Below are 72,089 nucleotides of genomic sequence, written 5' to 3' on the forward strand. Positions count from 1 at the left end.
GTGGCTGATTTTCATTAATCCATGGGTGCAACTCGTCGGGTGGACAGAACAATGATAAATCACAAAAACAGTGACAGAGTGCACACCAATTTGCTCCATGTTTCAAACAACTTTCATATTTTGCTCGGTTTAGCGTGCCGGCCCGGGATCGTGGACTGCCCAGCCACGTAATTGTGAACTCACTGAAAAAAGTGGGGCAAATTTTCACCCCACCCCGGGCGCACTGCGTTATTGATGCATGGTAAAGATGCACAAAGTTAGTCAAATTCATCACAAATGTTTATTTCCTTTTTATCCATTCCATGTATTGCGTTTTTTTCATAGTTTACTCAGTCACAAGGTGGACACACTATGTTCACATGTAGTCCTTAATGCTGTAGACATGCCTTTACAAGCCTTATTCTATAGCACGGGATGTGACATAGATATTCCTCAATTCGATCTTTTCCGTTACCCAATGCATTTCGTGCCTTTCCTGGCACTTCGTCAGGGGTTCTCCACAAATTTAAAACATAACTATTAGGTTATGACTTGAGACTACGTGGGTTTACTGAGTTATGCAACCACTAAACACCATATCTACTAAACATGCTTAAGGCTGAGCTCACCCCGTCATCAACGTTTTGCCCACAGAATTCATGCATAATAAATTTAGTTTGTTAAATGTCCCCTTCTCCCTTGCCCACTTATTTTCCCATTAATCAAATGCATTTTCAATGAGAAAACAACCTTATATTTCTCTACGATCAGTTCCTTCAAAAGCAATTAAACAAGCCCATACCTCGAGTGTTCACATGCCTGCCTCCTCTCGTTTCCAAACACATAGTAAATGCCGCACTCGCTCCTTCAATTATTAACACCTGTCTTGTGCTCCCGCCTGGTCGTGTCCATACAGTTCCCGCCCTCTCACTTCTGAAACTACAAAGCCCATACTGCCCTGTTGCTGTTCTGAAAAAACCTCATGTGGACCCTTATATTTTTCAAGATTGTCACGATGTGCGGTTTCATCACTCATATTTCAGTGCTCACTGTCTGTGTATATTAACCATCAACACCTGTTACCTTTGTATGATATATCCCCGCTCCTGAAAGGCATAAACAGCGCATGTGTTTCAAACACAAGCTTGGACATTTAAATATAGAATTCCCCGCCCTCCCGCTGATGTCATCATCCATTGTTGATCACTCCAAGCATTAAATCTTCACTAAATGAGTTGTGTTGCATATACAAAAAATAAACATCTCATAGCTCCAATGTAACCATAAGTCCAGCCGATATTTATCCACTGTTTGCTCTAAAAAAGTAGTCTGTGCTGATCGCTATCGAAGCTGAATGTAAAAATAGTCCAACTTGTGACATAATCCTTTTGGTGGCTGATTTTCATTAATCCATGGGTGCAACTCGTCGGGTGGACAGAACAATGATAAATCACAAAAACAGTGACAGAGTGCACACCAATTTGCTCCATGTTTCAAACAACTTTCATATTTTGCTCGGTTTAGCGTGCCGGCCCGGGATCGTGGACTGCCCAGCCACGTAATTGTGAACTCACTGAAAAAAGTGGGGCAAATTTTCACCCCACCCCGGGCGCACTGCGTTATTGATGCATGGTAAAGATGCACAAAGTTAGTCAAATTCATCACAAATGTTTATTTCCTTTTTATCCATTCCATGTATTGCGTTTTTTTCATAGTTTACTCAGTCACAAGGTGGACACACTATGTTCACATGTAGTCCTTAATGCTGTAGACATGCCTTTACAAGCCTTATTCTATAGCACGGGATGTGACATAGATATTCCTCAATTCGATCTTTTCCGTTACCCAATGCATTTCGTGCCTTTCCTGGCACTTCGTCAGGGGTTCTCCACAAATTTAAAACATAACTATTAGGTTATGACTTGAGACTACGTGGGTTTACTGAGTTATGCAACCACTAAACACCATATCTACTAAACATGCTTAAGGCTGAGCTCACCCCGTCATCAACGTTTTGCCCACAGAATTCATGCATAATAAATTTAGTTTGTTAAATGTCCCCTTCTCCCTTGCCCACTTATTTTCCCATTAATCAAATGCATTTTCAATGAGAAAACAACCTTATATTTCTCTACGATCAGTTCCTTCAAAAGCAATTAAACAAGCCCATACCTCGAGTGTTCACATGCCTGCCTCCTCTCGTTTCCAAACACATAGTAAATGCCGCACTCGCTACTGATCGTAGAGAAATATAAGGTTGTTTTCTCATTGAAAATGCATTTGATTAATGGGAAAATAAGTGGGCAAGGGAGAAGGGGACATTTAACAAACTAAATTTATTATGCATGAATTCTGTGGGCAAAACGTTGATGACGGGGTGAGCTCAGCCTTAAGCATGTTTAGTAGATATGGTGTTTAGTGGTTGCATAACTCAGTAAACCCACGTAGTCTCAAGTCATAACCTAATAGTTATGTTTTAAATTTGTGGAGAACCCCTGACGAAGTGCCAGGAAAGGCACGAAATGCATTGGGTAACGGAAAAGATCGAATTGAGGAATATCTATGTCACATCCCGTGCTATAGAATAAGGCTTGTAAAGGCATGTCTACAGCATTAAGGACTACATGTGAACATAGTGTGTCCACCTTGTGACTGAGTAAACTATGAAAAAAACGCAATACATGGAATGGATAAAAAGGAAATAAACATTTGTGATGAATTTGACTAACTTTGTGCATCTTTACCATGCATCAATAACGCAGTGCGCCCGGGGTGGGGTGAAAATTTGCCCCACTTTTTTCAGTGAGTTCACAATTACGTGGCTGGGCAGTCCACGATCCCGGGCCGGCACGCTAAACCGAGCAAAATATGAAAGTTGTTTGAAACATGGAGCAAATTGGTGTGCACTCTGTCACTGTTTTTGTGATTTATCATTGTTCTGTCCACCCGACGAGTTGCACCCATGGATTAATGAAAATCAGCCACCAAAAGGATTATGTCACAAGTTGGACTATTTTTACATTCAGCTTCGATAGCGATCAGCACAGACTACTTTTTTAGAGCAAACAGTGGATAAATATCGGCTGGACTTATGGTTACATTGGAGCTATGAGATGTTTATTTTTTGTATATGCAACACAACTCATTTAGTGAAGATTTAATGCTTGGAGTGATCAACAATGGATGATGACATCAGCGGGAGGGCGGGGAATTCTATATTTAAATGTCCAAGCTTGTGTTTGAAACACATGCGCTGTTTATGCCTTTCAGGAGCGGGGATATATCATACAAAGGTAACAGGTGTTGATGGTTAATATACACAGACAGTGAGCACTGAAATATGAGTGATGAAACCGCACATCGTGACAATCTTGAAAAATATAAGGGTCCACATGAGGTTTTTTCAGAACAGCAACAGGGCAGTATGGGCTTTGTAGTTTCAGAAGTGAGAGGGCGGGAACTGTATGGACACGACCAGGCGGGAGCACAAGACAGGTGTTAATAATTGAAGGAGCGAGTGCGGCATTTACTATGTGTTTGGAAACGAGAGGAGGCAGGCATGTGAACACTCGAGGTATGGGCTTGTTTAATTGCTTTTGAAGGAACTGATCGTAGAGAAATATAAGGTTGTTTTCTCATTGAAAATGCATTTGATTAATGGGAAAATAAGTGGGCAAGGGAGAAGGGGACATTTAACAAACTAAATTTATTATGCATGAATTCTGTGGGCAAAACGTTGATGACGGGGTGAGCTCAGCCTTAAGCATGTTTAGTAGATATGGTGTTTAGTGGTTGCATAACTCAGTAAACCCACGTAGTCTCAAGTCATAACCTAATAGTTATGTTTTAAATTTGTGGAGAACCCCTGACGAAGTGCCAGGAAAGGCACGAAATGCATTGGGTAACGGAAAAGATCGAATTGAGGAATATCTATGTCACATCCCGTGCTATAGAATAAGGCTTGTAAAGGCATGTCTACAGCATTAAGGACTACATGTGAACATAGTGTGTCCACCTTGTGACTGAGTAAACTATGAAAAAAACGCAATACATGGAATGGATAAAAAGGAAATAAACATTTGTGATGAATTTGACTAACTTTGTGCATCTTTACCATGCATCAATAACGCAGTGCGCCCGGGGTGGGGTGAAAATTTGCCCCACTTTTTTCAGTGAGTTCACAATTACGTGGCTGGGCAGTCCACGATCCCGGGCCGGCACGCTAAACCGAGCAAAATATGAAAGTTGTTTGAAACATGGAGCAAATTGGTGTGCACTCTGTCACTGTTTTTGTGATTTATCATTGTTCTGTCCACCCGACGAGTTGCACCCATGGATTAATGAAAATCAGCCACCAAAAGGATTATGTCACAAGTTGGACTATTTTTACATTCAGCTTCGATAGCGATCAGCACAGACTACTTTTTTAGAGCAAACAGTGGATAAATATCGGCTGGACTTATGGTTACATTGGAGCTATGAGATGTTTATTTTTTGTATATGCAACACAACTCATTTAGTGAAGATTTAATGCTTGGAGTGATCAACAATGGATGATGACATCAGCGGGAGGGCGGGGAATTCTATATTTAAATGTCCAAGCTTGTGTTTGAAACACATGCGCTGTTTATGCCTTTCAGGAGCGGGGATATATCATACAAAGGTAACAGGTGTTGATGGTTAATATACACAGACAGTGAGCACTGAAATATGAGTGATGAAACCGCACATCGTGACAATCTTGAAAAATATAAGGGTCCACATGAGGTTTTTTCAGAACAGCAACAGGGCAGTATGGGCTTTGTAGTTTCAGAAGTGAGAGGGCGGGAACTGTATGGACACGACCAGGCGGGAGCACAAGACAGGTGTTAATAATTGAAGGAGCGAGTGCGGCATTTACTATGTGTTTGGAAACGAGAGGAGGCAGGCATGTGAACACTCGAGGTATGGGCTTGTTTAATTGCTTTTGAAGGAACTGATCGTAGAGAAATATAAGGTTGTTTTCTCATTGAAAATGCATTTGATTAATGGGAAAATAAGTGGGCAAGGGAGAAGGGGACATTTAACAAACTAAATTTATTATGCATGAATTCTGTGGGCAAAACGTTGATGACGGGGTGAGCTCAGCCTTAAGCATGTTTAGTAGATATGGTGTTTAGTGGTTGCATAACTCAGTAAACCCACGTAGTCTCAAGTCATAACCTAATAGTTATGTTTTAAATTTGTGGAGAACCCCTGACGAAGTGCCAGGAAAGGCACGAAATGCATTGGGTAACGGAAAAGATCGAATTGAGGAATATCTATGTCACATCCCGTGCTATAGAATAAGGCTTGTAAAGGCATGTCTACAGCATTAAGGACTACATGTGAACATAGTGTGTCCACCTTGTGACTGAGTAAACTATGAAAAAAACGCAATACATGGAATGGATAAAAAGGAAATAAACATTTGTGATGAATTTGACTAACTTTGTGCATCTTTACCATGCATCAATAACGCAGTGCGCCCGGGGTGGGGTGAAAATTTGCCCCACTTTTTTCAGTGAGTTCACAATTACGTGGCTGGGCAGTCCACGATCCCGGGCCGGCACGCTAAACCGAGCAAAATATGAAAGTTGTTTGAAACATGGAGCAAATTGGTGTGCACTCTGTCACTGTTTTTGTGATTTATCATTGTTCTGTCCACCCGACGAGTTGCACCCATGGATTAATGAAAATCAGCCACCAAAAGGATTATGTCACAAGTTGGACTATTTTTACATTCAGCTTCGATAGCGATCAGCACAGACTACTTTTTTAGAGCAAACAGTGGATAAATATCGGCTGGACTTATGGTTACATTGGAGCTATGAGATGTTTATTTTTTGTATATGCAACACAACTCATTTAGTGAAGATTTAATGCTTGGAGTGATCAACAATGGATGATGACATCAGCGGGAGGGCGGGGAATTCTATATTTAAATGTCCAAGCTTGTGTTTGAAACACATGCGCTGTTTATGCCTTTCAGGAGCGGGGATATATCATACAAAGGTAACAGGTGTTGATGGTTAATATACACAGACAGTGAGCACTGAAATATGAGTGATGAAACCGCACATCGTGACAATCTTGAAAAATATAAGGGTCCACATGAGGTTTTTTCAGAACAGCAACAGGGCAGTATGGGCTTTGTAGTTTCAGAAGTGAGAGGGCGGGAACTGTATGGACACGACCAGGCGGGAGCACAAGACAGGTGTTAATAATTGAAGGAGCGAGTGCGGCATTTACTATGTGTTTGGAAACGAGAGGAGGCAGGCATGTGAACACTCGAGGTATGGGCTTGTTTAATTGCTTTTGAAGGAACTGATCGTAGAGAAATATAAGGTTGTTTTCTCATTGAAAATGCATTTGATTAATGGGAAAATAAGTGGGCAAGGGAGAAGGGGACATTTAACAAACTAAATTTATTATGCATGAATTCTGTGGGCAAAACGTTGATGACGGGGTGAGCTCAGCCTTAAGCATGTTTAGTAGATATGGTGTTTAGTGGTTGCATAACTCAGTAAACCCACGTAGTCTCAAGTCATAACCTAATAATTATGTTTTAAATTTGTGGAGAACCCCTGACGAAGTGCCAGGAAAGGCACGAAATGCATTGGGTAACGGAAAAGATCGAATTGAGGAATATCTATGTCACATCCCGTGCTATAGAATAAGGCTTGTAAAGGCATGTCTACAGCATTAAGGACTACATGTGAACATAGTGTGTCCACCTTGTGACTGAGTAAACTATGAAAAAAACGCAATACATGGAATGGATAAAAAGGAAATAAACATTTGTGATGAATTTGACTAACTTTGTGCATCTTTACCATGCATCAATAACGCAGTGCGCCCGGGGTGGGGTGAAAATTTGCCCCACTTTTTTCAGTGAGTGAGTGCAGAGTGACAGTGAGTGCAGAGTGACAGTGAGTGCAGAGTGACAGTGAGTGCAGAGTGACAGTGAGTGCGAGAGTGACAGTGAGTGCAGAGTGACAGTGAGTGCAGACTGAGTGCAGAGTGAATGCAGAGTGACAGTGAGTGCAGAGTGAGTGCAGAGTGACAGTGAGTGCAGAGTGACAGTGAGTGCAGAGTGAGTGCAGAGTGACAGTGAGTGCAGAGTGACAGTGAGTGCAGAGTGACAGCAAGTGACAGTGAGTGCAGAGTGACAGCGAGTGCCAGTGACAGTGAGTGCAGAGTGACAGTGAGTGCAGAGTGACAGTGAGTGCAGAGACAGTGTGTAAGGGTGCAGGGTGCACATTGTGTGAGTGTGCAGAATGAGTGTGCAAGATAAACAGTGTGTGACTTTGCAGGGTGACATTGGGAGTGTGCGGGTCAGCAGTGTGTGAATGTGTAGGGGCAGTGTGTGAGTGTGCAGTAAACACCACACACACACACCACACACATATACCACACACACACACCATACACACATACATCACACACACACCACACACATAACGCACACACAAACCACACACCTCAGTCTCTCAACACCACACACTCGTCACCACTCAACACAACACACTCACCACCACACTCACTCCCCAGGCTCACCCCCCCACAGACTCACCACCACACACTCACTAGTACACAGAAAACAAAACACACAACACACCCCCAGCCGTCAATGAATGCTTTCACCATGCACAAACACCAACAACAATCAGCCATCTGTGCACGCTTTTACCAAGCACACACCCACTAGCCGTCAGTGCACCCTTCCACCAGGCACACACACCTCCAGCCGGCAGTGCACTTTTCCACCAAGCAATCGCATTATGGTACACTTTACTTTTAAACATATTCATATAAAGCACAGCATGCCACCATTGGTAAAATTACAATTCAACCAACATAATTCCACTACACACCACATGCACACACTCCATAACACATGGCGAAAAGACATTGCCATTTACAATGCCATTAGCTCAAACTCAAATAAATCCGAGCCCGATTGCATTTCTAATGCTTGTTTTAATTATGACATGCACTCTTACACAGCGACCGTCATGCTCTCTCCTTTTAAAATGAAGCATTCTTCCCCGGCTGCATTTGGCTTCAACGGGACATGGGAGTACTTCATTCGACCAGGACCTTGCAAAGGTTTCTTGGAAACAGTAGGAGGAGCACTCAGCCCTTTGGTACTAAAGAACTCTAATTTCACGGTCATGGGGGATGTAAATATTCATTTAGAAAACAGATCAGACAATGCGGCTGTATCATTTAGGGAGACCATGGAAGTTCTTGGCTTAGTTATCAATGGTAACCAGTCCACTCACGATGCAGGACACATGCTCGACTGTATCGCGACTAACATAAGCACTCTAAGATGTGAACATCCAAAACCTCAGGTATGGACAGATCATGCGCTCATACCGTTTACCCTCATGCTTGAACATAACATGAAATGTAAAAATCGCGATCAGCAATCTCAGTCCACCCATGAAGAATGGAAGGAACTAATAACCCACCCAGACCTTACCAGATTGGCAATGGAATGTAGACCTTATAAGATAGGATCCCTGAATACGGACCCTAATACGTTCAAGGAATGGATGAATGCACTAAAAAGAATGGGTGGGCAGGGAAACATGAGGAAGACCAAAGGCAAAAAAAAGAAGCAGTCAGCCCCATGGTTTAACCAAGACCTTAAAACAAGACAAGGAGAACTGCGCAGAGCAGAGCGCAGATGGCGTAAGAACTACTGCATGTTAGAACGCACCAAATATAACGCTACTAAAAAAAAATACCATGAACATATTAAGTTGGCAAAAAAAACCTATTACTGTAAGGCAGTTGAGGCTGCAAATAACAAACAGAAAGCCATCTTCAACATTGTTAGGGGATTTAACAAACCTGACTTCCTAACACAAGAAATCCCCCCTTCAGAGACTCTGTGCGAGGCCATCGCCGAGTACTTTGAAGCTAAAGTACAGGGCCTGACTAAGGATTTCGTAATCCCCAGCCTGACCAGTGATGAAGTTAATGGAAAGGAGAGATTGGTAGAGAAACAATTGTCGAGCTTCCAACCTGTCAGTTTAGAGGAATCTCGGCGGACTATACTCCGCACCAAATCTGGTTCTCCATTTGACCCCTGCCCTATTAAACTCCTGCACCTTATTGTGGAGGTTGCCAACCCTGTCATTAACGACATTGTAAATAGTTCCCTGGCCACAGCCAATGTCCCCTCAGAGCGGAAAATTGCAGCAGTGAGACCCCTTAAAAAAAAACAGCTCCCTGATCCCACCACATTATCTAATCTGCGTCCCATTTCTTTACTTCCTGCTCTATGCAAAATCACAGAATCTATGGTCAATCAACAACTGACCAGGTTCTTAGAAGAGAGTGAAGCGTGGCACCCTAACCAGGCAGGTTTTAGAGCTCAGCACTCAACGGAGTCTGCTCTCCTGCATACTGCAGATACCATCCGTACAGCCCTAGACCAAGGGAAGAAGGCCGTCCTGATTCTATTAGACCTATCGGCGGCCTTCGATACGGTCTCACATATCATTCTGATAGACCGTCTGAAATCCTTTGGCATCACTGGCGTGGTACTTGAATGGCTCAAGAACTTCCTGAGTGGAAGAAGACAGGTAGTGACGCTAGGAGAATTTCAATCTGGGGAGAAAAGACTCACGACAGGAGTACCTCAGGGCTCTTGTCTTAGCCCGACATTGTTTAATGTCTACACCGCACCCCTAATCAGCTTGATTGCTTTGTTTGGCATAGAAGCTATAGCCTATGCCGACGACACGCAACTGATCCTGACCATGGACAAAGACAACCAGGACTGGGAAGAGAAACTCAAGGGCTGCCTTACGGCGACCTTTGAATGGATGCAAACTAATCATTTGAAATGTAACACCGGGAAGACGGAGATAATACCGATGGGCCCAAACAATGAATTCATACCCAGACTGTGGTGGCCTGAGAAAGCAGAAATTCCACCCAATACTGCTATCACGGCACGCAATCTGGGAGTGACCTTTGATAGGAATTTGTCCTTTAAACAGCAGGCACTGAAAGTGGCAGGTACGTGCTTTGGTGTTATAAAGAGTCTGAGAAAGTTCTTCGATCTCCTTCCTTTGGAGGCCAGGAAAACAGTAGTGGTCGCACTGGTTACATCTCACCTTGATTACTGTAATGGACTATATGCAGGCACCAATAAGGAGGTCACCCATAGGCTCCAAATGGTGCAGAATTCGGCGGCCAAACTCATATTAAAGTGGCCCAGAAGATCATCAGCGACAGAAGCCCTTAAGACTCTACATTGGCTACCTATCATTAAAAGAATTCTATTCAAAATATTGCTCATCACTTTCAGAGCATTTCATAAACGTGGACCACTGTATCTGCGGAAAAAATTCACCAGATATCATCCAACCCGAATTCTCCGCTCGACTAACGCCAATCTTCTGGCAGTTCAATCATTCAGGCTTAAGACCCGAGGAGGTAAGTCCCTCGCGGTATTAGGTGCAAAAGCATGGAACACCCTCCCACCTCAAATAAGAGCTCTGGATAGAGAAACTGAATTCAGGAAACAATTAAAAACCTGGATCTTTACCCTACCTGACACTACTGCCAGATCCCTAGTGTAAGAATTCTATCTGATCAGCCATACAAGTGGGCGCCAAGATGCTCCTTGGAGCGATAGTTGCGCGGTATAAATAACTCCTTACATTACATTACATTACATTCGGAAAGAAAGCTGTCTTTAGCGAGTCCATGTGCGCCATGTCTCACCTGTTTTACACATTTTTCAGTCATCCCTTAGGTTAATACACATTAATTTTTAATTTCAAACATTTTTTCTAACACAGAGCGTAGACACTGCTGACTGCGACTTCCAGAAAGTAATGGGTGATTTTTAAACAAGTGGATAAGATAAGAGGTTCTTGACAGATCAATGCCATTTTTTTCCTGCATCCTTCCTTTTGCTATGTGCGGGGTCATGACATTCCCTTTACAGTTCCAGTTTCACGAGTCACTAGAAGGCTTTAGTTTTCCATGTGATCTATGAGCTGGCCAGTTCACTCTGAGCTAGCTCTGACTGTTCCCCTTACACAACTGTCCCTCTCGTGCACATGCAAACTCTTCTCGGTACAGAACAGTCTCTGAAGAGCGGGGGCTGTCTCTACCACTGCTTACAAGCTCTTATTTTTCTCAGCAATCCCTTCAGAGGCACCAGGGACTGTCCCTCAGCACACAACCACACACAGCTCCTCTCAGTAGACAACACTCTTGAGCCTGTCCGGTTGTCTCCTCCCAATGGGCAGCGGCTACCCTTCAGAGACATCACTGACTGTCCCTTCCAGTGAAAGCCAGCTCCTACCAGTAGACAGCTGTCTCTTCGGAGCATGTCCGAACAGTCCCTAAGAGTTCACAACCAGCACGGACAGTCACACCCATTACACAGCCATCTCTTCAGAGCCTGCAGGGAGAGAGGCACATCTTTAGGGACGGGGAAGGTGTTTGGGGTGTTACACCCTCCCAATAAATGTGTTTCCGCACAGCTCGGCCAACTCGTTTTTAATTTTTTTTATTTACATCTTAAATAATGGCGGTCAAGCATCTATTCCTGTGCGGCTTGTTTTACATTTCTCACACTGTTTGTGATCTCCCTCCTCCCTCTCTTCCCACCCCCGCCCTTCCCTCCTAGTATTTACCCCCAGGACGAATGTTATCTCCATCTCTGACGGTGCCAGAGACTCTCGAGCAGACTGTAACATCTGGACTGAGCAGGCAGTAACCCTCCCTCGGGAAACTGACCCCTTTCTCCGAGCCACTGGCCCGACCCTTCACAACCCCCCACACACACAACCCCACACACAACCCCACACACAGGCACAACCCCACACACAGGCACAACCCCACACACACAACCCCCCACACACACAACCCCCCACACACAACCGCCCACACACAACCCCACCACACACACAACCCCACACACACACACAACCCCACACACACACAACCCCACACACACACAACTCCACACACAACCACACACACATACAACCGCACACACATACCCATGCCAACAAACCCACACACACATACCCACACACACCAACACACACAATCGCACACACACAACCCCACACACACAACCCCACACATACACAACCCCACACACACACAACCCCACACACACACAACCCCACACACACACAACCCCCCACACACACAACCGCACACACACACAATCCCACACACACATAACCCTCACACACACAACCACACACCAGAATAGCAAAACATAGCATAGCAAAACAAAACATAGCATAGCAAAACAAAACATAGCATAGCATAACAAAACAAAGCATAACATGCATATCATAACAAAACACAACAAAACATAGCACAGGATAGCATAACAAAACATAGCATAGCATAACAAAATAAAGCAAAGCATAGCATAACACAACAAAACATAGCATAGCATAACAACACATAGCATAACAAAACACAACAAAACATAGCATAACAAAACATAGCAAAACAAAACAGCATAGCATAACAAAGCACAACATAACAAAAAAAACATAGCATAACATAAAACATAGCATAACATAACAAAACACAACATAGCATAGCATAACAAAACATAGCATAGCATAACAAAATAAAGCAAAGCATAGCATAACACAACAAAACATAGCATAGCATAACAACACATAGCATAGCATAACAAAACATAGCATAGCATAACAAAACACAATGAAAAATAGCATAACAAAACATAGATTAGCAAAACAAAACATAGCATAACATAACAAAGCACAGCATAACAAAACAGCATAGCATAACAAAACACAAAAAAACATAGCATGGCATAACAAAACAAAGCATGGCATATCATAACAAAACACAACAAAACATAGCATAACAACTAACACACTCACTCTATCGCCATCACTCTATCCATCTATCTATCTATCTATCTATCTATCTATCTATCTATCTATCTATCTATCTATCTATCTATCTATCTATCTATCTATCTATCTATCTATCTATCTATCTATCTATCTATCTATCTATCTATCTATCTATCTATCTATCTATCTATCTATCTATCTATCTATCTATCACCCTCACGCTATGTATCTGTCTATCTATCTATCTATCGCCATCATTGTATCTATCTGTCGCCCTCCCTCTAACTATCTATCGCCCTCCCTCTACCTATCTATCGCCCTCCCTCTATCTATCTATGGCCCTCCCTCTAACTATCTATCGCCCTCCCTCTAACTATCTATCGCCCTCGCTCTAACTATCTATTGCCCTCGCTCTAACTATCTATTGCCCTCCCTCTATCTATCTATCGCCCTCCCTCTATCTATCTATCGCCCTCCCTCTATCTATCTATCGCCCTCCCTCTATCTATCTATCGCCCTCCCTCTATCTATCTATCGCCCTCCCTCTATCTATCTATCGCCCTCCCTCTATCTATCTATCGCCCTCCCTCTATCTATCTATCGCCCTCCCTCTATCTATCTATCGCCCTCCCTCTATCTATCTATCGCCCTCCCTCTATCTATCTATCGCCCTCCCTCTATCTATCTATCGCCCTCAGTCTATCTATCTATCGCCCTCACTCTATCTATCGCATCTCCACAGCATCACTCAGGGGTACCACAACATCACTATGCGCTACCACAGCATCACTGAACGCCACAGCATCACTCGTCGCCACCACAACATCACTCAGCGCCACCAAAGCATCAATCTGTGCAACGATTCAACAAAAACTGGTTCAAATATGTTCTCTCAATGTTTCAAGCTTTATTACAAATGTCACAAAAATATGTTATTTCACTTCTGTTCTTGGATTTTCGTCACAATAAAATACACTGAACATAATCTTCACAAAAGTTATTTACAAAAGTTTAAGCTATTGCCATAATAAATTACAATAACTTTTATTTAAGTATTCATTTTAAAAAAAACATTGAAAGCCATTGTTATTTGTAATATCAATACATCTAAGTCACGTAAATACAACACATATTGCATTACAAATTCTATAGGTGTCACATTTGCGAGAGTTATGACTATTGGCATTGTAAATGGCAAAGCTATTAATTTCGCTATTTTCAAAACCAACACATAAATTAAATAAAAAAAAATTGTCATTTACAATACCAATAGCTCAAACTTTCCTAATGCGAGACCTAATGCATTGCAAATGCTTGTTTCTTTGGTGATTCCTCTTTTCAAGTGTGCTGAATTTTGCAGCATACATAGAAAGAATAATTTGCCTCGAAAGGATTGTTTTTGCACTGGAGAGTAGCCTTGGGTGACCAACTGGCATGGGTGCAAATTCAGGACCGTGAGTGTAAAAATTCAGGACAAAGGGCCAAAATGCAGGACAAAAATTCAGGACACGTGGTCAAAATTCAGGACAAACCTTTGGGGGAAAAATGTATGTTTTACAGAAACAGAGGAAGTTGCGCAGTAGTATAAATACATAAACGGGCCTATGATGAGCCAGCATCATTCATTGGCCTGTTAAATTGTAAGGGCCTCATTTATGAGACTCCTCGCGCCACCGGAACGTCACTTTTTGTGACGACCCGTGGCGCAGAAACCTGCGTGATCTTTATGAGGCAGCAGTAAGCCACTTTTTTGGGCTTATTGCTGCATCTTGATAAATATCAGTCTTTTTAACGCAGTGTTCTGTGTTAAAGGGGCGTGTCATGGGTGTTGCTGGGGGAGTTCCCAGCAACATTCATGGCCTTTTGACACTGCCCCAGATTTACGAGAAATCGTATGCCTGAGGCAGCGCCAAAAGATTACGCCTCTCAGGGGAGGCATAAGACCGGCGCAAAGAGGAGAAATATCTTTATTTACCCTCGTTTTTCCTTTTTCTATGTGTGCTACTTCTGCAGCACACATAGAAAGAGGAAAAAGCCTCTTGTGATTATTTTTGTACAGAAAGGTTTCCCTTCCTGTACAAAAATAATCATCCCCGCAACGCAGGCACCCTTGCACCATGGTGCAAAGGTGCCTGCGTGGGCGCAGGCAGCCCATTGTGCGCCGGCAGAGGGGAAAAGGATAGGAATGTGCTGTATCTGATAGACAGGGCGCATTCCTGACGTTTCCTTTTGCAGTAGGGCAGGGCAACAGGAAGGCCTGCTGTGATGCCCTACGGCAAAACCTCATAAATGAGGCCCTCAATTGGTAAATGTACACTTTGCTTCAGCCCACCATAGCATACAGCAAGGGGCTATAGGTCAACCCACTTTATCACTGCGCCCTTCAGTGTGAGCAATGTCACAAAGTCACAGCCACTGTTCAAATTAGCCTAAAAATAGTTCCTTTCTCTTTAACTTAAAAAGTGGAATAAAAGTGTACTTTTTACATTCTATTGTTTTATTAATTTGAAATACGGGCTAGTTATGTTGCATTCACTTTTCTTTTTTTTAAAGTTCATGGGCTGTGACTCCTAAAGCTTAGGTATTTCTATGCCTGGTGCCCTGGGCATAGATTGAGCCAGTCTGCCGAAAAGGAGGGTATAGGTGCCACCAACAACAAAGACGAAGAAAAAATATATAAGCTCAACTAACCGCCAGGAAGCTGCACATGGCAGAGTGACACACACTAATCCAAACATTCTGGCAATATGGTGGGTGTTGGTGTCAGTAACTGAGTAGCCCTTCTTGCACAAAAACAATTGTGTCCGTAATGCAGGAATACTTTGACCAGTGCACAATGGTGCCTGCGCTAGCACTAGGCAGCCACAAGTGGACCACTACATAGAAGGAGTTAAACAGCTGCAAATCTTGGTATAAATGATGCTGTTCGGTTCTCTCACTGTGCAGTGCAGCTACTTGCTTTGCTGCGTTGTGTGAACTATTAGTATATATGCTCCCCATTCCATTTAGGACTTGTGTTGCTTCGTGCAAGGACAACTTAAGTCCTTAGTAAATCTGGCCCTATGGCCGACATGCATCATTGTTGCCGTTTGCGATTTCTTATTTGCGAAAATTAAGGAATCACAATTAAGAAATCGCCGTCTCATCATCCTGCTTCAACATTTTCCGCATGCTCAAAAAGACATTTCGCTGGATCACCACCGAAACTAGAAAAACGGTCACTCACGCACTGGTCACGAGCCGCCTGGACTATGGAAACACCTTATACGCCGGTACCTCCGCAAAACTCAAGAAAAAACTCCAACGCATCCAGAACGCTTCAGCCAGGCTCATTCTAGACATCCCGCGTAAAGAACACATCTCTGGTCACCTGAAAAACCTCCACTGGCTCCCCGTAAATAAGAGGATTACTTTCCGCCTCTTAACCCACGCACACAAAGCACTTTACGAACTTGGACCCGAATGCCTCAACACACGACTGTCCTTCTACACCCCCTCCCGCCAGCTACGATCCTCCAACCAAGCCCTTGCCACTGTACCTCGCATCAACAAAGCCACCATTGGAGGTAGATCCTTCTCCTACCTGGCAGCTATAACCTGGAACTCTCTTCCCACTCACTTACGTCTTACTCAGAACCACATAGCATTCAGAAAACAACTTAAAACTTGGATATTCGACAAGTAACTTCCCCCCCCCTCCTCAAGCGCCTTGAGACCCTCTGGGTATGCAGCGCGCTATATAAATCCTGACTTGACTTGACTTGAATCCCTTCCCATTGATTCCTATGGGCCTAGAGGCCCTTTGGAATCAATGGGAAGTCATTCTCAATTTGCGATTAGCAATTTGCGAATCACAAATTGAGAATGCGATTTCAAGAGTGCAGGGGGGTTCCGAAGGACTCCCCCCCTGCACCCCTGAAATATAACTTTAAGTGCATTTTTCACACACACATGCCCCAAGGGCATGTGTGTGTGTAAAATGAAACTTTCAAAAATGCACTTTTGTGCATTTTTGAAAGTTTTCGCAAATTACCATGAAGGTCAACTTCATGGTAATTTACCTCTCCCTATTTGCAAATTCGCAAATTGAAAATGTTCATGCATTGCATTTAGGAAATCTAAAATTGCGATTTCTTAAATGCAATCGTAATTTTATAAATCGCAACATGATTGCGATTCCTAAAATTGCGAAAAACATGATGCATCCCAATTTTGTCAACTTCATTCGCAAATGGCCGAAAATTGCGATGCGCACCGTTTGCGAATGCAATTGACAATGATGCATGTGGTCCTTAGTTCCTAGACATCTTGTACCTTTTGTCTCCATTCCCAGTACTTGCCATCTAGCTTAGCACCACATATGGGGACATTTGCGCCCACTCTACGCCCCCAGGGGCACTTTGTTATTACAGAAGAAGCTGCAGATACTTTTGCGCCCCCTTCTGTATTACTGAAAGTGCTGGCACCCATACAAGGCCAGCGCTTTCTCAAGAAGGCGTGCTTTCATTTGCTTGGGGGTGTGGCCCATGCAAATGAGGGGATCCCTTAGCCTCTGCCCACACACCGAATTATAGACGCGGGTGCAAAGGCAAAGAAGCTGTCAGGGGGCGCACTGAACTAAAAGTGCACCCCTGATAGCAGCCCTCTGCAGGGGAAAAGGGGGGTCCTATGGACCCCTCAGACATCCCCTTGCAGGCGGGTGAAGTCACTCACTGCACCCGCCTGAAAGGGGATCTCTAATTCCCTGTAAAATTGCAAATGGGTTGCCACATGCGCACTAAAACAGGGAGCGGCTGCTCCGTTTTTCACCTGAACGCGCTGCCCACAGGGTAGCATGAGTTCAGGGCTTCTCTGGGGGCAGCACATTCTATGTAATAGGGCACACTTTCCCTGTTCGTGCCAGACACACCTGTTTTAAGGTGCGCTGGGTGCAATCAGGGAAAGTGCGCCCTATACATAATAGGGCCGTGGTGAGGTTGTGGGAGAAAAGGGTTAGCAGTTGAAATTGCAAACCTGGATGTGACATGGCAGATTACCCAACTAGGATGTTTCCCTGTGGCTGAGATATTCTTTTTAATTTACATTGAGGCATTTAATGTGTCCCCTAAAAGAGATGAGTAAGCACCACTGGCCGAAGCCCGCCGCACTGCTTCTTGAATATACGTCTTACTTTTCATCTTTTGTTCAGTATTTTGAATATTTCTGTGTTTCTTCTGGCCACTCTTCTGAAGTAAATACTTGTAGCAAAATGCCAGAAACAGGAGCAGCCTAGTGGCATCAAGAGGGCTCAGAGTACTGTTGTTCAAAGCAGGGGTGCAGAAGGGCTGGTTGTGTCTGTTCTGAAGCCACTGCCAGGCCGTCCTAACTCTTTTACAGACACTAGTTTTGTGAGCATTCTTTGTTGCTCGAATTTTCAAAACGCCTAATAATTGCGCCTATGCAGTGGCGGCTGGTGACATTTGAAAGTGGTGAGGCGGAAACTGATAATCATAGTGCACCGTAGCGAGCGAGCGTAGCGAGCGAGCCTGGACCCCCTAAGGAGGATTTTTTTTAAAAAATAGTGGAAAAATTGTGCATTTTCAAGCAGATTTGAGTAAGAAGGAAGGTTAATAAAGCAATTGTGAAAGTGCAGGTATTACATTATTAGAGAGCTGTCATATAACATAGGTAGCTGCTTATTCAGTATAACCACAGAGCTTCATAACAGACTCCTGCAGCGCTTAAGAGAAGAGAGGCCCGGGCGCTGGTCTGTGACCAAATCAGGGACGGTGCGGGCCTGAGGCTTGAGACACACTCGTGAGAAGGGGGGTGCGCACTCGCAGTCCTTCAGGAAGAAGGACCGTCAGGCGAGTAGAGGGTGCGAATGCATGGGTGAAATATGTGAGAGCACGTCTCCTGTCCCAGGACTATATATGAGACAGCATGACTCCACACAGTATATGAGAAAGCATGAACCCGCCCTACACCCCAAGACCAGGGCTGTTCTGAAGGGATCAGGGCAATGCAACTAAGGGCCAATAGATGTTGGGAACTATGCCTAGGACGTGGCAGAATGTTAACTTGCCCCAACTGCCTGAACAGTTAGTGGGAAACTGAGAATTCAATGCAGGTCTCTTAATGAGGCCAATTGCTTTTCTACAGGTTTAACTGTAACCTTCCTTTCCTTCGATGCCCTGCAGTTAAAAGGCTGTGCAGTAAAAAGTAACAAAATATTTTAGCTATTAATTATTCATCCAAGGTTCAGGACAATCCCCAGTTGGCAGCATTGGCATAGGCACAAATAAATATCTAGCCAACACTCAATACACTGCAGACTTGTAGCCTAGCGAAAAGCAACAGACATGCAGGTTGTTACGTAGGTAGTGTTTCCAAGTAGGCACACTGCTCAGAAAATTCCCAACCTAAAGCACAGGAATGAAACTGTTTGCAAGATTTCCTGTCCCATCTAGCATAGATGGACAAGATACAGAGATTAAAGGCGAGCTCTTGTAAACCGTTCAAAAAACATTTCTAAAGACTCAGATAAGCAAAGAAACAAATCTTAATACCAACTCTCCATATTAACATGTTAACAGTCCCTTCCAGACTTAAATCTAGCCAGGATGGGCATGGGGAAAAGGAGGAGCTGGGCAGATAAATCTGCAACCTTCTAAGTGTTAAAATCAGTCTTCCTGAAGTGAAACCAGTTTTAGGGCAGACCTCAACATTGCCCAGTGCTACCTACAAGTACTACAAGTTGCCTTTTTAAGATTGGAAAAGCCCCTTTGGACTCAATGATAACCAGCACCCTCACCCCCACAAACAACGAGAGAAATCTAGTCTCCCTAACCCTATTTCAAAACCAAGACAAACACATCCACTTCCACGTTCGCATGTTGAGTTGAAGATGAAAGAGCTGTAGATACTGGAAGCCGCACGTATCACCAGTGAGTGAAATGTCCTTTGAGAAAGCGAAGAAACAGGCATGTGAGAGTCTTCGTGAACGAAGAGACCCTCAAAAAGACCAATAAGGAGAGCACCACCATCTCACCACAGAATTCATCATGGCAAACTTTATAAGAGCCCTTGTATGGTAGGTAGACAATGATGTATGTTTGTTGATGCTGCGGGTCACCGAACTCCGCCCTTTACATGTGTTTAAAAATAACTTTAATAGAGCCGGGTTGCACATAAATGGAGGCCATTATCAAACAGAGCTTCATAGGAAGCTGGCGTACATTATAACTAAGGCTCCCGGTTTTCCGTTTATACGGATTTATACATATAAAGACAGACGGGAAAATATTTTTTTCCCGTCTGTATTTATAAATAGAAGCGGAAAAATACAACTAAATTAGATTCTCTGAGCCCTCTTCCTGATTGCCGTTTATGACTGCCCTCATTAGCACCTGCTGAGCCATTAATCACTCTCTGCTAGGCACGGGAAATTCCTTCTGCGGTTCCTTTGACATCTCCATCGCTGAGCCTGCACCCCAGTGAGTTTTAGGTCACAGGTTAATCAAAGGGTGGGGGGTGGACCTGCATTTCACTGTTTGCACTACTACAGGTGTTAACATTTGAGGAGGTGGGGGCGTTGTTAGCAGCGCGAATACTTGGAGCTAAGACTGGCAGAAATGTGTGACCCAAAGAGGTCAGATATACCAGCAGAATAAACACATTAAGAAAATTAGGTTGCATTCACTTTCAGGCCTTAAATTGAAACGTTCCTCCGTGACTTGATGAAGCATGAGTAAACATTCCTGAGAGACAGAGGCAGCTGGGGCATATCTGTAAGCCCCTTTTCAAGTTAAATTGTTTATTTTCTCCACTGTGTGAGGAAGAACGGTGGCTGCAGCTACACTGTGTGGGATTAAAGCTTTAAAGTAAATTGTTCAAATGCTACGGGGCAGTATTAGGTAAAATAAGGGAAGTGATACAAGCCCAATGTCTTCAAAGCAGAGACTAGTTAACTTATGGAGAAAGGGTTTTGCATTAGCGAAGGACTTAGTTTAAAAAAAATGTGAATCAAAAGCTGCCCACTTACGTGGCTGTTGTTGGATATTTTAGGCTCCATGCTTCAGGATTGTGAGGGAAATAGAGCCTAGCAGGACTAATGCAAGGGCCTTTATTTTTTCTGAAATGAGAGCTTGCTGCTGTCTTTGGCCAGGTCACTGAAAGTACCCAGGTACACTTGTCTAAATTCTAAATGTGTTTACATAGAATAAAAATGGCTACTGACAGTGTTTTCAATATTGTAACACAGCATCAGATCACTAATATTATCGCAGGTAATCTCTGTGACAACACTCCCATTTCTCCAGTTCCTGTTTTGATCTAACAGAAAAGTTTTTGGGTGGATGTTGCATGAAACATATTTGGCGCATATATACATATAGCTAAACCTATAACAACCATTTGCACTGTCTATTTAAATAAATGTGGAGAAATACTAGCTGCAACGTCTTTTTTTGCTTGCGACAAAAATAAATACAGATATAAACAGATAAATTGACATAAAAATAAATATGGATAAATACAGACGGAAATGTTAAAAAAATAAATACCATAAAACCGGGAGCCCTAATTATAACCTGTTCTCATCCATGTACGTGGGACTGGTGGAATACGAAAGGAGAACATTCGGGCCACTATCTGCAGGCGAGGTCTTCCAAAACACCGTGTGGGAGAGATGCTCCCAGAATCTGCAATGCATGTCTGTGATGTTCTCAAATATACGATACAAAAACATCATTGCACATCACAAAAAGTCTCTTTCAATCATTTGCTGTAAGCACGCATAGACCCGATTTCTTTGTCCAAAGGAATCACGTAGTGTATCCAAAATCCAAACTTTATTTCTTTTTATAAACACGGTTCTTGACAGCCGACGTGCGTTTCGCACCCTATGGGCTTTCTCAAGGCAAATCTCCAATTTGTATGATACTTTATCTTCCAATACTTGCGTAATACACGCTCCCTTTAAAGGGCGTCCGCCCAATGTATGTCATCCAAATCTAGTAGCACTCTATCAGAGGTTGCAGTTGCCCTCACTTGTTTTCAATGTGGAGCCATGATAAGTTCCAACATAAATTCCAAAGACTGTCTTCCACCGAAATCGCGTTCAAAACCAGGTTCTCAAATATACCCTGCCCCTGCCCTCACTGAGAGGATCTGAACTCTGACCTCCAGTCCATCCATGGTAACCACAGCCTCCAATCCATTCTCGGACCGCCGACCTGCCAGACACATCCAGGACCTAATCTATCCATTCTAGTGCTCCCCGACCCCGTGCCACCCTCGGACTCACTTCCGTCCCCAGACCTCAGTCTCAGACCGCATAGGAAACCAAAGTAGGGAGTCATGCCTGACATATAAGCTTGACTCTGACTCGGCCCAGCCCCAAAACGCCTATAGCCCAGTCGATGTACGTGACGCACGATGCATTTGCAAACTGATCAGCCCACCTCTGTCCCTAAGTGCGTAGACTGTAGACACCGCGGCCCCCTCGGCCACGCCATTCCTTACTGCCTTCAAGAGCTCATTACGATTTTTAGAACCATTTAAGGCGGAACAGTTAACCAACCGGTCCCAGGCCCAACGCAAAACCTAAATATCCTCCTCTGTACGCACTCACAGTCAGGAAGTTCACTTACAAATTCCAAAGCCGCTTTTAGGTGAAGCTGCTTGGAACCAGAAGCAAGCAACTTAAGTGCGAAAAACTTACGTGGACGCGAAAGCAGCACACAAGGCGGGAGCATGTCTGAGGACCCTACTCCCTCAAAGCAGCGGAGAGGACAGCAACAAATATGCATGTGGTGTCTAAAAAATAGAGACACGCTGCATGACGCCATCAGCAATGGTGCCAATGGTCCTGGTGCAAGCAAGGAAAACTACCCATTTGGCTGCAAGTGGGCAGTAAAAGTGAACAACTATCAGGGCATAGGCCGCCTGTCGCTACACCAAAGGCAGCTATGCCCCTGGTCCCCCTAAAAAGCCTGTGGCACAATGTATAATCAGGGCCACGGGAATTATGTGGCAGGGAAGGACCAAATTTTGCGGCAAGAAAACGCAAATTATGTGGTTTAATGTGGCACATTTTAAGATTGTAATACTGCATGTTTTCGTCATCTTTACACTTCCTGGGCATTGCTTGACCCCCATTAGCACCGGTTTAACACAAAAATATAGCAATAAGCATTAGAATGGTGACCAATCAAGCTTTACAGAGGGCCTTCCACTGAGGGGCAGCACGTGTTGCTGCGTCTTTAGTAACTTTTGAACCCTTTGAGATAGAAATTAACCTTTTTTTATTACAATCTGAAGATTATGCAGAAGACGATGGATTATGTGGCAGATGTGGCAAATGCATACTTAAGCGAAAAACCAGTCCTGTCAAGTAGCACGCATAAGACGTGACTCTTACGCATTTCAGCGTGGTGTTCCGCAACACCGCACTGAAATGTATTGTCACGCATTTTTAATGCTATTCTGAAACTCGCCTAGGGCAGGGTTTTGGGCGCGCGCCGGCGCCTGTGACACCTGTGTGCCGTCAGTGGCTTGCAGCTCGTTACCATATCTGCCAAGGTTTCAGATTGCTATGTGTGACATTTTCATAATTTCAGTGTAATTATGAGTGACATTTCAACAACGATGAGTGACACTTTCTTATGAGCAAAATCAAGCAATGTAATCGTGCTAATTTCTTGTACAAACCACACAGGACTCAGGGTAACTTCTCTAATAGGCATAAATAACTTGTTTACCCATAAAAAGCAGGCTAAGAACCAATAGCAAAAACAATAAATGTATGCCCAAGTGGAGCCAATCACCCTTTTTGCTTCTTTCCACTTGAGAGCCCTGCTTTTCGCACAGCACGCCCCACACAGCGCAACCCGTGGACTCCAACATTGAAGTGCAGCCACAATCACAACGGACCGCCATACTCCATCACATCATCCTGGCTGCTTTGATGTGGACAGCACCACAGCTGACCAACTCATAGCAACTTGGCGTCAGCTTTCATGAGGGAAGCTCCACTCACCACAGAAACTCACAGCTATCTGCAAAGAAAGCAACGGTAGCCCATGAGGCTCTGCCACCATGTACAAAATAAGGTATCCATCGAGAAAAGGAAAAAAAGGAGGAGGTGGTAACAACTAACAGCACTGGTGACCCCGCTGTTTAAAAGGAACAACCATTTGCAAACTGTGTTTTTGTTTCAGGTGCACATTTGATGTCGGTCTGTCAAAGTACTAGTAATCTAACAGTATCAATAAAAACAGCACATAAAATAACTTTCACAATTTTACCGTGATAACTTGCCTCGGATAAGGGATTAATAATGTGGCTGTCAGGCATGGTAAAATGAGCACAGCCTTATGATGTAATCTTGCTCTATTTGGATAGGAAAAAACAACAAAGGGCTGCTTCAAACAAGAAGACATAACTGATTAAAGAAACCCTTTCAGCCGGGGAAAACAAAAAGTGCATCTTTTATTCACTAACATGTAATATTCAGTAAAATAAAAATCCACAGTGGTCGCCTACAGCTGAGCACTTCGTGTTCCATGGCTAGTTGGGTTAAGAGCCCTTTATTTCTGCTCCAGACTGACTCTCGTCTCTTGCATGAAATGGCCTTCGCCTTAGTAATCACTGCATAAGGATGGCTCACAGGGCAGAAGAAAAACGACTGTCTCCAGGCTATTAGGGCTGTATAATTAGGTTTGGTAGTAGTTATTTGAAACCTTTCCTTCATAACAGAACACTATGTGTAAAGTTTAACTACTTGCCATGGTCAACTTCACGTCGTGGCACATGCAGTCTCGCTTTGGTTACAGCCTGCAGCCCGCCTGTCAGCCTCGCCTGTGTTCATGCCAGGGATTCTGAGCTACTAACACAAACGACGCGGCCGCATAATTACATGATAGCAGTGGCCCTGTATAATGCTGCTCTTGCCGATTCAGTTGCTGTTTGCCGTGTTCTTACTCTGTGTATACCGATGAATCTTTGTAGACTTTCAAGCCCACAGAGCATTTTATAAAAATGCAATGATGCCCGCCTCGGTCCGATCAAAAGGGGATTTGAGCTGGGCCATTGAGCGGCGGCTGGTGTGCCAGCCGGGCAGGAGCGGTGCTATATTGGCCGGCCCGGACAGGGCACCGCAGATTATGGCTTGCAGAATGCTTTCAGTTATCCATGCCGCGCGTGCCCATGCCTGGAGCGGTGGAGCCCCACAGAGAGGCTTCTTGTTATCAGAGCCCACATATACCCATGTCTAGGCCAGACTAGTAGTACTGTGAGCGAGTGACACACGACACACCACGCACACCGACACACTTCTAGACTGTCTGTACTAGACTCATAGACTGTTGTACTGTACTCTAAATAAAACTTACTTTTTATGAGGTGACGTGACGGTGACGTGACTCACTCGACAGTCTCGACTGACTGTGTGGAAGTACTGCAGCAGGCAAACGACTCACGAGGAGGGTACGTACACATACATGATGACAGAGTACTACACACTCTCCTCTCCTCGTGACTCTCTCACTCCTCGACGTCGTGTGTTGCTTTGGCACGCCAGGCGCGGTGACGTGCATACAATCCTGGCGCAGCATTACCAGCGCCACTGCGCCAGGATTGGCTAACAAGCAGGGCAAATACTGCCCATTATGAGACCCGGGAGAGCCGGGTCCCTGCCTTTTTGTGTGCTGTAAGGAAGGAGGAGGGGGGAAGGTATTACTGGGTGTGCGCATGCGTGGGCCAGTCAAAAAAATTACTATCCCTAAATGCGCACACACACACAGTGCCTGCTGCGCTACCTATGGCTGCGCTGTCACTCATTGCCGCAGCCCCGCCCCCACTGCCTTCCGCGATTCCGAATCTGTCGGGCTTGTCCCGCTGGCTCTCTCTGCCGCAAACAGTACTGCGAGTGCGCTTAGTGAAGCGCGAATAAATTATTTTTGAAGCCTATAGTATTTACTCATTCCTGCAGCGTGCGGTCGTCCATGGTTAGTGGGGCAACGCCCCAACGCCCCTAATGGACGCACCGCCACTGCGCCTATGCCTTTAAGAAAGTAGGGCATTTTTCTTGCGCTTTAAACTATCCTGAATTCCTCGTTCAGTGCTACTATTTCTGTACGCTGTGCTGTGAAACAGAACCAGTTTTGAAAGTGTTTCCTGCTTTCTTTCTTTCCTACAGAGGCGCCTACTGTGAACCCTGGTGTCATTGCTGGCTGTGTCATCGCAGCTCTGGCAGTTCTGGCAGCTGTTGGCATCTCTTGGTGGTGCTACAGGAGGTAAGGGTTGGAAAACAAAACAAAAGGTCAAATCAGAGCCCGGAAATGGAGTGACTGTCAACTAATCAGCAGCGGCTCCTCGAGGTAGTGCTGAGGGGCAGTGAGGCAGGGCAGGGGGAGGGGCCACAGGTGGGGGTAGTAAACTCCGGCATTCGGCCGAATGGAGTTCAGTAAATAAGTAAATAAATAAATATAGGAAATTACATTACACGTGCTGCATCACCATTACAAACCTTGAGAAGGAGGGTTCAAGAGGGCAAAGAGCCAGATCTCTAAGGTGATTTACAAACCTGCTCAGCAGGGCTTTAAGTGGGATGAAAAAACTGGGGGTTCTCTCAAAGGGCCGTGACCACTAATTAGGGGTGTGGCTTTTAAACACTTGCGCTAAAAATCTGTGTTTAGTATAGTGTGCCGCCCGACTTGTATTTTGCTGTTTCTGTCATTGCATCCAGATATGTGATACAACAAGTAACATCATACCTACTACAAGTAAGGACTATTGGCTTTGTCAATGGTTATTAGTTGCATAAGATAAATAAGCTGCAACTATATCTTGTTACATATAATATTGAAAAAGCTTCCAATTAAAGCCCTGGTGACCCCACCACAATGTTGCTGCTCTTGCGTTTCAGAAAGAGAAGGGAAATCCAGAGAGAAAATAACTCTCTCTAAAGGATTTCCCTTCCCCCACAAAGCTCACCTGGCATGACGTCATGCCTTAACTTCTCCATTAGTGAGAAGTCAGCAGTGTGGGCAGCGCACATCCATGTGCTTGTTGTCTCGAAACGGGTCTCTATCTGGCTGTTTTGCACCCTGGCACTTTTTTTCCGGACTGCAGTGACAGTAAACGGCTGTCTCTGCAGTCTGGAAAAAAACGGACCGATTGTGCCACGGCTGAAAATAGAGCCCAATAGAGACCCGTTTCGAGGCCTCTTTTAAAAAAACTCCCGGTGCTCAGACCCCTTGAGACCTGGCCCACTTAAAGCCCTGCTGCTCAGACAACCTTCACTTATAACTGGCCTGCGAGAGGTCTCCACATCTTGGCTATCGGCAATGCAAAGACCTTCCTCCGAGCCTGACTCTGCGTGTAGTCAAGACAAGCAAAGGTAACCATGGAGGCTAGGGACATCTTAAAGATTTACGTATATTGGAGGCCCCTGTTCTAAACAGCTTTTAATTTATGATTTAATTTCAGCTCTTTCAAGCCCTCTGTGGCCAGGTCACTGAAAGTGCACAGACACCCTTGTCCAAATTCAAAATGTGTTTACATCTAATATACGGGGATAGTGATATGTGTTTTCAATATTGTAACACGGCAGCAGCTCACTAACACTACTACAAATAATGTTCTGTGACCCCCTCCCGTTGCTCATAGTTGAGGTCCAGTTTTGATTGTAAAGAAACCTTTTTGATGTATGTTGCATGACACACAAGCACAGCATTTCTCTGCAAAATGTCTGTAATAGACTCTCACACATCAAACACGTTAAAAATAAATTAAAGGAAAACAGAACTAAAAACTATCTGTTTAAGAAATTATTTAAGGACATCAGGGAAAGATTCTCTGTAGAACATCGTAAAAGGCTGTGGCTCTGGTCCAGAGCCCACTTTGTGCATGCTTTAAAACATCTCTGCTGGAAGCAATGGAGCCAAGGGCGTCTTCACACATGGATATGTACATCGGGAGCTTTGAAGAGAAGACATTTACAGACTGGAAGCCAGTGAGGCCTGGATGGAAGAGATGGGGTTCCCTCCTAGATAGACCATTCCCTAGAGACGCAGAACCCATTGCATCATGTTAAAGTGGGGTAAACCATAAACCCTTTCCTGGATACAACTTCTTCCAGTTGTGATCCCTTGAATGCCACAAACCCACTAGCGCCTGCTGCTCGCCTTAATATCCCGACAGGAAAACTAGTGAGTAATGCAAGGGAGGGGCGCTGAGTTGGGGGGAGCGGCAACACTCTGAGGTCATTAGCAAAATGTTGTGTATATATTTTTAACTTTAATACCATTAGCCAGTACTCTAAGATTCCAGTCCTGTTGTTTAGAGATATGTATAAATTGTGTATTTTTTAACAATTATTACAACATTGAAAATCAATAGTTTAAAGAATCATCAAACCTTGGTAGACAGTATTACTGATTCCAGGCAGGAAACAGGAACAAGTTCAAATTGCAGCCTGATCTGCCACTTTTAGCTGCCTCGGTCCTGACTATTACAACAGCAGTTCAATCGCTCAATTTACTAGTATAAACCAAAATGTCATACACATGTTGTTCAAAAATGTCTCGTGCACACTGAACAAAATTATGCCTCTTAAATAAATAGGAAAGAAACTCGACAAAAGTGTGCTAACAACAAATAGTTCTATGTTCCGAAAAAGCGAAACCCGAAATCCAGTGGAAAGCTTGTTTGAAAACGTATTATCCTGAACCTTGAAGCCAAATGACAGTCTCTGCCTGCAACATTGATGTGAGCCGTTAAGGTCAGCTCATAAGCCTAAAAGCTCTGATAGCTTAATCGTTCACTCACGTTGGATGTCATCATCCGCAGACAGATCTACTAATTCGTAATTTTGCCTGATCCAAAATCCGCTTGAAAAGAATTGAGCAAACCATGTTTTTCTGTGAAGTCTTGTGCCTGTGGAAATGTAGTCTTCCAAAAGTGTACCTGTTTCTAAAGTTTACCTGTAAGAAAACTACCCTTTCTAAAGTTTACTTGTTAAAAATCTACTCTTCCAAAAGCTTACCTGTAAGAAAACTACCCTTTCTGAAGTTTACCTGATAAAAGCTACTCTTCCTAAAGTTTATATGTAAGACAACTACTTGTTCTAAAGTTTACTTGGTACAAAACTACTCTTTCTAAAGTTTACCTGTTAAACTACTCTTCCTAAAGTTTACCTGTTAGAAAACAACACTTTGTAAAGTTTACTTGTTAACAAACTACACTTCCAAAAGTGTACCTGTAAGAAAACTACCCTTTCCAAAGTTTACCTGTTAAAAAATACTCTTACTAAAGTTTAGTAGAAACAGGGAAAAGGGGACAAAGACTAATAAAATTCCTGTAGTTTGCATCAGTGAAGGCTTTTTCACTAAAGGGATAGATATCGCTTTAATCCATTCACCTAAAATGTAAGCATTGATCTGGAAATTATTAAAAACTGATATTTTAAATTTTGTAGACTTATGCATCGACAACACCATCTAATTTAGTAAGAGTAGTATAGTGGGAGATGCACTAATAAAAAATAGTATAATTTAAAGCGAGGAGGTTGTCCCCTAGTTGCCTTGAAACTCTACTGGGCATTGTCTGTATCACCCCTATCGGTAACACTGAACTCCCATAAAAGTTAAAACATAGAGGGTGCTTTCTATTTCAAAATAATAATCATGGCGATAAGTACGGGTACTGTCTCTTTTGGAAATAGCACAATTCCTTTAGAGAAACGAAGGGGTAAACCCCTAAAATATTACATGTCTGTTTTTCCACTGGTTAAATTGTTACCCTTAGGGTCCGAGGTGGAACCATGTCGCAACACAGGTTTTCCTTAACTGGAATACATTTTACAAATCATTATATTGATCTGATTAGTTTAGTTAAAAATAAACAAGATTACAGTTCTCACAATGCCCTGTTTTGTTGATTGAAAGACCAAGAAGTTAGCATTGCTTCCTGTTAGCATGTAGTTGTATAGTAACCATTGATTGTTGGTGCTATACTCTTCATTCAGAAGTCTTGTGAACAGATATAGAATTTCTACCTTAAATGAATCATACAGTATGGTAGAAAGGTGCTGCTTCTGCCCCCTTATGCATTGTGGCATCCTGTGGAGGTGTTCTGGTCTTCTTGTACATATTTGAACTAAAATCCATTCGTGAAGTACCCCATCTGAAATGTCCCTATCATCGTTAGGTTAGGTCATCAGGCTTATGGTGTCACCAGTTGCTTAGAATTATTCTGTTTTCATTCCAAAGAGGATGATCAGGACATGAATCCATAAATTCAGGTGATCCACGTCTTCCTACTGCAGATGAGAGAGTAGCCTGTGCTCTCACAGCAAACCACGAACTAGACTGCTGCTCCACCCACCTTACCTTAGCAGATATGGAGAATTACATGATGGGATGAGTGGGCAGGTACAGAGGAGTGTAATTGCCATTCAGATGGGTCTAACCATGGAGACATATTGTGATTACCTAACGACAGCCAATCAGAATTGCTAAAATATCATTTTAACATTGAGGTGAGTCTCGACTCGAGCAGCCCGTTTCTGTGATTGCAGTAGGGATCAACTTCATAATAAGTTCAACTTTTTTGACAATTAACAGGGGGCGGGAGGAGAGGATCTGTTGCCATAACCAAGACTACCTTCATTGAGGCGAAGGGGACACTTATTGATGTGTCTGCCGCTCTGGCCTGGAGTGGTATTGGTGGGGGGATGGCGGGGGGATGATGCCAGAGCAATGGACCAGAAACCGGGGCAGCAACACTCTGCACTACTGGCAAAGGTGGTTGGAGGAAATCTAGATCGTATTTGTAACTATCAGCATGAATATGTGGCGAGTATCATGTCCATTGTGTGAAAAATCATTTAGATGCCGATCTGGCTTCAAAGGAAAGCACCATATGTTGTATGAACAAATGTTAACGGAGTTGAAACTACAGCAGCAGAGTTTCTATTTTTAGTAGATCATGGAAGCTATACAATATGTTTTTCTTGATACTCACATGCATTAAGGGATAATTTATTCTATAAGTAAAGGCGGTGTCCTCTAAGAAGTGATTCTGTGCAACTTTATGGACATTCTTAAACAAATTCTCATTGGGCCTTGTATCTCCTGAACCCATGGTTTAGGAGACCATCCTTGCAAGCTCTAATAACCTCCAAAGAGGAAGTCTATTCAAGGGAAGAATTTAAGAGGCTGAAGGGGATGGTAGGAGTTAAAGGGAGCATGGTCAGGAGAAGGGCAGGCAAAAGAAGCATGGGGAAGAATGTTCTACCTGTGCCACAGACAGGTACTCACTTGTTCCTGGTCTGGGTTATAGAGACAAAATAAAGACTTAGCGGTCTTAGGAATGTGCAGTGGGCTATAGTGAGGATATTTTATTAACATATTACTAAGAGATGCCTCATTTGAATCAGTAAATGGTTCTGTGCAGTAATTAGACCCCAAAACAATACATTTTCATTCTGTCAAAAGTAATTTTTCATGGAGAACTGACGTGATCTGCTTCTCTCTTTTCAGCTCTCGGACTGCAACCTCATTCCTTAAAATTACAACTTCGAGCATAACATCTGTCATATAGATGCCATCTATTCCTGCAACCGATGGTCCCATGAACATAAACCTCCAGTGGCCTCATGCTGGACTTCGGCGAAAGAGACCAACACTTCTTCTATACCTTTCCTGCGCTTCTGCTGAGGACAACATCTCCTGAGAAAATATGAGTTCTGCGGTTGACTCATTTTAACTACTTCTCCATAACTGACTTATGCTTTCTGGTCCTCGTGTTAGCAGTGGATGCTTATTAGGAGGGCCTGTGGATTTCATATTATTGATGTCCTCTGTCATGCAGATAATAATTTCATATGTAATCTTGATTTAGGGTATACAACTGTAATGTGCCCCCGTGTGGCTATGTAAATCATTTAATCTTGGTAGCACATGTGTTCCTTTCCAGCTTCTTTACTGCTGCTCCTCTAAAATATGTATTTCTGTGTTAAGGGTAACACGTTCAGCTGGGTTCAATTAGCACCATTGTGTACCATCAAAGTGACAGGGTGGTGGCAGTGCCAAGGGGTGTTTTTTTAGAGTACATAATAATAATATTTGTCGTAGTTTGGAGTTGAATGACAGTGTGGAGTTGTGTTCTTGAGAGTAATGCAAATGTCTATTTGTTTTATATATTGCTTGATACACTGGCACAAATCCTGGTTCTAGGTACTATTGAAAAGTGGTTAGATGAGGGAAGAAAGCCTCAAAGAGAGAGTTAAAGGCCTAGGATCAAAGGTTTGTGAACTGTGATGAGAAACCCAGGGATTCTGGACCCAGAGTCAACATTCCAGCAGCCACCAGCCCACATCTTATGTCTACTCGCTCTTTAGGTACAACGCACTGGTGAAAGTGTGTGATCTTGGGCAAGTCCAGGGATATTAATTAATTCCAATGTGTAGGGAGCAGTTTAGTGCAACAATCCTTCTGTGATTTTCAATAATATTCAGTTTTTTTTCTATTTTATCACATCACATACATCAGCATTATCAAACGTTATTATGACTGACAGGTAATCCGTATAGAATGTATTAATAATGAAGGGCACCAATTCCAAATAAAATGTAAAAAACAAACAATAACAGATGTAGGACAACAGTTAAGACAGGACACAGACAGAGTTTTGCACTAGATACTAAAATTAAATTTCCCATCAACTGTAGTACAAAAATATTTGGCTCGAGCTGGTCTGTGGTGTGGATGTGTTTTATATGTGGATGTATCTGCTGCACCATGTCTGTCTTAAATTGTGACAATAAGACAATTCCAAATGTTAATATGGATTTGTATTGAGCCTTGTTTTCTCAACAGAGGATGATAAAAGGTCTGTCATCACCAGCATGTGATGGAATGGATCTGTCACAATTGCTGAATACCGGACTGCCTTTTAGTCAAAACCCTTGGAGCGAACATTTTACGTTTGGGTTCTCATTTCTAAGGGGCTCTGAACATATTTGACTGCCTTGCGGTAGAGGCTGTACATTTATACACCGGTTGGAGTCTGTTGCATGTCACATTGTATGTTTTAGTGTGATGGATTGTGTTAAATGGAAATATTTTGTATAAAAACATTGTTTTTAATTAAATATAACCTACTGGACATTATTTTTAATCAAATGTAACCTACCGAATTGTTTTATTAAATTTGATCAAAGGGAAATTCATTTTTAATACAACTAAGTATGTTGACATTGTTTGTCATTATGAGCACTCTAGAGAAGGAATTGCTTGAAATGAAAGAAAATAGGATTATGTTTAAATGCCTGCACTGTCTATATATCTTAAATAAAAATAATATTACAAATGTTAATATTGTTTTCAGTATTTGTTCTAGCACAATATCATTATCTGTTGGATGCGCTTTAGTCTGTTCAGACATCAAATCAGGAAGTAATTTGAATATTGCCTGTTTCTTAGCTGCATTGACTTCCACAAAGGTTGAGGGTATGTGGTAGCTATCTTTGAATGGCGGCGGCACATGGTAATCTTCTCACCAGCTCACCCTGCATCACCTTTGGTTGAGGTATGTTACCTGGTGTAGTAGCTGAGCTACTGCAAGAACATGAACAGTTCCAGGGCATTCAGTGAAGATTTGGGTTGTTTTATAAGGTTATGGTGAACTTGCCACCAACTCTTCTGCTGATTCAGAATTACCCATATTAGGACACGTGTTTACACCATCCAAAGGAACGGTCACTAAAGCTTGAACAGTTGAGAGAAAATGCCTCGAAGAACAAAAAATCCTATTATATTTAACAAGGAAGTAGAAAATAACCTATATGACCCACAGGACAAACTTTAGAAATGTATGATGACGATTGATAAAAACGAGCGTAAAACTCAAACGATGGCCATAGAATCTAGGGGCATATTATCAAGGGGGTTTATCTCTGCTTTTTTGGCTTTAAAAGCCAAGAAAGCGGAGATAAAATGATCTCCCTATTACCTAGCTGTCGCTAACACCAGTTAGCGACAGCTAGTAGGAGATAGCGACCATCTTGGGCCCCGCTTTGCATGTCAGTGATATTTATCACTAATGACATGCAAAGTGGGCGTGCCAAGATGTTAGCGACTGAAAACAGTCACTAAGCGCGAATATCTCCAAAAGCTAACACCTGCCCTGAGCAGTTCTTAGCCATGTTATCCAATGGGAGGTGGATAACATGGCTAAGAGCATTAGCTCGGTAATGCATGAATATCGCTGACTTTTCAGCGATATTCATGCTTTGCGGCGATTTTTATCGCATTTGCGTTAAACCTTGGTAATACCAAGGTTTATTTGCGGTAAAAATCGCCGCAGCTCAGCGGTAAATTTTTGTCTCTAACCAAGCAATAGCAATAATTATCGCTATTGCTTGGTAATATGCCCCCTAGTGTTTGGCCACTCTATTACCAAGCAGCATTTGACTCAGCGATCATCTAGGTAAAGAGAGGAACTTGACATGTCACTCAAGATCCCTTCCATGCATTTTGCTTATAAAAGGATTCACTTCACCATATCTGTAGCAGGAATGTTATCAATGCTCCCTCTGCTACTGCAGCCTAATGGACTATATTCTTTTCCTTAATGACTCGTTTGGTAGTAAAGAGCCTTTGTAGCCTTTCTCAAAGTAAAAGACATGACAGACACACAGTGCTCAAGCATGAACAAGCATCTGCAACGCAATAGGTCTCACATTTATGCGAATATGAGCTATTGGCATTGTAAATGACAATGCCTTTTATGTATGTTTTGGTTTTTAAAACATAATTAAAAGGCATTGTCATTTACAATGCCAATAGCTTAAACTCTTGCAAATGCAAGACCTATTGCATTCCAAATGCTTGACCCTCCTGCAGTAAGAGAAACTCATTAAGGAAATAGTGCTTACATAGTAAAGAAGACGTACCGTGTAACAGCAGGTGTCAAAGGACCAGCCTCATAGGAGCTTACAAATGAAGACAAGCCTAATAACGAATCAGAAGCCAGCATTTACGAAGGACAATAACACATGCCAATGACATATATGGGCGGATAGTAGGCGGTGCTTCAAGTACATACTCCAAAACAGCATGGCTCCCAGAGCAGCGCATGTGCTTTCCAGGCTCGACCTAAACATGCAATGGAACAAAATAGGAATCATGTTTTAGTAGAATACATAATAATTTATGAAGAAAATATATGAATATAAGCAAATGCAGAACCTGCTATTAAGCTTAATTATGTTTTGCAGATGTATTAATTTATTTAACTCACATTTGACCTCAATCAGCGTAAAATCATAATATCTTGATTTATTAACACTTGTCACTCCTTAAACTTAAAGCAACCTACATTTCCAAACTTGAGCAAAGTGACTTAGTTTTTTTTAGAGTTTATTAGAAGACCTTCTCATTAATGTGGCTGTGTAAAAGTCAATACACCAATGAAGTGTTGTCCCTCTTTGAATTTTCCTGCCAGGGAGGCATGTCTGATACAGTGGAAATACCAATAAGACAGCCGGATGTTGAAAATAACCCTGGAGTTGGCACACTTTTATTATCCACATTAGAAATGTCCTAGCCATAGGTATAGTTAAAGATTTCTTCCAGCACAACATGGACGTTTTGAGTTTTCTGTGTAAGGCCTTGATTGCACATATAGTGGTTATGCAGACAAATGTATTGCTGGAAATTAACAGATGTGACCACATTTAGACGGGCCGGGGGTCTGATACCACTTCTGGAGGTGTCATATATTCTTCATTGGTATTACCAGTAGTAGAGCTGGCAGGAACAGCACCTTTCCCTCCGCTCTAAATGAGATGGGGAATGCAGAGGTGGGTGTACAGGGTATCTGACATTTTTACAGATGTTCGTTTACTCTCCAAATCTAAATCAGTCCTATAAACCCTGATTCAACATAACTATGACCCCAAATTTAGTTTCTCCCTTTATCCTAAGATGACAGAAGTGACAGGCAGTGGGACAATGTGCAGCCTGTATATAGTGGTTGACATAGAGATGGTACTCCATCATCTACGTATGATTCCTTAGACGTAATTCACTTTCCGCTCCTCGTGTTGCATCCTTTTGATGCTGTGTTGGATCTTTACCAAGGACATGAGGCTACTAAATAGAAGATGCCCTCTTGCTTATAACAGCCACAATCCTAATGTCTGTTGTGCCAGAGGAAATGTGTGATCCTGAGGCAGTTATAATGCATTTGCAGTGCTATAGACCTTTCTCTAGCCTCTGATGTGCTTGAATTTGGTTGGCTTCAAGCTGGCACTGGAGATGCCATTGTAAGATCAGATCACCCTTTGATCTCGTATAGAGATGAGATTAGCAAGGAGCCCTTGGACACAAAGCACAGGTGTCCTTTACACAGTCATCAAGGACCTGATACTAATTTGTTGGTTACAGTTAGGAAAGACAGAGCACAACTGTTTGTCCATTTATTGAGTCAGCTTAGGCAGACATACTAGTCCATAAACTATGTACACATCCAGGAATATCAGAGTTGAAAGGCGACTGACGGAGATCTCCTTTCATATCTTCCTCTCCATACACCTACTTGTTGCCTGAGCGCCATGCAGCCAGTGGGAGGTGGGTCTTGAAATATTCTTGGGAATGCCCTATGATGGTGCTCTTGGGGTTTGCTTGGACATGACCCTTGCATGTTAAACTTTGAGCATCTCTCTGATGTCAGACCATCAATCACAGGCCGAGCGCCCTAGTTGCAATGGTAACGTGGCCCAGAACTCTGAGGTCCACTGCACCCCAGTTGTACTATCCACCTAGAGGGAATCGAACCCACGTTCTTTCGGGTGGTTCGTGGGCCCCTTTTCACACTCATGCCACGCGGGCTGTGTATTAGGGCACAGAGATGGTTAAGGCGTTTATTCTTTACACACGTTGAAGATGGAAAGCTACTTGTGAAGCCTGAACTGTGGGTGGGGGGAGGGGTTGGCACGAACGGTTTCTTTTGTAATTCCAAAGCCCCTGCAAGAGTCCTTGGCATGGGCTTTGGGTGAGAGCCAGCAGGGAAGGTGCAGAGTCCACTCCAGCCATGATTTGCACTTGTATATGGCTATGAAGGAGCTGTTCTTAGGGCTGCCAAGCAAGACAGAATTCAGTCGAAGAAAGCCACAACTACCTGGCAGCACTGGGGAGTGGCATTGCAGTCACAATCATGGGCTCTGGCCTGGTGGGGTAGATACTGCTCACCATGATACGTGGTGACGGTAAAGATAGTGTTCTTAGGAATGGTTGTGCCTGAACTCACAGGTGGGTAATGTCAGCTGCGCGCTATTTATTACGTCTGTTCCAGATGATGACGTTGTTCCTGCATCAGTACCACTATGTACCATGGGTCGGTGGCTTAACACCAGCCTTGGCAGCCTCCATGGTGCGGAGGGTGGGCCCGAGCTCCAGGTGGCCCCCTCAGCTCAGTCATCCCTGCCAAATGCCACTCATTTGAACATTTTTTTGGCATCACCACAAGTCCCCACATTTGTACAGCTACTTGAAAGCTATGAACAGACACTCTTGAGTACAGGGGCCCCAGGCTGGTCCCAGGGAGCTCCAGGCATTCACAGCTGGAGCCACTTGCAAAGGTGCTGTCACGGTCATAGGTACATTTAGAGACTGACTCGAGCAGAGCATTGGCCCTTCTCGCGCTGCGGCCCCTCACCCCTGCTCTGCCACAAGGCATGGACACCTGCAGGAGCCCCGAACGCTGTGGAGAAATAGGATCAAGCAGTGGCGACAAGAAAGAAAATTGTATCTCTCAGCATGTAGTGTAGTTCCTAGTTTCCCACTAGGCCCTGCGCATTGGAATAACATAAACAGTAGTATCGACGTGGAACTGCGGATATTCCAGGCCTCCACTTACTATGCTAAACTTAATTGGGTTGTGTTACCAACTAGCTCAGAGGTCACTGGAAACTTTCTTCTCTGCATGGGAAGTGATCAGCTTCCTTGGCACAGACAAGAAGGGATTCAGCTTTCCAACAACCGTGCAACATGACAACTTTGCTCCTCAGATCAAGAGTCAATCTCTAGGGTCGTGTGAAACAATAGACATGTATTTCACTCAGTCAGGTTAGTGCAGTTTACTTTCACGAGATGTAGAGAATAGAGAGACGGGCGTTTGTCAATAAAGGGTTAACATTTATTGAACAGTCTTTCTTCTCGTACAACAGAAATGTATTGCCACAATTGCAAGACTTGTTATTATAAAAAGTACGTACAGTAAGATAAGGATTGCGAAATAGAACTGTAAAAGCATTGATATGGTTTCTTAGCCATACAATGGTTTAAAAGTAATAAAACATATATACAGTCATATATACATTAGGCTAACATACTCAACTGGTGCTTCTAACTAAGCCTACCCAAGTGTGCCTGACCTAAGCCTAACACGTGGAAGGGGAGTAAGTAAGTAGCTTTAAGTTAAGTTGGTTTTGCCAAGGTTTGCTTCAAGAATTCTCGTCTAAGAGTTTAGTCAACACCATACCTCTGAATAGAATGATGGAAGTCTGGTATTTCCTTCAGGGGGCACTCGGTATCCCAGTCACCCGCGAGGGCAGACCGGAAACGCTGGAGCTGGATTTCTCTGCAGTAGAAAGGCAGCGGCTCTCTTCAGCGCGTCGAGGAAGGAGGGGGGACAGCGTCCGCGGGCAGCTGGAATCTGCTGGGCTCTTCGCAGAGGGACGGCTGTTCAGCTCCTAAGCGTACCGCACCATAGTTCGCGCTTTAGCAGCGATAATGGTATCAGTAGCTTCACCACCAAGGGGACAGCAGGCTGCAGCGACAGAGTGCTAGCTTCACCAACACGGGGTCTTGCAGACAGCTAACAACAGGCAACGAGCAACGAGCTATTGCTCAAGGCAACGTTGGTAATATTTATACCTGACAGGTGCCGGGTTTGACGCAAGTTTGCTGGACATAAGACGTCAATTAAAGATGTCACTAGGAAGTGATAGCTATCAGTTGCTCATTAGAGTTCCATTACTAATCAAAACACAGCAAGCGGGGATTTCCAGGTTTGCTGAGTTTTTATCTTGTTGAAGAACTCGGAGTGTTAATCTAGGAATATCAGATAGTGACTCCTGCTCTGTCATTGCACTAATTGGTCGCAAAGGAAGTGGCAGAGAACTATGCTGGAATGTGGCTCTGTTCGTGTGAGGCCAGAGATGACTTTCTGAATATCGCACTTGAACGGTTATGCCAATATAGGGAATAAATGGATTTATAGCCGAATAGGGGCATAAGGTCACAGTATCGATCAGGAACCTAGATAAACACGCAACACCCACTCCACGGTTTCATGTCCATCAAATTACTAAAACTAGAGCAATTAGATGCATGTGTAACATTGCCCACCCCAAAATACATAAATGCATTCGAAATAGGCGTATTTGTCATACGTGAAAATGTAGGTACTGTACGTTTTTGAAGCATAGAAATCATTCAAAAATTATTGCATATGAAATCAATGATCGATTATGCAAAAAGAATTACACATGAAGTATCTCTGACAGAAGAAGGGCGAGATACATCATCACATATAAATGCATTGCAATAACATGTGCTAGAGGCTGATGTAATGTTATGTCTCTAGATGTGTTTAGAAATAGAAGTTTGAAGCTTCTGTTCTCTAAGAATAGTTTTTACCTTAAGCAAAGAATTGTTCGTGCCAAAAAGGGGTGAATATTAAAAAAATTGTCCAATTCAAAAGAATTAATGCTTGAACGGGGAAATAGAGTTCCAAAGCTTTTTGCAGTTTCTGTTGATCAAAACTGAAGGCCGAATTCAGAGTTCATGGGAACGCTGTGTGTCGGAAAGCTTCTCCAAAGTTATTGTTTCTGTACAGGTGAGAACATCGTATCAGACAGGCTCTCAAAGAATTGGTCTACAAAATCAGGTGACAGTTCAACCAAATTAGATAGCGCTGTAACTTGGCAGGTGTGAGAATGATTGCTGTCATCGTAGTCAGGAGCAGCAATGCTCACAGAAGGCCGTACCTGGGTGATGTTGCTTTTGTCACTCGCTCCACTGTTACCACCTACTCGTAGTACAGGAGTCTCAACGAATGCTGTCATCAGGATTGGTAGCCGCTGGGGACAACACAATGCGTGAGCCGTTATTGGACTGAGCAAAGTATCGACGTCCGTTGGTACTGCTGATGGAAGTGAAAGACAGATGTCCAACACGCATTCATCTCCGCATAGCATACATCTTAGTACCGGTAAGATACAGTTCTGCCATATAGGTCTGACTGAAAGGAACCAGGTCATGTTTAGATCTCTCAGCCTGGCCAATTCAAGGACGTTAGTTATCCTGTCCCGGTAGCGCATTGCTAGGATTGTCTCTTCCATTCCCATGGGAGCTATGTCTGAGTTTTGGCTTGCCATAACGAAGCAGGAGGGTCAAAAATAAAATCCCTGCGACGAGTCCCAAAAATAATGGTATGCCGCCAAAAACAGAGTGTACAAAATTAGGAACGATTCCCAAAATTGCCTGAAAAGGTGTTAGCAGTCCCGTAAAGACTGTCTTAAATATGCCTGGGATGCTTGTGGCACTAGACATGTTAAGGAGTTGGCTCAACATTTCTACGAAATGCACGGGCAATTTGTTGATAAAAGGTCATGAACTTCAGTAGCTGTCCTTGCAACTAGAAGATCATACGTCTCTTTTGATGACGTTATAGGCACTCATTTTGCTTAACCACTTGGATGCTATGGCTCTTCTGGCTCTTCCATGTAATTTCCATTGAAATCAATGGAAACTCCATGACGAGTTACCCTTGTCATTAGCGGCGAAGAGGTTAAAGTATCAATTCGTATAGAATAGAGATTCAGACGAGGCCAGATGGAAGTCACTGTGTCTGCAGGCCCACTCGGGAACAATGCTTGCATACAGCATTTGACCATGGATGTTACTCTTACTAGATAACTTTTCCCTGGCACTAGGCCACAACATCTGTGATCCGTTCTAAGAATGTAACTCCCGTTTGCGAGTTGCATAAAGAAGGGCTCTATCTGAGTTGCAGGTGTGACTAGCTGGTGGCATGAAAGGTTGTTAGAATTTCCATCACATGCTCCGTGTAAATTAATACCCTGACACAAAAGTATACCGCTTAGTGAATGTTTTACAGTTCTCACCACTAAGAAATACATTTTTGTCGCTGTCACTATAGCAAGAATGTGTGTATGGTAATTTCCATTCTGATTTTACATATCCTTTACCCAATTGTTCATACTGGCCAGCAGGTATGTGCTCAAGGCACTTTTTAAATCGGAAAGTTGTTATCGGAATTGTGATAATTCCGTGTATTATCCATTCAATGACAGGACTCTCTGACATTGTCAATGGTAATCTCTCAAGTTTTTCGATGCTCAGGATTGTATAGTCAGCTCCTTTCTGTGCCAAACTGATCTGTTTATCAGTAAGGTTAAAAATGGAAAATAATGACGTTGTGTTGATTAAACGCCAAGGCACATAGCCTGAACGAAGATTTTGCAGCGTCCAGCCTAATTCTATAATAGAGCGTAATTGAGACTGGCCATCTTGTAACATTAGCAAGTCTGTCTATCACATCAAAGGCAGAGGATACAATATTGTCCAACGAATATATTCTGGAAGACAGAGTCATTAACCCATTGTCTACTACAGAAAGTGATTTCTCCAGATTAATACGATCAATTTCTCGTATTTTTTCAGCAGTTTCAATTTGTTTGACTTTCCAAGCCTCGTTGTACGCAGCATAGATACTGGTGGCTATGAAACGCTTTTGACGCTGTTTGCGTGTTCCAAGAATGAAATCGCGCAAATCAGCACCATCTTTTAGTAAAGACAAGTGTTGCTTAATTTCAGCCAGTGTGGATGATGTTAGCCATTCAAGGCAGAGTTTCCCTACACTGTATGTTGTTATAATCCCTGGATGTTGTCTCTGGGAATATCTTGGGTCTAATCTGGTCATTTTTAACCCCTGTGTTTTGTTCAGGAATCTATCTTGACAGCTGTTTGTGTCAGTAGGCCAGATTAACCACTTTTTCCAATCAGGATGTGATCTGTTAAAATGTAAAATTTGTGTTACGTCTAACTCAATATCTACAGTTGTATTCTCAGGTATTGGCTTTGGTATAGACGGTGTTTTAAGGTCTTTGATCTTAGCTAGGCCAAGACAAGATGTTTGGTGTATTGTGTCATTTAAAAACAACATTTGTTCTGGTATCATGCAGGTTCTAAATAGTGCTTCTATGCCTTGCACCTGCCAATCTTTTGTACCCCAAATTGTTTTCGTTTCAATGTTATTTTTCCAATAATCAAAACCAAATGTCATCATTTTGTCATAAAATGCTTCTGAATATATCAATTTAGAATTTGTCAGCATTGTTTTCATTCCTGTTTTATCTAACAGTTTGTAATAAAACGTTTCTGCATTACTGGTTTTAAACCCTGAGAAGTATTTGAATTTCTCAAAAAATGCTTTAGAACTGCTTTTAGGTGGTGTAGCACAATGTTCCCATTGATTATACATAAAAACATTTTTAGGCTGTGCAGATTTATGCAAGTAATGATCACCATAGTGTGTGCAACAGAATAACTGCTCATAACTAGATGAACCTTGTAAATAATCATGATCTGTGAATCTAGCTGACATTACTAAATCAGACATCATGTATACTGTTAAAGTCCCTATCATCAGAGAATGTACTAGGTGTTACAAAGTCACTTAAGGAAACCTTCAGTTGATGAGGATACTTCAGGATTTCGACCGGACAATATATCTCATAGTCTGTTTTCTCCCATACTACCCCACCAGGTATTGGAATTGCTGTGACATTTACTGTTGACAGTTCTCTTTTCTTCACGTGGGATGATCTGTGTGGTTTCAGGACTAGGTTGATGTTCTGACTTGCTGTGTCCATTGTAATATATTTTCCCTCAATGAATCTTCCCAAACACAGTACCATGATGAGCCAAAGCAGGAGGAAAAATACACCTAGACCGAACCAGAACTCTAGCCAAGGGGAAACAAGGTAGATTTTCTTCAATTGATGAAAGAGTTCCGTTGCTTTTTCTTTAAAAGTCTTTTTTGTTTCTGGCATCACTTCGGGGTCGTTTTGATCTTCAGAGAAGTTGTCGAAGTTGATGAAATAACCAGAGGCAGTTCTGTCAATTGATGGGATTGTTCTTTCAATCTGTCTCTCGGTAGCACTTTCTGATGCCACATTATTGTAGACTGGTGTTGTTTCTTGACAAACTGTTTCAATCTGTGTCTCAAGAGGCACGAGTTCCATGGCATTATTGCATAGTCCTTCATTGTGCACTGCAGGCTGATCGAATGTGATTAGTCTTTCAGTTTGAACCTCTTGGATTGTTGCAAGTTTGGGTATTCTGTTGTTTCTTGGGAGTCCACTGGGCCTACTGTTGATTATAGGCCACATGCTTGTGGTTTTACCAGATCGATGGACACAACTCTGTTCTCCATTTTACCAGCAAGGGGCGGTAGTACTACTGATCTTGTTCCGGTGACTGCCAAGACAGGTACTGCTTTTCTGTAAGAAGGCCCAAATTCCTTCTTAACCGCGATGTTTTCTCTGACTAGATCCCCAATCTTTGGAATCCAGACAGGCCTTGCTGGGGCTGTTGCTGGTGGTGCCTCGTTAGTGGTACCTGGCTGTTGCTTTAACTTTATGTTGCTTAAGGATTTTCTTGTTTCGTTCAGTTCCTGTAAAACAGCCAAATGATCCTTTACATCAAAGTGCGTTGTTTCTTCTTGTACCACTGACATCTGACTATCGAGGTCCTGAATACGCATTCTAATTCCGAACAATAGTTCGTATGGGCTGAAACCTTTTAGAGAATTTCTTGGCATGTTATTAAGACTAGTTTGGACACTTATTAAATGTTTGACCCACCCAGCGCCTGAACCTAATACCTTCACTGTTATAGATTGCTTTATGTCACGGTTTTTTCTTTCTACCACACTTGTGCGACGGACAAGAATACTGCAACCCAATTCCCATGCTAGCCATGGCCTCCTTATAAGCTCGAGAGCTGAAAGCAGGACCCTGGTCAGAATGGAACGTGGTAATTGCGTATGTGCCGATAAAGACTCGCAAATCTTTTATAACCGTTCTAGCGTCAGCCGAGCGCTGGAGGCCTCATTTTTTAAGTGTGTTTAGCCTTAACTGATTAATAGTACGCAGGTTGGGGTGCAGGCAGCGTTACGCTGTTTCTGATCGGTAGCCGGTAGCATTGTTCACTACTGCGATCCCTATTGCAGTTTTCACAGTTGTTTGCATATATTTGGTGTTCTACACTCATTCCCGGCCACCAGTATACTGATTGTAATTCAGTCAGAGAGTCCCTGATTGTTTGGTGTCTCGGACCCAATCCCATGTGTGCGTCTGCTATTAAAAATATTCTCCTGTTCATGTTTGGAATTACTCTGTCCCCCACTCCAGGGATTCGAGCAAAAGGAACGGAGTTTGCATCGATTATGTATGCATAATTGAGTGGATAGTTAACGGGTAGTGCTGCACAGTCGCCTTTTACGGTCGTTTTTACCGCCAGCATAGTTTCCCCGTCTATGTATTTATCTGTACGCTTTTTTGTGGCTACGGAAGCCGGTTTAGTTGCTTCCGCTGTGGCTGTATTAGCCAATGAATTCCCTGCAACGTGAACGCCATCACGTTGAAGACTCTGTGCGTGAATCACGTGAGTCTTTCGTAGTTCTTTGTGTAAAAGAGCTACTTGTTTCCAGAGCATTTTATGCTTTGTTGTGGCACCTGTGTCATCTTTGTAGTCGTTTTCGATCCAACTCTGCAGTTTGTTATTGTAAGAGTTGACGCAAAAATGAGAATCGGACACGATAAGTGTCGGGAATTCACGTTCTGCATTTTCGAGCGCCATCTTTAAACATCTTATTTCAGTTCTCTGAACCGAACAGTTTCTTACAGATTCAGTTTTTGTTACTTTCGGTCTGAATTTACTGCACAGCCAACGACCTTTAATGATCGCACATGCTGCATCGTAGGATTTTCTCTCTACGTTGAAATGCTGTACAAATCCATCTGTATAGATTATACAGGCGTACTGTGGGAGAGGCAGAATTTCGATTGGCAGAGGATATTCTTCTTCATATTCTAAATCATTCAGTTCTTCAAATTGCGGGGCGAAATAGTATTTCACGTCTTCCGCTCCTAGAGAATCTATACACTGTATCCATTTCGGATCCAGTGACACTGTAGGCAGGTTTACTGGGCTGAATAGCGCCTCGAAGGCGGATTCCGCTGTGAGGATATTAATCCTTTTGCCGTGTGCTAGTTCTCGTTCATTTGCTAATGCAATTTGCACTGCTTTCACAGTTCTTTCTGTGTGACTGAATGCTTTTTCTGCTTGTGTGTACAAGTGAGATTTAATTGAAATTGGTACCTTTTCTCCCTCATTAGAGGTTAGGTACGTGAATCCGCATCTTCCTGGGATGATTCGGATTACAAGATCAATTGTGTTGTCACGTGTATCTAATTTAGTTGTTGCTAACATGTCTGTTTGCAGTGATCTCAAAATTTCTGTGTGTTTTTGAGTCCAATTGATTTGTTTAAAATCAGGTTAAATTAGTTCGTAGAGAGGTTTAACCCTCTCTGCGTAATTCAGAATGTAAGTTCTTCCGAAATTCAGAAAACCTAGAATGGATTGTAAATTCTTCAGCGTTTTTGGAGCTTGGAGTACAGCGCACTTCTCTAAGAAGTTGTCCGCTAGGCTTTTCCCTTCACTTGATAATTCGTACCCTAAGAATAGTACTGTCAGATGGGCAATTCGAGACTTTTTAAAGTTGAATTTGTAACCTTCTGCTGCGAATCCAAGTATAATGGTGTTCACTCTTTTCAAGTGAGTATCCAAGTCGTCATCTGTGAGATAGATATCATCTACGTAAGGTAATGCCTCATCATCATATATTTGTAGTAACTCTGTTACCCTAGCTGAGAATAGTCCTGGGCTGTTCTTGAACCCCTGTGGGAGTCGATAGAATTTTTTCTGCGACCCAAATGCAGAGAAAGCGGTCAAATATCTGCTTTCCGGTGCAATGTTTTGACAAAAGAAACCATTAGATATGTCTAATGTCGTTTTATATTTTTTCCTAACTATGTTATTCATTAGGGCTGCACTATGCGAGTTTTGTACTGCAAAAGTTTTACAACATGTATTAAGATGTCTGTAGTCCAAAACTAGACGATATGAATTGTCTGGCTTGGAGACAGGAAACAAAGGATTGTTCATTTGAGAGGTGCATGTTTCAATCACCCCCTGGTACTCAAGTTGATCTAAGATCTCCCTGACCAGTTTTTTAGCTTCTTGCTTAATGGGATACTGCCGTTGGGCAGTTGGTTCACTTTTTAATTGGATTTTGTGAGGAGGAGAATCCTCATCCCATCCTACATGATTTTTATACAATGCAGGTGCCTGGGCCACTGCCCATTTCCTTGCATATGTATATTTTTTGTGAATCGGAATGTGATTCGAGAAGGCAGGCATAATTACTTCTTCGCCACGAGGGCACTCCCTGACAAACTCCGGGGGCCAATCTTTTTCAGCTAACAGAATATCGTAGCCTTTTGAGAGCTTATCCCAAAATAAACCCCTTATTTTCCTAGTCTTATCACCCTCTATACGCAATGTTATTTCGTATATTTTATGGTGCTCGCTAAGTCTGGTGTCGGCAGTTTCAACCTGAATGTATTCATTCGTGTCCACTGTCTCCAGATGACTCATCAAGATCTTGCGCGCTATACTGATTTCTGCTGCACTGTCCAACATTGTCAATGCCCACTCCCCATTTTTCAACTGTGTCCTCAGTATTCTCGGCATGGTTGATTACTCTAATACTGGCTACCTTCTTTTTTTGAAATTGAGATTTTTTACTCTGAGCAGGTTCCTTGTCTTTGGACTTGGTGTGCTCTCCTGGGTCTGACCGTCCTCTTTTTTCCGATTTCTGTGGAAAAGATCGAGAGGGACGTGTATCAATACTTTGATATCTATCAGGTTTTTTCAGATTATCCCTATTTCTAAGGTTATATCTTTTCTCAGAGGGCTCCCGCTGGGGAGACTGGTGTTCTCGAGTCGGAGTTCTTTCCCTCCGTCGAGGAGACCTTCCTCTGGACTGGAAAACTTTTTCCTTGGGACTGGACTGTTTATTTCCATCCCAGCTCTCTTTAGGAGTGTTTGAATTATTTTTAATAAATAATTTTTCAGGATTTTCGAGCAGTTGGGGCTTTACCGGTTTCCCACCCAAGCTGTCTCTACCTAATTCTTCATAGCATTTTTCTATGATTTTTGCAAGCTCAACAGGATCTTTTATATCTGTTTCCCTCAATTTCTGGCGGATCGCCACAGATGCTGCTTCTCCTTTTATGTTGGCTAATAATATAGCCGAGACCTGCTTGAAGTCTTTCAGTAATTTCATACCTAGATTTAAAGCGGGCTCTGGACCGTATTCATTTTGAATCTGTTTTAGCACTTCTGGTATTACCGCCATAGACGGAACACCGTGTGTTTTTGTGTAAATGGAAGCAAAGACTGTACCCCAAGTGTCGCAGTCCTCCACGTGTGGTGCGATTCCCATAGGAAGGCAGATGGTCAAGATTCTGTGTTTCTCTATAGGGGTAGTATCAGGAAATACTGCCTCTATTTGAGTGATTTTCTGTGCTAACCAGAAAGGAATTTGTTCCCGTTTAACGGGGGTTTTACCCAGACATGACTGTATGTTCTGTGGTGTGATTTTATTAGTGTCCCCCTGATGAGGGGTCAGCTGTGGTACATTAACAGCTGGCTGGACTGTTGCAGTCCGCATTACATATTGGACTAATTGCCTATGTATTTTTATTAATGTGTTTAGCTGTACTAACAGCTCCTCTCTTGACATTTTTACAATGTCAGGATGTGGTGTGTAGCTGGCTAGGACCGGCCACGTTGCTCCTGGTCTACCTAGTGGACCGAGCCTTGTAATTTGATCATTGTGTTTTAGGGCGCCATTAAACCAGAGCAGGTGCTCTTGAAATTTAAGTGGAATTTCAATCTCCTCGAAAGGAGCGTACTCTTCCGGAGGTTTCTCTATTTTGTAATAGTGAAACTCTTTTGTTGTAGCGTTTACCGCTGGAAAGTTTATCCATGAATAGAATACCTCTGTCTGCCGATATTCGTGAGCCTCTATCACGAAAATTACTGTACCACCTTGTGGTGTCAGTCCGTTCTCTATAAGTTTTAACGTTATAGATTTTCTTAATTGGACCGGGATGATAATAGCATCCAGGTCTGTGTATTCGGGACCTTGCTGAGTCGCATCTACTGCGGCCCCAGTGGTTCCGTTTTTTCCTGGCATTGTATAAATGCAAGGTTTGCAGAGTAGGTCTCCAAGGAGACAAAGATTAGGTGCACAATATTTTGGAACACTGTATCCTTCAACGTTGAATAAACCAGAGCTTTACATAGGAATCTCTTCCTACTAAGGTCGGGCGGATTTTAACCTTTCACCCACTCCAGACGTCTATTGGAGTATTTACGGGAGAAAGGGGTCTGTGTGAAATATGCACGACTGAGTTACTCTAACGTCTTGCGTTAGTTTATCGCCTTACCAAACGTTTGGGCGCCATGTAGTGTAGTTCCTAGTTTCCCACTAGGCCCTGCGCATTGGAATAACATAAACAGTAGTATCGATGTGGAACTGCGGATATTCCAGGCCTCCACTGACTATGCTAAACTTAATTGGGTGTGTTACCAACTAGCTCAGAGGTCACTGGAAACTTTTTTCTCTGCATGGGAAGTGATCAGCTTCCCTGGCACAGACAAGAAGGGATTCAGCTTTCCAACAACCGTGCAACATGACAACTTCTGCTCCTCAGATCAAGAGTCAATCTCTAGGGTCGTGTGAAACAATAGACATGTATTTCACTCAGTCAGGTTAGTGCAGTTTACTTTCACGAGATGTAGAGAATAGAGAGACGGGCGTTTGTCAATAAAGGGTTAACATTTATTGAACAGTCTTTCTTCTCGTACAAGAGAAATTTATTGCCACAATTGCAAGACTTGTTATTATAAAAAGTACGTACAGTAAGATAAGGATTGCGAAATAGAACTGTAAAAGCATTGATATGGTTTCTTAGCCATACAATGGTGTAAAAGTAATAAAACAAATATACAGTCATATATACATTAGGCTAACATACTCAACTGGTGCTTCTAACTAAGCCTACCCCAGTGTGCCTGACCTAAGCCTAACACGTGGAACGGGAGTAAGTAAGTAGCTTTAAGTTAAGTTGGTTTTGCCAAGGTTTGCTTCAAGAATTCTCGTCTAAGGGTTTAGTCAACACCATACCTCTGAATAGAATGATGGAAGTCTGGTATTTCCTTCAGGGGGCACTCGGTATCCCAGTCACCCGCGAGGGCAGACCGGAAACGCTGGAGCTGGATTTCTCTGCAGGAGAAAGGCAGCGGCTCTCTTCAGCGCGTCGAGGAAGGAGGGGGGACAGCGTCCGCGGGCAGCTGGAATCTGCTGGGCTCTTCGCAGAGGGACGGCTGTTCAACTCCTAAGTGTACCGCACCATAGTTCGCGCTTTAGCAGCGATAATGGTATCAGTAGCTTCACCACCAAGGGGACAGCAGGCTGCAGCGACAAAGTGCTAGCTTCACCAACACGGGGTCTTGCAGACAGCTAACAACGAGCAACGAGCTATTGCTTAAGGCAACGTTGGTAATATTTATACCTGACAGGTGCCGGGTTTGACGCAAGTTTGCTGGACATAAGACGTCAATTAAAGATGTCACTAGGAAGTGATAGCTATCAGTTGCTCATTAGAGTTCCATTACTAATCAAAACACAGCAAGCGGGGATTTCCAGGTTTGCTGAGTTTTTATCTTGTTGAAGAACTCGGAGTGTTAATCTAGGAATATCAGATAGTGACTCCTGCTCTGTCATTGCACTAATTGGTCGCAAAGGAAGTGGCAGAGAACTATGCTGGAATGTGGCTCTGTTCGTGTGAGGCCAGAGATGACTTTCTGAATATCGCACTTGAACGGTTATGCCAATATAGGGAATAAATGGATTTATAGCCGAATAGGGGCATAAGGTCACAGTATCGATCAGGAACCTAGATAAACACGCAACAAGCAAAGCAGCAGAGAGATGTGAAGGAGGGCAGAGGAGGGAATGAGGAGAGGGGAGGAGGGATGTAGTGGCGGCTGTCGACAGGTGTGGTAGTCGTCAAGGAGAAGGTTACAGATTTTAAATCCTTAGCAGCCCACAAGAAATTCAAACAGGCGGGGCTGTCAAAAGCCAAGCCCATGCTCATGCTGTTAATCTGCTCAAATCAAAGCAGTGCAGTGACGTGTGACTCGATGCACAAGCAACAGCCGCATGCAGGGCTTCCATGAGTTAACAGGAGCTGGTTATCACCTCGTCCCTCTTTCCCACAGTAAATAGCAGGCATGGGTGGTGCACTTGGCACCTGCCATCAGCGTTACATTACAATTTTAGACTGTTTATTTAAGTTTTGTATAGCGCTAGCTAGACCCGAAGGTATCAGAGCGCTTCACAACGGATACAAACAAGCATCAACATAAAAGGTGGGTCGAGCAGGGTAGGGAAAGTATGGGAAAGCATAGTAGGAAGTAAAAGTCTATACATTGACAGCATGAGGGCGACAAGGCGGAGAACAAGGGAGAGTCATCCGGTTCTTGCTAGGACCAAAGAGATAGTGAACTATTAAAGTCAGAAGGTGATTCTCGTTACGATCCAGCTCGCTCAAGAAAGAAGGTTTTGAGTAGTGTCTTGAATTTTAGGAAGGAGGTTATCATCCTGATGTGTGGGGGGATGGAGTTCCATATCTTAGGAGCATTTCCCGCAAAGGACCTGTTCGATCTTTTGCGTTTCTGTGATTTCAGAGGTATGAGTAGTAGCGTGTTGGAGCTTCTGAGGGTCCTGGACGACTGACCGGCTCTCTTGAGTTTATTGGCCAGATATTCCGGTTTACCTGTATGCAGGGCTTTGTGAGTGAGGCAGGCTGTGCGGAAGTTGGCTCGAAGATTAATAGGAAGCCATTTCAGGTCCTTGAGAGCCGGGGAGATGTGCTCCTATTTCTTAGTTCCTGTGACCATTCTAGCTGCTGCATTCAGGGTAGCCGGCAAAGGCCCTAGATGAGATTTGGCTGTTCCAGTCACAATAGCAATGCCAAAGTCAATCCTGGAGAGTACCAGTGCCTGAGTGGCCTGTTTCAGGTCTTTCAAGGGGAGGAAGGGTTTAAGTTTGTAAAGAAGTTTCAGGTTAAGGAAAGCACTATTGGCAGTTTTAGAGTGTGTTCTTTCATGTCCAGTTTTGGGTCCAGAGTGATCCCCAGTGATTTGACGGAGGTTGTAGGAACAAGGGGAACATTGAGGGCGTTTAAGGCTTTGATCCATTCGAGTATTTGGGGGTTTTCATTTTTGTTTGAGATGAGGAGCACTTCTGTCTTTTCTTCATTAAGTTTGAGGTGGTTGGATGAGAGCCAGTGTTGGACCTCTGTGAGTGTGTCATTTAGTCTGTGGATGTCTGCAATCGAAGTGGTTTCCAGGTAGAGTTGTGTGTCGTCCCCATATAGGGGGAGGTATCTGCTTAGGGGAAGGTATGTGCACAGGTCAAGTGGATGGTCCATGAATCACATAAGGCCCGGATCCCCCAGCATGCTCCCCACTCCCTCCTGATAACCTGACAACCCACATTAGAATCAGCTACAGCTATTTGCGTGGGTGTAAAACGGCCATGTTTAATATTTGACATTTCATAAACATGACAAGGCATTTCAAATTCATTATTCAGTTATCAACACAACTTTATTATTGACTTTCCAGATCTTCCTCAGCAGGATTCTACTCCTCCAGCACTAAGGGGCCTTCCAGCTCACATCTTCCATGCAGAGCATCCACGCAAGGTGCAACCCACCTGCGCCCATGAGGAGTGGGGACCCAAACCTCTGATCCTTGTCCGCCCTCTCCATGGGCCCACCCTCCGACCGTTTGCATGCGCCTCTGGGCGCATGCAAACTGTCCGGTTGAGCAGAGGAAGGAGAGGCCGGGATCCCCGCCCCCGGAACCTAAATAGGTCCCCAGCCTCCGCCCTCTGCCCCACCGGAAGGGCGTCACTCTTCCCCCGGAAGTACTAAGAGGCCGGTCGCCCCTTGGGGCTGACCGGTTGCCACTGGACTAAATGAGGTAGGGGCGGGGCCGGGAGGCCGGGTCCAAAGTGCGCGCCCGTTGATGCTGTGTAGTGCAAAGAGACGTGTGGATTTCGGTTTTGGAGCTGCAAAGTATGTGAACCATAATACACCAACCAGAGTGACACCAGAAAAGACGTGTCATATATCCAAGTCCGTTTTCTATCAGGTTAATCAGGTAAAGTGAGAAAAGGGCACAAACAAGCCAGTTTATTGGGATTCCATTTAACAACTGATCGTGCTGTTGTAATGTAGCACTGAGTCACTGCAGTGTCAACTACAGTAAATTAGCAGATAATGGTTATCGCGCACATTATGTTTAGGGAAGTGAAGTTGTGCTGTTGACAGATGCAGTTATACTGATGTTGTGACTTGGAATTCCAGAAAGGCAGACTTGGCCTTGTCGCCTGCCAAAGTTTGCAAATTGTGTACCATAAATATGGCTAAAAGAGCCTCTGTTATTTTCAGTGCTTAGAAATGACGTGCTATATATTTATTGATATTGTTTGTAAAATGAACGCAAAGAGTTTTATACATGGACAATTTTCCTGAGAGTGGGCAGCTTCTGGTGCTTAAGAATAGCTACACCATATGCATCCGCTGAGCGTTTTAAAGCAATTTATAACTCAGATCAGAGAGGAAAGGTAGCGATCCAACCATTACTTTGACATGTTTCCAGCATTCAGCCAAGGCCTATTGTAGAGCAACATACTCTTTTCATAATGATCTAAAAATAAGAAATTTGCTGGTTGAGGTTGGTAATTTACTCAATCACTTTCTGTGCCAGAGTTGAAAGGGTAGCTTCTAGCATTATTTTCTACTGCTTCCAATGGAAGACACGTGATCTGTTGACAGCACTGGTCAGCATTAAGAAAGAGTACAGGTATGCATCAGAATTTATTTTTATCCTGACTTCATCCCAAGAAGTTGTTAAATGGTGTAGATTGCCAGTAAAGTTTTGAATGCAGATATTCTTATCCTTGACAGACAGATACACACCCTTTCTGTCTCTTGCTCTCCACTTTCCTCCTCCCCATCATTACCCTACCACACTCCATCCCCAGAAAGTGCCTACGAAAAGGTTCACCTCAGCAGACTGTAGAATATGGCTGCTGGTCTGACTGTGACCTAACATCTGACTAATGAATGAGAGTGTGGATAATGCACACCTATTCAAGCTAAAATAAGTGTGGATGATTGACTGTTTCAAACTGTATTGCATGCAACGTGTGACCAATGTCTGCCCAACATGTGTGATATAATCAAGAAGTGGCCTGGTCCCTCGCGGGCAACCTGGACTCAAACGTGCCCAGCAAGGGGGTTAAATACAAACTATGTACACGTTTTTACCAAAAATTACACAACAAATCAGATATTTTCTACTGTTTTCAACATACAATTTACTACTCATTGCATGGTTTCTCAATACATTTTAAAATTCACATGACTCAATTGATCACTTTGGCGGATCATTAGGCAATATACATTACATTGTTGAAAAATAATAAGAAATCACAAAGAAAATCCAGCCCAATGCATTTCGGGATAACCTGTCCCTTCGTCAGGGGAGAATCTGCAAGAATTTATATAACAATGTAATCATTTTAGATGCACAGTGATGGAGCCATCAAAATAAATCATAACTTCTCAATCACTCTAAATGTGAAGACCACTGACTGTTCACATGATATTTCAACATGCCCATTATTGCTGCCCATGCTAAAAAAAAGCCCAGCATCCGTGCAAGATATGAGTGCGTCATGCAAACAACCTCCATTCTGTGTGAAATACTACACAATGTGGCAGAAGAATCTAGTGAAAATCCTTTTCCCAAAAATGTTCATTGATCTATCTAGAAAGACTAACAAATATGCGCATGTGAACAAAGATGAGCTTACTAGTAAAGTAAGCTTGAAAACCACTGTCCTAAATGGATGTGGATGGATCCTACAAACAAAACAATACCAAAGTCTCAAAACTACTCAAAAAAGAAGTCGCCCACAGAAGTTTCTCGCCGTTTTCTTTTTTGGGCCAGGTTGGAGACTCAGAAGAACCACCGGACAATCAAGAAAAACATCAACAACAAAAAATTGGAGAGGAAAAAGAAAAACAAAAATTGAAAACAGGTCTAAGGAGTCAAAACAAAATCTCATAATCAATATTTTGTCAGTTCGGTTAACTAGATCGAAAGAAAAGATTTTGAAAAGAGGGACATCGTTTGGTACTACATATACTGGCACTAAGTTGAAAAATGAAATAGCTTTCTTTAAATTCATACGCATATTGAGATTAAAAACTTTTTCATCAGCATAGCGCCGTCCACTGCAACAACTACAGAGCCTAAATTTAAACCTAAAAGCACGTTTGTAGCCCCAGTGTCTCATAAAACCTTAGACACTTTTGAGAGTCTTGTGAACAAGGGCTTTGATAAAATAAACTATTTAAAAGCAGATAAAATCAAAAGAATCTCAGTTGAGCTGAGCACAGTACACTGTGTAATCTAGCGAACAATACTTCTATTGTTTTTCAAAAAGCTGATAAAGGCGGGGTCTGGTGATGATGGATCGTGAATTCTATGAAATCAAAGTATATGCTCATGTGCATGATACCAACATTTATGCTAAACTTGAGCATGATCCCACCACAGAAATAAGTAATCTCCTGGGAACCATCTTAAAAAGAGCAGTTGATCTACTGAGGATCAATGAAACTACCAAACAATTTCTGACTAAATGTTTCCCCATAAACCCTAAACTGTATATGCTCCCCAAAGTGCATAAGAACATGACAGATCCCCCCTGTAGGCCGATAGTCTCAGGTTGCGGATCTTTATTTGAAGCTCCTGGACGATTCATTGATGCACAGTTACAATCATTTGCAAGAAATTGGGATACATACATCGAAGACACAAATGATTTCCTACGGAGCATTCAATCATTAACAGAGCAAGCAAGTGAAAATTGACTTCTGTGCACAATTGACTTTTTTATTGACGTTTTGTTTTATACCTCTATACCTCATGCACTTGGAATTGAGGCTGCTGAATGGGCATGGCTGAGACAAACCACAAGAGATGATCAGAGCTGTTTTGTGATCGAACTCCTTGAGTCCTGTCTACACAACAGCTATTTTCAATGCAATATTTAATTCTTTTTACAACTAAATGGTACTTCAATGGGCTTACCAGGCACCCTGGTCTACGCCAATACTTTATGGTGAAATTTGAGTTTGATCACATTTTGAATAACAACAAGTGGAAGGAAGGTTTGGTATTTTTTAGACGTTTCATCAATGAGATTTTTTTTATTTGGAAGAACAGGGAAGAAATGCTGATAGAGAACATCAGAACTTTGAATTCAATTGACGCGAGTATCAAATTTACTAATACCATTAAGAAAAGTGGAATCGCCTTTCTTAGACACGTGGGTCAAAATAGATTCAAACACAATCACAACAAGTATATACAAAAAGGAAACTGACCAAAATAATGCTCTTCAATTCTCGCGTTTTCATCCACCATCGCTAATCAAGAATCTTCCATATTCACAATTTTTGAGGATTAAACATATTACCACAAACACCAGCACCAGCTTAGAAACTATGGAGATTCAAAAGAAAAATTATGTGGAAAGAGGATATCCAAAAGCATTATTGGAATCACATTTACAGCAGGCCAGCTCGTGCAGAAGAACGGATCTTTTAATGAAGCATCCCAAAAATTACCACCAACAGAATTGTGTTTGTGTCTAAATTCCCGACAGTCTTGACTGAAATAAAACAAATCATTCACAAACGTTGGGAACTGTCAAAAGAGGAACCAGAGTTCAACAGCCTGTTTAGTAATAAACCATTATTTGCTTTTACGAGAGCATGTAAGGAGATGTTATCAAGCAAAATGGTCAACATTGTGGTTATGAAACCTGGAACGACTAAATGTGAAAACTGCATTCCCTGTAACAATGCCATCGTGTGTGATGCATTGTTACATCCCAGAACCGGAGAAAAAATCAAGATAAAACAAGCGTTTGATTGTAATTCTTCTTGCATAGTCTATTCGATCATATGTCCATGCAGCTTACTATATATTGACCTACAGAGAAATGAAGAATGAAAATGAAAAATGAAGACTCGTTTGACAGAAGACAAGAGCCGGATCAGGAACAAAAGCACTACATCAAATATAGCCCTTCACTGGGAAGAAGCTCGTCACACTATCGCGCACATAACATTTCAAATGATTGAGAACATACTTCCCCGCGAAGGCATAGATAACTCCAAATTACTTTTACAAAGGGAAATGTATTGGATTAAAAAATTTAACACCATGATGCCGTCAGGGCTTAATGACAAATTGGACATGTTATGTTTTTTATGAACTCACCACAACATAATCTTTATTCATGCACATTCCATGATTACACACATTATCAGGTCCACATTGTACTGCTCATTGTTAACATAGCATGGACGGATATGAAGTGTAAATTAATTCTAGGATGAGCTAGAATTCAGTTGATGGGGTTAAAATCGTTGTAGAGGCATGTTGTCACCATTAAATGAACATATGGTTCGCATCAAATGAAGATCTTATCTACTTTCAGCAATTTGTTTCATTTTATAGCCATCTGTTATCGCGAATGATGTGTACTTCCAGTCGTTTGTAAACATGCCAGAAGTCCAGCATCGATGTGTCTGAAGTGAATGATTGCAAACACTGTGTTTGCCCATTTCAAAATGGTGCTTATATTCTCTTGACTTTACTCAGGAGTACACAGTTTGACAATGATTTCATCAGCATCGTATTTATAGGCACGTTGCACCGTGAAGTAGTAAGCATCAGATATTATTTTGGCTAATACACCGGGATACAATTTCAATTACTGAATGCAGTTAATAATGGCACATAGACCTATTGCATGTCACTTAAATTGCACAGTCTAAGATGATGCTGATGTTTCGCGCCTTCTCGCAAGAGTACGAAAGGATATTGAGTTACTCCGGAGTCCAGAATCTGGCTGAACTTACCGGCATTGCAGTTGTGCTAAGCAGTGGAGAAGACTATTCAGGAAAGAAAAGACACCCAGTTTGGGTAAGCCTTGTAGCTAGACGGGCATTGTGCTAGACTGACAGCATAGTTCAGCATTGAATGTTGATATAGGTTTGTTTGTCACGTAGAGCGCAGAGGTGTCAAGAGGAGTGCAGTGGACTTCGTGAGGAACACAATACTTTCAGAGGTAAGGACCTTGTGATAGAGTTGAGGCATTTTTATTCACTTTTATTCACTTTTAGTGGAGTTTACATTAACACGAGCGTTCTGAACCTGTCACTATCAGCAGTTCACGTCTTGACCGCAAGTTTACCGTTGTGAACCACGCATGAGGGATACCATTAAGGTAAGAATCACGTAAAGTAGCGGGCAAACACAGACTGCTATTTCAGCTGACTATAGTTTTGAGACTTTTGTATTGTTTTGTTCGTAGGATCCATCCATATCCATTTAGGACAGTGGTCTCAAGCTTACTTTACTAGAAAGTTCGTTTTTGTTCAGGTGCGCATATTTGGTAGTCTTCCTGGATAGATAACTGAAAAGTTTTGGGAAAAGGATTTTCACTAGATTTGTCTGCAACATTGCATAGTATTTTAAAAAAAATGGAGGTTGTTTGCATGACGCACTCATATCTTGCACGGATGCTGGGCTTTTGGCATGTGCAGCCATAATGGGCATGTTCAAAAATTATGTAAACAGTCACTGGTCTTTACACTTGAAGTTATTGAGAATTATGATTTATGGTGATGGTTCCATCACTGTGCATCTAAAATGATTACATTATTATATATATTCTTGCAGATTTTCCCCTGACGAAGGGACACGTTGTCCAGAAATGCATTGGGCTGGATTTTTTTTGTGATTTCTTATTGTTTTTCAACAATGTAATGTATATTTCATAATGATCCGCCAAAGTGATCAATTAAGTCATGTGAATTTTAAAATGTATTGAGAAACGATGCAATGAGAAGTAAATTGTATGTTGAAAAGAGTAGAAAATATCTGATTTATTGTGTCATTTTTGGTAAAAACTTGTACATAGTTTGTATTTAACCCCCTTGATGTGCACGTTTGAATCCAGGTTGCCCGCGAGGGACCTGGCCACTTCTTGATGCTAACATCAGATATCACTGGCCTAGAGGTGCTTAGTAAGAGGAAATGGTAAAGGACCAAGAATATATTAGAAAAGGCTCAGGTAACTGACTTTGTATGAGCGCTTAATGCATGTTGCAGCATGTGTACATCACATACACATTCCACAATTCCAGTCAGCTGAAGGCTGTTTTAAGTAGGTTCTAGACTACTACATTCCACAATGGAGGATTTTATATTACTTTTCTCACTATATGAACATAACTGTAGTTCAACTCACTATAAAGTGTCAAACTGTCACAGGTGCATTGAAATGTCACAATTAAGTGCACTCAAAACATGGAAATGTCACACATAAGCAAAATGAAACCTTAGCAATGATGCACAGTAGACTGCTTATGTCTGGGACTGAATATGCTTGTGCATGCTGTCATGAAGCGCCCACTGGCCTGCACTGTGCACGGGGTTGGTCCCCTGACCTGAGAGCTTTGTACCGGGTCATGTGGGGGACCCACTCTAATCACTTTGCAGGGGGTACCCTCAAGTTTTGCTAGGCCACCAACAGGGGTTGGATATGGTTTGGTACCCGAATTTTGAGTTTTTAATACTATAATAAAATATCACACTACAAGTATTGACAAGATAAGGGTAGAGAACTAACGGTTCATTGTACTTAACTTCACAGATATGCACCTTTTTTTAACTACCTCCGAGTTCACTTTTCCTTTGGTTTGCTTGTGCAGCTCCGAGCAATTTGTAATATACACACTTAGGCAACTGCTTTTATCTTCAGAGGAACGCGACTTCAGTGCCAACTGCAACTACCTTCGGTTGTATTGTAAGTGCATTTATTGGGAGAGGATGTAGCCTTACGGCTAGAACAGGCGACCTTAAAGCTGGGGAACCAGGTTTGAGTCTCGGCAACAACGCTCAACATCTTATTATTCTGGGCAAATCACTGTATCTCCCGTTGCCTAACAAAAATAAATGTGTCCTTCTGTAACAAAACTGGTGGTCATTTATAGCATTCTGATACCCGATTCGGGTCTAGTTCACACTAAAACCATTATCTACTACCTCTTACCTTCGGTGAGGTGTTCAAGGCACTGTGGACAGGTACCATGCATTCTGATGGGTCAATGCTGCTCGGGGTATCCTAATTGAGATTTTCCACCTGCTTCATTTTTTTGTGTGCATTTTTTATAGCGCAAATGGAGCCCAAGGTATTGGAACTCTTTACATGAGCACCAGTTAAGGTACAGAAGGACACATTCATTTTTGGTAGGCAAGGGAGAATAAGGGGCTTATTTATGAGCCCTTGTGTCACATTTATTCCGTAGTTGCGTAACTTTTTGTGACACTGCAGTAGCATAAATGTGCTACAATGTGCCATATTTATGATGTGATGCATCAGAGTGACGCATCTACGCAGATGCGTCAATTCATAAACCCCTGCGCTACATAATACCTGCCTCAGGTCTAATGTGTGCAAGGTGGGCGTTCCAATGCAAGAAATCCTCGTAGACGTGGCACATTGAAATCTATGAGACTTCAGTGCCCCACTTCTAGAACGCCATTGAGTCAAAACCTCACGCCCACCTCATGGCAAGCTTGAGGTGATGCAGGCATGTGAAAAGATACATTATATATTATATATTATATATATTAGATAGTTGCGTCTGTTTCACACACATCCCAGGAATGCGTTTCTTTTGCTCATACAGATATGTCAGTAATACTGACGTATCTGTATCTCTTTGTGACATGATGTGTCATACACTAAATATGACGCACCTATGGTGTCGCAAGGAGGGCACACTGAGAAGTGTTGCATTGCTGCTTTGTCGCAGTGCTGCAACACTTCTTATAAATAAGCCCCTAAGTGATTTGCCGAGAACAACAGGATTTTGAGCGAACGCAAAGGTTCGAACCTGGTTCCTCAGCTTCAAAGTCGGCAGGTCTGGCTGTTATGCCACTTCCTTTCATTAAAGGGCGAGTTGTTCTTGTTATTGAGCCAACTACACCCATTATCACTCCAAGACAGTATTGCTCTCACAATCTCTACACTAAACCTCCCTTCCCACCTTCCTACTGTATTTCTGACCACTTTTGTGATTGTCTTGGAGTTGCCATCTCTGAAAATCCAAGAAAAGATTTCTGGATTTGCCTCTTGAGCTCAATGCAGGATTCCTTTCACACACCTGCGCTACAACGTGTGTGCTCACCACACAATCTCTGCGTGTACATTTGTCTTTCAAGTGCTGTGGTACCCTAGATCACCACAGCAAAGTTGTGGGGCTAACTGGCAATACCAAATGCATGCCTGCTATTATTGAAATGGAAACCACTCAGGCATAGTTTCCCCCACATTTTACAATGTAATTAAAGTACCTTTGTGGTGAATAGAATTCCTGAAATCAGTCCGGACAGAGCCATCTTTGTATAAATAATATTGAGGAATTACCACCTCTTTACTGCTGTGGAGGTGAAATCTACTTCATCCGTATGAGCAGGAGAAAGAGTAAATAACATCTGCGTAAACAAGAACACATGATTTTTCGCCGAAGCCTTCTCCTGGCTTCAGACAAAAACGTTGACAATACTTTTGAGAGTGATAAAATAACAATATTATTTTACAGAACTTAGACACCTCTATTTTCAATATTAAATATTGCAACAGGATGTGCTGACACATGTAAACACTAGTTTGCACAAATTCACACAGGTTAGTTGTGCAGTGTCTCTGGGCAGTCTACCTCCTACTGTACCTTCTAAGTCAAAGACTTGTGTTTTTATGCCCCAGGCTTTCTGAGCTGCTAAAGCTCTAAAAGTGTATTGGTATATAAAACGGAAGACCAAGAAGCAGGCTGCACCAAGACACTACACAAACAATCTATGTATGTGTTTTCATTTCTACGTTTGCCTGCTTTATCTTATAAAGCCAAGTCTATTAAAAATCGAGGGGCATATCATCAAGAACGGCGATAAAATTATCGCGGCTTTAGCGGCAGGAAACTGCCACTAAAGCGGCGATAATTGTCTTGATAATATTTCCTTGTGAATTTCCATAGCAGCCCAGGTTCTGGTGTTAACCTGGGCTGCTATGGGAATGCACAATGGCATATTATTAGGTCCATTATCGCCGCTTTAGTGGCAGTTTCTTGCCGATAAAAGCGGCGACAATGTATCGCCTTTTCTTGATAATATGGCCCCTTGTTACTACTTACCTTTTTCGGACGTTTTAGCTTCAATTGACTTTAGAAACGAAAACAGGCAGACAGACACCTCTTTTATTGTTTTAGTACTAAATCAAAGACTACAGTTTAAAAAAAAAGAAATACCCCCCCCCCCCTTACTTACAAGAGAACAGGGGCAGACAAAAAACATAAAATCAGTCATCCTGCCAATGTTGATAGAAATTTTAAAGCTGCTACAAATAATTTACACATTTTGTGGTGGATCATTTGATTTCAAGATTATTTAGAAGTACGCAAACTACACTCCCCTACACATTGCAATAGAGCACAAGCAATGAGAAATATAATTAAATGTGTTATATCAAAGGATAAACACCAAGGGGCCCATTAGGATAGCGGACGGAAAACCACCCCGACCGCCATGGAGGCGGAAACCAACCGCCCGCCAGGACTGTGGAAATATCGTCCGCCGCATTAGGAACAACCACCACAAAAGACCGACCGCGGCGGTAGCGGGCCAAGCAAAGCCGTCCGACGCGGGGGGAGACGGCAAATAACTAACCGTGGCATTCGGATAAGCAGCAGAAAAGGCCCAACCCACCACAGGGAAAGCGGACACACCGCACGGTAAATTACGATATCCCCGAGGGTGTCGCGTTCGGAACCGCCGACACAGACCGCCACGGTTGCACCCAGGAGTGAATGGGAGAAATGGTGGTCAAGCAGCAGCAAAGCCACCGCTAAGGACAAACATGAAAAATATGGCAGTCAATGTGAAAACACTGCAGTGATGCCTAAATTGCATAAACAAAGTAGCACTGCCTCCAAAAAATACAACACACATACACAGAAACATAAATAACTAAAATAAAATACAAAACCACAGAACTACTCCCACAACACACCTGACAACCAAAATCCAATTGGACACACCCACACAGCTGAGTACAAAGCTGACCACAATCCTTTGCATCACTCCAGAATAGAAGGCCATACACCACACCTGACAGGAGAGACAAAAGAGCACAGCACACACACCCACCCACCACCACCGCCAACACCACCGTCACTCCATCACAAACAAACCCCATCACACAACACACCTCACACATCACACCACTGTACCCACACACTCCTGCACCCACAAACACCTCAACCCCCACACACCATGACAGCACAAAAAATGACCAAATTCACTGAGTGTGAGTTGACAGTCATGGTCAACGAGATTGTGAGAGTAGAGCCACAACTATTTGGTAGCCTGGTCCAACAGACATCATTAGCCACCAGGACACAAATGTGGGAAAGGATAGTCCAAAGGGTGACTTCAGTAGGGGCCACCCCAAGATCCAAGAAGGAGATCCAGAAGCGGTGGCATGATCTCAAGACGGTTGTCAAGGAGAGGAGGAGCAAGAACTGGACGCTGGCAAACGCGACTGGCAGCAGCCCTCCCATCCCACCGAAGACATTCACACCATAGGAGGAGAAGGTGCTTGACATCCTGCTTCCTGAGAGTCACTCATTCTAGATAAATGGCCGCCGCTTGACTTAGAATTGGTTCGTAAACTTCTGGATTCCATCAAATCAGGTTCACCAAACGATCCACTACCTTGTTCTATCCTGAAAAAACTAAATAATAGAGCCTTAGAGACAATTACCAATCTTCTTAATAAATCATTACAGGAAGAAACCGTACCGAAGGAGTGGAAACATGCAATGATTCACCCTTTATTGAAAAAAGCTGGAACAGATCCCAACTTGCCATCCAATTTTAGGCCTATCTCATTATTACCAACCTTCGCAAAGATATTGGAAAAACATGTTCACAGAGTCCTCACGGAGTTCATTACCACCCAGGATCTTCTACCTCTTCATCAGTCAGGATTCCGCACAGGATTCTCGACGGAAACGACCCTGTTGGGCGTAACTGAGAACATCCGTCTATTGTTGGACCGCGGAGAAATGGTTGCCTTGCTGTTACTGGATCTCAGTGCAGCATTTGATACTGTGTCACATGCTGTACTTGAGCAAACTCTCCACGCCACCGGTATTAGGGGCGCCGCTTGCAACTGGATTAAATCCCTACTAGAACAACGCACCTTCCAAGTTTTTTCCCAATCAGCATGTTCTGACACTATGATCCTTAAACATGGAGTGCCGGAGGGCTCCATATTGAGCCCGCTGCTTTTCAATATTTACATGAGCCCACTGGCCAAAATGATAGAAGAGTCTGGTCTACTCATGTTCTCGTATGCTGACGACTCACAGCTTATTTTCTCTCTGTCATCCTCGGATTCCAACAACATCTCGTCATTAAAAATCGGCCTCACTAACATCGCAGAGTGGATGAGAAAAAACTTTCTCAAACTTAATGGCGAGAAAACAGAGCTACTTGTTTTGGGCAAGAAAAAAGAACTCTGGGGACCCCAGTACTGGCCTGATGTGATGGGTACACCCCCGGTTCCAGTCAAATCAGCCCGCAACCTTGGAGTCATCATTGATGAATCACTTAGTCTTAACCAGCAAGCTACTAAGACATCAGCTACTTGCTTCGCGATCCTAAAGTGGTTGAAGAAAATCTGCTGGATGTTGCCCAAAAATACCCAAAAATCGGTCATCAATGCTCTGATAACCTCCAGGCTCGATTATGCCAACGTGCTATACCTGGGGGCCAACAAGACCACAACCCGACGACTACAGACAGTGCAAAATGCTGCCGCAAGATTACTGTGGAAAATTCCCATCTCCACACCCACCACCAAGTACATCCGCGAATTGCACTGGCTGAAAATCGAGAACCGGGTAAAATTCAAATCCTTATGTCTTATGCACAGGGTTTCAACTAACAAGGCACCCAAGTACCTACAAAATCTTATACATCCCTACCGTCCATCCCGTACCCTTCGCTCAGCTACAGCCAACCAATTTGTGATCCCCAAAATCAGGCTGGCGAGAATGGGCGGCAAATATTTTTCATATCTTGGACCCTCCCTCTGGAACACTCTTCCATTGACCCTTAGGCAGGAAACCAATCACTTGAAATTCAGGAAGGCCTTAAAAACCTGGCTGTTCAACATCTAAATACCTGAATATCTCAATGCACTGAATCATCAGCGCCGGGAAACCCTTTGTTGGGTAGCTGTAGCGCTATAGAAGTGAAATAAAAAAATAAATAAAATAAATCACATGAGTAGCCGGGGGAGCGGAGGCTGGTAAGTACAGACAAATGACAACCACCACAATGAGAATTACTACCTTGCAATACCCAAACACAATTATACTGTCCATCCCCACCCAACTTGTAGCCAGCCATCCTGCTTAGGAGGCCTGTATGGGGGAGGGAGGTCTGTACAACAACTCCCACCATAGCCCCTGTCCCACAGCTGAGCAGCATGGAGTCCTCCCCCACCCAGGAGCATATGTCAGGCATTGCACTGTTTAACAAACAGACTTACAGGTTGGTAGCCATCTTGCATTGGAGCACTGTTTTGGGGTGGGAGACCAGTCTCACTGCTCCCACCATTCCCCCTGGTCCACACCCCAGCAGCATGGAGGCCTCCCCCACCCAGGAGCATGTGTCAGCCATTGCACTGTTTAACAAACAGACTTACAGGTTGTCAGCCATCTTCACTGGGAGGGTGGGAGAGGGAGGGAGGGAGGGAGGGAGGGAGGCCTGCACTACTACTACCACCATTCCCCCTGGCCCACACCCCAGCAGCATGGAGGCCTCCCCCACCCAGGAGCATGTGTCAGCCATTGCACTGTTTAACAAACAGACTTACAGGTTGTCAGCCATCTTCACTGGGAGGGTGTGGGAGGGAGGGAGGCCTGTACTACTACTACCACCATTCCCCCTGGCCCACACCCCAGCAGCATGGAGGCCTCCCCCACCCAGGAGCATGTGTCAGCCATTGCACTGTTTAACAAACAGACTTACAGGTTGTCAGCCATCTTCACTGGGAGGTTTGGAGAGGGAGGGAGGCCTGCACTACTACTACCACCATTCCCCCTGGCCCACACCCCAGCAGCATGGAGGCCTCCCCACCCAGGAGCATGTGTAAGCCATTGCACTGTTTAACAAACAGACTTACAGGTTGTCAGCCATCTTCACTGGGAGGTTGAGAGAGGGAGGGAGGCCTACACTACTACTACCACCTTTCCCCCTGGCCCACACCCCAGCAGCATGGAGGCCTCCCCCACCCAGGAGCATGTGTCAGCCATTGCACTGTTTAACAAACAGACTTACAGGTTGTCAGCCATCTTCACTGGGAGGGTGTGCGTGGGAGGGAGGGAGGCCTGCACTACTACTACCACCATTCCCCCTGGCCCACACCCCAGCAGCATGGAGGCCTCCCTCACCCAGGAGCATGTGTCAGCCATTGCACTGTTTAACAAACAGACTTACAGGTTGGTAGCCATCTAGTATTGGATCACTGTTTTGGGGTGAGAGACCAGTCTCACTGCTCCCACCATTCCCCCTGGTCCACACCCCAGCAGCATGGAGGCCTCCCCCACTCAGGAGCATGTGTCAGCCATTGCACTGTTTAACAAACAGACTTACAGGTTGTCAGCCATCTTCACTGGGAGGGTGGGAGGGAGGCCTGCACTACTACTACCACCATTCCCCCTGGCCCACACCCCAGCAGCATGGAGGCCTCCCCCACCCAGGAGCATGTGTCAGCCATTGCACTGTTTAACAAACAGACTTACAGGTTGTCAGCCATCTTCACTGGGAGGGTGTGGGAGGGAGGGAGGCCTGTACTACTACTACCACCATTCCCCCTGGCCCACACCCCAGCAGCATGGAGGCCTCCCCCACCCAGGAGCATGTGTCAGCCATTGCACTGTTTAACAAACAGACTTACAGGTTGCCAGCCATCTTCACTGGGAGGTTTGGAGAGGGAGGGAGGCCTGCACTACTACTACCACCATTCCCCCTGGCCCACACCCCAGCAGCATGGAGGCCTCCCCACCCAGGAGCATGTGTCAGCCATTGCACTGTTTAACAAACAGACTTACAGGTTGTCAGCCATCTTCACTGGGAGGTTGGGAGAGGGAGGGCGGCCTACACTACTACTACCACCATTCCCCCTGGCCCACACCCCAGCAGCATGGAGGCCTCCCCCACCCAGGAGCATGTGTCAGCCATTGCACTGTTTAACAAACAGACTTACAGGTTGTCAGCCATCTTCACTGGGAGGGTGTGCGTGGGAGGGAGGGAGGCCTGTACTACTACTACCATCATTCGCACTGGCCCACACCCCAGCAGCATGGAGGTTGGGAGAGAGAGGGAGGCCTGCACTACTACTACCACCATTCCCCCTGGCCCACACCCCAGCAGCATGGAGGCCTCCCCCACCCAGGAGCATGTGTCAGCCATTGCACTGTTTAACAAACAGACTTACAGGTTGGTAGCCATCTTGTATTGGAGCACTGCTTTGGGGTGGGAGACCAGTCTCACTGCTCCCACCATTCCCCCTGGCCCACAGCCCAGCAGCATCGAGGCCTCCCCCACCCAGCAGCATGTGTCAGCCATTGCGCTGTTTAACAAACAGACTTACAGGTTGCTAGCCGTCTTGTTTTGGACCACTGTTTTGGGGTGGGAGACCAGTCTCACTGCTCCCACCATTCCCCCTGACCCACACCCCAGCAGCATGGAGGCCTCCCCCACCCAGGAGCAACTGTCAGCCATTGCACCCTGCACACTCACCTAACGGGTACGTATCTACCGTAATTCTTCATGAAGTGTGTGTGTGGGACCTGCATCCAGAAACCCTACAACAATTGCACGCAATGCATTGACATTCAACATGTATGACTCCATGATGTCCCTCTGCACTATGAAATGTTACACGGTGTTGCCATGAATTGTACTACTGATGACTGCATATCTAACTAGTGTACAGACAGATGATGATACGCAGATGACACAAACACTGACCACTCCCCATCTACTCCACAGATGATGAAGAATTCACTGCTGAGGACCACACCAACGACCAGCAGAGCCAGTCTCTACCCCCGGCACATGGACTCTCAGATGTGGACTCCCAGGACAGTTTGGATGATGAGCTCCAGCCCGGACCATCTGGTGTGCCACAGACCCAGAGGTCCCAGGCCCCCATCCTCCTCACCACTACCTCTGCTGCCACTACAAGGCAGCAGACCCCTGCTGTCACGGCCTCTGCCACCACCGCAACCACCACCGCCACCAGCGCCACTGCCACCAACACCACCAGTACCAGTACCACCAATACCACATGCAGCACCCTCCCTGTCCCTAGGGATGACCATCCCACAGCAACACCTGTAGAGGGCAGGGAGAGAGTACGTGGCCCCCCAGTGGTGAGGGAAGAGGTCCGTGGCAGCAGAGCAGGTAGGAGGGCCAGAGTCACCACCAGACCTCGGGAGGAGTGGACACCATCCCTGGACCACTTCACCAGAGTTGTGCAGGCCTACCAAGAGGTCCAGGGACAAAGTGGCTGGTCTGATGAACTATTGAGTGAGCTCATCCTGCTGATGAGGTCCATCGATAACCGCCTGGGACAGATGGTAGACCTCATGGGCCAGCAAGTGGCTTTGCAGAGGGCCAGGCCTGTGTCCCAACACCACCTCCGTCCCCTTCTGTTGCTCTGCAGGATAACAGTGCTCCATCCTCCCCTGCGCCAACAGAGAGGGGCGAGTCCTCTGACGCCGCTGGCAATTCAGCAGGCCCCCCACCGCCCAAAAGATCTAGGAGGCATCCAAAGAAGAGCCTGGGAGTCTCTGGAGGCAAAGCATCTGCCACACATCAGTCACGGAGCCAGCCGTGAAGACAACCCTCTTCCCAACTGCATTCACTGTTTGGACTTTCTTACCCCACATTGCCTTGGCAATGGCACCTCTCTGTTGGACTGGGTCACCACATCCATGTGGTGTCTACTCTTGCATCTCATTGAACAGGACTGCCAACTCACTGCTCATTTCACACCTTCACATACATATTACCGCACCAACCACATGTCCACTCCCAAAATAAAATACCTGACGCACAAGATTTTGTGTATTGAATTCTTTAGTGCAGAATTTACATTGTTGATAATGTCCATGATGTGTACAAATGATGTACAGTATGCAGGTCAGGAACCCTCTGTAGCACCTAGCGAGACACAACAGAACAACAGTCACTGGTCTCATTGTGGCAACACACATAGATCACTGCACTAAAAATATCCAAGACATCACAGGCATACTACACAATGTCAAGCAGATGTGCACAAATACAGTCCACCATACATCTCGGTACGGAACGTCAATTTCACAAATATCACACATGGGTGACAGAAACAGGTGCCTATCAGTTACATCCGCGCATAGCCATTCATAACAAAAGCAACCACACCAGACAATGTACACGTTGTACCTCGTCAGCCACCTTCAAGTGAAGTAGCGTTCAATGAGCTGCTGGCGCAGGTCAACTCCTTCCTCCTCTCCACTGTCCTCATCACTGGATTCAGGTCCATGAGCAGGTGGTGGCCTTGGTTCCTCACCATCGTTCAGGAGCAGGGGGACACCCCTGTGGATGGCCAGGTTGTGCAGCATACAGTATGCCACAATGATCTTGCACACCTTCCCAGGCAAGTATGCCAGTGCGCCACCGGTCCTGTCAAGGCACCGGAACCTTGACTTCAGCAGGCTGAAAGTCCGCTCGATAACCTCGGGTCGGGTCCTGCAATGGGCCTCATTGTAGCGGATGTCTGCTGGTGTCCGGGGATTCTGGAGTGGGCTCAACAGCCATGGCCGACTGGGATATGCTGAGTCACCTGTGAATGACAAACACACATTGCAATGTTGTACAGCCAGAGTGCAGCAAGTGACACACAGCACGCCATAGCAGTAGTGATACTCACCCACAATCCAGGCACGTTCGGGATGCAGTTTGTCCATCATCCGTGGCACCATGCTGTTCCTCATGATGTACGAATCATGTGCTGAACCGGGATACTTTGCACACACATGTGATATGGTCATGTCCGCAAGGCACACCACCTGCACATTCATGGAGTGGTAGTGTTTGCGGTTCCGATAAATGTGCTCCGTCGCCTGCGGTGGCAACAGACCTACATGGGTGCAATCGATGGCACCGACTACATGTGGGATGCGCTCAAGGGGATAGAAGTCACCCTTCACGGCAGCCAATTCACGTCCCCTGGTGAAATGTATGTAGCGATTGCGATATAGCATCATGGCCGCAAGAACATCCCTCAGCACCATGCTGAACATGGGCTGCGACATACCCCCAGCGTTAGCCACGGTCTCCTGGAAGGAACCAGTCACAAAAAAGTGGAGTGCTGCCATCACCTTGTAGGTGGGTGTGAATGCCGTAGGATAGTGACGGCGAGGCTGCAGGTGGGGCTCCAATAGATCACACACGATCTTCAATGTTGGTCTGTCCAGCCTGAATTTCCTGATGATTGCCTCATTCTCCATGTCCTCAGGCACTGTCAGGCGACGTAGGAGATTCGGCCTCCTAGTTGAGGAGTGAAATGAATATGTCTGTGACAAGCATCACGAGATGGGCATCGCACAAAGCATCAATGATGTCATGGGAAAACAACGAGTGCCAAAGAGATGCATGGCACATCAGGTTACATGGCTGGCCAATAGCTACACACAGAGGGCACGCCTCTCCAGTGACAATACACAAGTGCCACAAACACATATGGGACTGTGAATGCGGATATAATGGGTGAACAATTCACATGTGCAGACAAGGTGCAGCAAGACCAGCCAATGTATTGTGATTTACTATGTCTATCATACCCATCTGCTGCACCTGCCAAACCTCAATGCATCATGTAAAGTCGGAACACAGTCATCAACACAATGATCACATAGCAGAAACACTGCCGGTTGTGTGCATGAGCAGTTGTGAAAGCAGAAGTCTGGTCCGATACAATGCAGTGACACCAGCCAGGTCAAGGTCTGCACTGACCTACAACACATTAAACATCACAACATCATTTCCAACAGCTGAAGTCTGTCAATCATCATCAGCCATCAAATGTCTTACTAAAATTGCTGAACCACAGGCCAAAGTGACTCACACTGAATGTGCGTCCACCTGTGGATGACATGGCTGTGTCGCATCGTGTGTACAATCATGTCCCATTCACCATGTTGCTGCAGGGTGCTGATACAGTGTCCTTGATTGACATACACAGCAATGGGTACGAAAATGGCAGTACCTACCGCCGGGCCCCGGCGGTGTAACCCCAGCACCACCATCTCCCCAGCCAAGGTAGCCATTGGCATATGGACATGTGTATATGGCGGTGGGTATGCTCCGCCGCATGAGTCGTGGTACCTACCGCCGGGCCCCGGCGGTGTGACCCCAGCACCACCATCTCCCCAGACAAGGTAGCCATTGGCATATGAACATGTGTATATGGCGGTGGGTATGCTCCGCCGCATGAGTCGCGGTACCTACCGCCGGGCCCCGGCGGTGTGACCCCAGCACCACCATCTCCCCAGACAAGGTAGCCATTGGCACATGGACATGTGTATATGGCAGTGGGTATGCTCCGCCGCATGAGTCACGGTACCTACAGCCGGGCCCCGTCGGTGCATCACCGCCATGGGGCATTGCATGCAGCCAATGGCAGCGATGATCGTGGTGGCATGATGCAGATTTTAATATCGTGGAAGGTGTGCTCCGCTACCGCGGAGGCGGTCATTGGATGCTTTTGAATGATGCACCATCGCGGTAGCGCACCCCGGGCACCCGCGGTGCATCACCGCCATGGGGCATTACATACAGCCAATGGCAGCGATGATCGGGGTGGCATGATGCAGATTTGAAAATCGCGGAAGGTGTGCTCCGCTACCGCAGAGGCGGTCATTGGATGCTTTTGAATAAGGCAGACCCGGACAACCAATTGTAGCATCTTGTAAGCTTCCAAACGACCCCAGGGAGCTATAAATCTGTGGGAGTGAGCCTCACATTTCCACTGCTCACAGAGCCTGCTGCTTGAGACCCTGTCCTGCTGCTGTCCCAAGAGCCTGCTGACTGGGACCCTGTTCTGCTGCTGCCCCAAGAGCCTGCTGCCTGGGACCCTGTCCTGCTGCTGCAAGAGCCTGCTGCCTGGGACCTTGTCCTGCTGCTGCCCAAAGAGCCTGCTGCCTGGGACCCTGTCCTGCTGCTGCAAGAGCCTGCTGCCTGGGACCCTGTCCTGCTGCTGCAAGAGCCTGCTGACTGGGAACCTGTCCTGCTGCTGCCCCAGAAGCCTGCTGCCTGGAACACCTCACAACTCACTTCCGTCACAGGTCTGCCATATCCACAGGGATGTCGAGAACAGATAATATCCGTGCCAGTCCATTTACGAGTGAGGAGCTGGATGTCCTTGTGGACGAGGTGCTGGCACAGTACCCACGGCCGTTTGGTGGTCCCAATGTTGTGGTAAGTCACCATGAAGAGAGCTATAGGGCAGGGTGGTGTCAGACGTGTAGTCGTGATGCTGCAGTATGTGCTTGGGGATATGGGGTGATGACAAACACTGACAGACAAGCTGTTTCCAGCTTGAGGGAGTGTGTGTGTTGCAATGTGACTCTGG

General features: G+C 44.1%; 1 long non-coding RNA gene across 1 annotated transcript; it reads left to right on the forward strand.

The window, feature by feature from the left end:
• The first annotated feature begins 6,266 nt into the window (after positions 1 to 6,266).
• Positions 6,267 to 33,225, forward strand: LOC147701301 (uncharacterized). Its single transcript, XR_015297171.1, has 3 exons — positions 6,267 to 6,293; positions 26,071 to 26,167; positions 31,418 to 33,225. It is a non-coding gene; the product is annotated as an uncharacterized LOC147701301 (long non-coding RNA).
• The last annotated feature ends 38,864 nt before the right edge of the window (positions 33,226 to 72,089 follow it).

This window comes from Lissotriton vulgaris, chromosome 7, assembly GCF_964263255.1.
Source record: "Lissotriton vulgaris chromosome 7, aLisVul1.2, whole genome shotgun sequence".
NCBI lineage: Eukaryota > Metazoa > Chordata > Amphibia > Caudata > Salamandridae > Lissotriton > Lissotriton vulgaris.